The 60,948-nt window shown below is 40.5% G+C and overlaps 1 long non-coding RNA gene and 1 other non-coding gene across 2 annotated transcripts; one reads left to right on the top strand and one right to left on the bottom strand.

Moving 5' to 3' along the window:
- Window positions 1-447: 447 nt before the first annotated feature.
- LOC126459071 (uncharacterized) lies at window positions 448-45,688 on the top strand. Its single transcript, XR_007585772.1, has 3 exons — window positions 448-535; window positions 14,420-14,468; window positions 45,633-45,688. It is a non-coding gene; the product is annotated as an uncharacterized LOC126459071 (long non-coding RNA).
- Window positions 32,553-32,627, bottom strand: Trnas-cga (transfer RNA serine (anticodon CGA)). The gene has a single exon. It is a non-coding gene; the product is annotated as a tRNA-Ser (tRNA).
- Window positions 45,689-60,948: the final 15,260 nt, after the last annotated feature.

Genomic DNA, 60,948 nt, shown 5'->3' with positions numbered 1-60,948 from the left:
CTATAGTTATTTTTTAATTGCGACCACTTTCGGTGGTCCACTACCATCATCAGACCACACTCTACAGCAATGGTGGTCTTATAACCGACTGTAATAGACGCCTTAAAATGGTTAAAAGCATAAGCTTACGGAAAACCTCTCTGTAGTGCAGACCATAAAATCCAATTCGTTTTTGGCTCATTTAATATTAAATCTGGACTGTGTATCAGACGTTTATTGATTTCAAGCGCTTCCAAAAGATTAAGTTGGTGGCCTTAATTTTCTGGGTGGAGAACATGAGATTATGGCTTGTAGCTGTCACCCTCATTTCCTATAAATCACGTCACGTTCATGTTGGTATAGTAATGGTCAACAATGTTTCGGCTATTTACTTCTCTCTTACTTTTCCAGCTAAGCCACTGCTGCGCCGATATGTTCTGATCGGCGACCACCCGTGTTGCAGGACTCGCTCTACACGCTGATCATGGTGGACCCCGACGTCCCGGGCCACGGGCCGGGCAGGTTCTGGCTGCACTGGATCGTCGCTAACATCCCGGTCAGTAGGATGTCACTCTGTCAACATCCTGCGGCGTCGCGGCCTGTTATTGTCAGTCTTGCTGCTCTGTAAATAGAAGCAGGGCCTGATAAGGCACCACTAAGTGGTTTGAACTGGTGCACAGTTTGTTCCCGATGTTGCAAGCCAGATGTGTGACTAGCGCGCTGGTCATTCTGCAATCTCTTCCAGAAAGTGACTGATGTCCTTGAGCAACACGATGACGGCTCATACGACTGTCGCACGTTAGAAAGCAAGACACGACTACGAAGAGCGAGGAGAAAACAACGAGCAAATTTCGACAAATTTTTATTGTGTTGCGCATACAGCGTCAAAGATTCGTGAGAAATATTATATTGTGGCGTTTACTAACTACGTTACTTGCAGCCGTGTTTGTAGAACGAGCTTTAGAGAAAACAAATTCTCTATTTCCATTTCCAGAAAGGATTCAGCGTGTCAATGCCTAATTCAAGTTAAACATTTGAAAATGTTAAACACATGAACAGCAGGGACTGTTGATAATTAAGCCGAGTTCGAGTCTCGGCCCGGCACACAGTTTTAATCTGCCAGGAAGTTTCATATCAGCGCACACTCCGCTGCAGAGTGAAAATCTCATTCTGGAAGCATCCCACAGGCTGTGACTAAGCCATGTCTCCGCAATATCCTTTCTTTCAGGAGTGCTAGTCCTGCATGGTTCGCAGGAGAGCTTCTGTAAAGTTTGGAAGGTAGGAGGCGAGATACTGGCAGAAGTAATGCTGTGAGAACAGGGCGTGAGTCGTGCTTGGGTAACTCAGTTGGTAGAGCACTTTCTCCCGAAAGGGAAAGGTCCCGAGTTCCCGTCTCGGCCCGGCACACAGTTTTAATCTGCCAGGAAGTTTCAAGCCGAAATATTGTTTGTTGTTGCTAGTTTTACTTTAATTGTTAGTTTATTTGTTTCGTAGAATAGTAGTTTTTTGGGTTGTACAGCCTGTTGTTCGAAACAACATTGTTCTGTTGGAGAATTCGTAATAATTCTGCTATACAGGAAGATAACACAAAATAGCAAACCAACTGCCGAAAAAGAATTAGTACATCCTTTTAGAGATCCCCAATTCATTCACGATTTATTGTTACAACAGCGCATACGGAATAAATGAAATGATTGCATTTGCAGGCCAATAGCACAAGCGTTTAATAGGTATCAGATATCAATCCATGTTCAAACACCCACATTACTACGTGGTGTAGCCTTCAATGGCGTCAATACCGGCGCTGACTCTGGCATGGATCATACAGACGGAGAATACTGCCCTGGGATACGTTATGTGACCCCTTCTGGCCCCATTCACACAGTTCTGTAAGAGTTGTTCCACGAGTCACTTCTCGTCCTATCATATCCCACAAGTACTTGATTAGACAAAAGTCGGAGATCGTGCTGGCCAGGGAAGTTGCTGCAAGCCTTGTAGAGTTTCGCAGGTAGTAAATTGGCGAGCATTACCCTGTTGGAAAAAGACGTACCCTTTCCGTTGAAAGAACGGCAAGAGAGTGGGTCTAATAACATTCTGCACATACCGAGGGCTGGCTGTCGTTCCTTCCAAGAACACAGAAAGTGGACGAGAGTTGTAGCTTATCACACCCCAGACCATGAGGCCTGTGGTGGGGACAATGTGCCTCAGACGAATGCAATCTGTTGTGACTTGGCAAGACAGCCAAGCCACTATGAGATAGCCGAAAGGCACGCGTTTAAGCTCACGCAGGCTGGCGTGAGGTCTGGAACAGTTAAAGGAGTTGAGTCTAGTAAAAAAAGTACGTAGCTTCTGGAATACTTAACTTTAATCCATAATTGGTGAACATCGGTCTGACGGTACATGCATCACAAGATAAATAGCAAATGATAATGGCGCCTTGCTAGGTCGTAGCAAATGACGTAGCTGAAGGCTATGCTAACTATCGTCTCGGCAAATGAGAACGTAATTTGTCAGTGAACCATCGCTAGCAAAGTCGGCTGTACAACTGGGGTCGAATGCTAGGAAGTGTCTCTAGACCTGCCGTGTGGCGGCGCTCGGTCTGCAATCACTGACAGTGGCGACACGCGGGTCCGACGTATACTAACGGACCGCGGCCGATTTAAAGGCTACCACCTAGCAAGTGTGGTGACACCACACAATCTACGACAGTGCTCACCAGGTCTACGTCGTACGAGCAAACCACCATCACTTGCAGAATCTTCTTTTATCGCTGAAGACCATGGCGCGCCATTCCATCTTTCAAGTGAACCTCTGACCGCACCAGTGGAGCCGTGCCCGTCGATGTTAAGGCGTGAGAGATATGCATTCGCATAGCTCCACTGTTAATAATCAGTTTGCAACTGACACATCTGGGCTCAGAAGCCCTCTTACCTGTGCTGTGTTAACTGTACGATCTGCCACTGCTGCTCTTAAAATTCGACGATCCTGGCGGACGTCTGTATTGCGTGAACGTCCAGAACCTCGCGTACGGGTGTGAGAATGTTCACGTGACCAGTGATACCAGCATCGTTGCACAACTGACGCAGCATGCCAAACTTGTGTGGCAATTCTCCGAAAGGATGGCCACAATCTGACGCATTTCAAACTCGGTATATTAACTGTAGGAAGCGTCTCCATGGCATAATTGCCTGCTTGCTTCATAAGTTTGCATCACACTGAGCCTTCTAGCTGTGATCATTCGTTATTAAAGGGTAGACACAGGTGGCGCTTCGATAGCTATGCCACTATCTGTTGGCGTACGAGGTTGAAGCCATTATTAGTATACCTACTATTCTCCATATGACATATTCTGTCATCGGGGAAAAATAAACGTCTTCTTTCCTGGTGTACTGATTTCTTTTTTGGGAAATGTATATGTAGTTTCCAGACGCAGCCGAGAAAAAATTAACAAAAATGTCGTCGTATTTATACCAGGTTGTAGAATTTTAGAACACGGTTTTTACTCGCGGATCATGTCATTTCTGGAAACCCAGAATCTACACTGTAGGAATCAACATGGATTCCGGAAACAGCGATCGTGTGAGACCCAACTCGCTTTATTTGTTCATGAGATCCAGAAAATATTAGATACAGGCGCCCAGGTAGATGCCACTTTCCTTGACTTCCGGAAGGAGTTCGATACAGTTTCGCACTGTCGCCTGATAAACGAAGTAAGAGCCTACGGAATATCAGACCAGCTGTGTGGTTGGATTGAAGAGTTTTTAGCAAAGTTGTTCTCAATGGAGAGATGTCTACAGACGTTAAAGTAACCTCTGGCGTGCCACAGGGTAGTGTTATGGGACCATTACTTTTGACTATATATATAAATGACCTAGTAGATAGTGTCGGAAGTTCCATGCGAGTTTTCGCGGATAATGCTGTAGTATACAGAGAAGTTGCAGCATTAGGAAATTACAGCGTAATACAGAAAGATCTGCAGCGGATAAGCACTTGGTGCAGGGAGTGGCAACTGACCCTTAACATAGACAAATGTAATGTATTGCGAATACATGGAAAGAAGGATTCTTTATTGTATGATTATATGATAGCAGAACAAACACCGGTAGCAGTTACTTCTGTAAAATATCTGGGAGTATGCGTACGGCACGATTTGAAGTGGAATTATCATATCAAATTAAATTGTTGGTAAGGTGGGTGCCAGTTTGAGATTCATTGGGAGAGTCCTTAGAAAATGTAGTCCATCAACAAAGGAGGTCGCTTACAAAACACTCGTTCGACCTATACTTGAGTATTGCTCATCAGTGTGGGATCCGTACCACATCGGTTTGACAGAGGAGATAGAGAAGATCCAAAGAAGAGCTGCGCGTTTCGTCACAGGGTTATCTGGTAAGCGTGATAGCGTTACGGAGATGTTTAGTAAAGTCAAGTGGCAGACTCTGCAAGAGAGGCGCTCTGCATCGCGGTGTAGCTTGCTGTCCAGGTTTCGAGAGGGTGCGTTTCTGGATGAGGTATCAAATATATTGCTTCCCCCTACTTATACCTCCAGAGGAAATCACGAATGTAAAATTAGAGAGATTCGAGCGCGCACGGAGGCTTTCCGGCAGTCGTTCATCCCGCGAACCATACGCGACTGGAACGGGAAAGGGAGGTAATGACAGTGGCACGTAAAGTGCCCTCCGCCACACACCGTTATGTTGCTTGCGGAGTATAGATGTAGATGTAGGTGTTCGGATTGCTGGTGCAAAAATCAAATGTCAAACTCATGAAGCTACTGAATTCTTTGAAACTTCCTGGCAGGTTAAAAGTGTGTACCGGACCGAAACTTCAACTCGAAAGATTTGCCTTTCGCGGGAAAGTTCTATGGGAATAGTTTTAATCAGCCTGGAGGTTTCATATTAGCTCACACTCCGCTGCAGAATGAAACCTGCATTCTGGAAACATCCGCCAGGCTGCGGCTAAGCCATATTCTCCGCAATATCCTTTATCCAGGAGCGCTAGTTCCAAAAAATGGTTCAAATGGCTCTGAGCACTATGCGACTTAACTTCTGAGGTCATCGGTCGCCTAGAACTTAGAACTACTTAAACCTAACTAACCTATTGACATCACACACACTTATGCCCGAGGCAGGATTCGAACCTGCGACAGTAGCGGTCGCGCGGTTCCAGACTGAAGCGCCTAGAACCGCTCGGACACAGAGGCCGGCGAGCGCTAGTTCTGCCAGTTTCACAGGAGAGCTTTCGTGAAGTCTGGAAGGCAGGAGATGAGGAACTCGCAGGAGTAAAGCTATGAGGATGGGTAGTGAGTCGTGCTTGGGTAGCTCAGTCGTTATAGCACTTGGCCGCGAATGGTAAAGGTTTGAGGCTCAGTCCGACACACAGTTTTAATCTGCCAGAAAGTTTCATATCAGTGCATACTCGACTGCAGAGTGAGAATTTCGTTGCAATAAATTCTTTACCCGCAAAGAGAAGTAATTATCAACCTCAGTTCTCCACAAATTTGTCTGCCAATATTGCCACTTCAAGTTCATACGACTTGCTACGCCTGTCAGTGCTTTCGTGATATTTAGTGGGACGGGTGTGTGATCCGTAGGACTAACAGCCGTTATGTGAAAGGCTATAATTATTCCCAGAAATATCTTTGTTGTATATAAACGTAGTGCTACTGTCTGCACTTTTGCGAAATAATTAAATTCCACATTTGGAAATTTCTTCCAACTCCAAAATCAATTTATCGTTTATAAGAAAGGCGATAGTCGTATCATCGAATTTAACTGTAAGGCACTGTCGCCATAACTCAGTTAGTTAGTTACTTGTATGTTCCACGGACCTTATTTGGCGTATGAAGAACGTGCGGTTTGGGTTGTTTGGAGGAAGAGACCAAAAAGCGAGGTCATCGGTCTCATCGTATTAGGGAAGGACGCAGAAGGAAGTTGGCCGCGCCCTTTCAAAGGAACCATCCCGGCATTTGCCTGAAGCGATTTAGGGAAAACATAGAAAACCTAAATCAGGATGGCCGGACGCGGGAATGAACCGTCGTCCTCCCGAATGCGAGTCCAGTGTGCTAACCACTGCACCACCCCGCTCGGTCTATAGAACGTGTAATCTGGTTTATAAATTGTAGTATATACTATCTAATTGCGTGGTTTGGAGTCTTATTACGATGAACTAATTTTTTTTACGGTAATGATTATCGTAGATAAATCTGAGACCCATATGTCCGAAGGAAAATTTTATTACGTAAGTTCTAATTTATGTTTATTGGTTTCAGCTTATATATATACATTGCCTGATAAAAATTGAGCACCAAGAAGACGTGATGTAGTGTCGTTGTAGCTTCTTACATATTCATATCATTGTGGGTGTGTAAATGATCAAAGTTACAATTCTCTGTGACAGGCAGAACAGCCACTAGAGTGCATTGATGTTGTTCGTGTTGTTATCAGCCCTGGTGGGGCATATAAGGGGCATGAACTGATACTTGTTGAGTAATCACTGTGAAGGACGCTGTAATGCCGTATACTCGTATGAGACAACGTTATCAGCACATGACGGAGTAGCCTCATTGTGTGTCTTCATTTGGCCGGCTGGTCGAATCGTGTACTTGCAGATTTGTGGTGAATTCGGGCGAGACAGTGGTGTGATGATAGAGTGCATGGGAACATGAGACCAGACATAATAGTCGTCATGGTTCCAGTCTACAACCTGCAATCACCACAAGGGAGGATCGCTGTATTGTGCACCAAGCATGTCTTCGGCTGGCCTGGTCTAACGCGGTGTTTCCCGAGCGGGAAGGCATGCCGGTCCCTGGCATGAATCCGCCCGTTTCGAGGTCCGGTGAGCCGGCCAGCCTGTGGATGGTTTTAAGGCGGTTTTCCATCTGCCTCGGCGAATGCGGGCTGGTTCCCTTTATTCCGCCTCAGTTACGCGATGTCAGCGATTGCTGCGCAACCACTGTCTGCAGCAAACATTTGGGGTTACACTCCTCTGGTATGAGGAGGCTACTGGGGGCCGAACCACACAGTAACCCTGGGTTCGGTGTGGGGCGGCGGTGGGGTTGGTGGACTGCTGTGGCCTGCTGTGGGGTTGTGAACAACTGAGGGCTACAGCGGGGCGAAGCCTCACCGTCGTTTCTAGGTCTCCGGTTCAATACACAATACACAATGTCTTCGCTTACCACCCAAGAACAGATAATGGTCTCCCTGCAACATTCTGTGCCTTCTCGCACTACCAGCAGGGAACGGGATGGGTAGTTACCGTCCCATGAGTAGGCTGCCATTAAGACCACAAAAGAAACGGCTGCATTGGAGTGGTGCTCTGAATGGGAAGCATTTACTGCTAATGAATGGCGTCGCATTGTGTTCATTGGTGAATCTCGGTTCTGCGTTCTCAGATTACGATCGTTTGCGAATATGTCTGCGACCTAGGTAGAGGTCCCATTCTTCCAATCTTTTGTAGATCCATAGCGGTTTTTCTCCTTGCGTCATGGTGTGGGGAGCCATCGGGAATGACTTCATATCATGTGTGGCAGTGTTTGCGGGAACTATGACGATACAGCGGCCAAAGACATCCTCCTTCCTTCTGTGTTATCCATCGCGCGACAGCATCGGGTGTCATTTTTCAAGAGTACATGCTCATTCACGCATGGCATGTGTCTCCGTGAGCTATCTGCGTGATGTTGAAGTACTCTCGTGGCAAGCAGAATCGCCAGATCTGCCCCGATACAACATGTGTGGGATCAGCTCGGAATCAACTCCGTCGCAGTATTCAGGATACAGAGGACCATTTACAACAACTGTGGGCCAGTTTTCCTCATGAGGGCATTATGACACCCTCTGTAATCGAATCAGTGCATTCATCCAGACCATAAGGAGTGCAGTGTCATACTGATAAGTGGCCAAATACTGAAAACTTCTTTGTAAATCGACTCAATTTTGTAATCGCGGCAATAACATCACGTATCCTTTCAACCAGTGAAGTTTCATTCATTTTCTTCTTGCCATTCTGCGTGATTCACTTTTTAGTGAGGCAGTGTATTTACAATTAGAATGTATTTATTGGGTAGAAAGAGTTGCGATGCAGTCTGTGTTTATTGTCAACAAGAGTCTTTACGTTACTAGAATTCTGATGCATATCTTTTTAGAAGATAATTAGCTTATAAAATGGTTCAAGTGGCTCTGAGCACTATGGGACTTAACATCTGAGGTCATCAGTCCCCTAGACGTAGAACTACTTAAACCTAACTAACCTAAGGACAGCACACACATCCATGCCCGAGGCAGGATTCGAACCTGCGGCCGTAGCAGCAGCGCGGTTCCGGACTGAAGCGCCTAGAACCGCTCGGCCACAATGGCCGGCAATTAACTTATACGTTTTCCAGTATCAGGTTAAGCTATTAACCGTGAACATCATTTTTGATCCATATATTTTATTTCTCCATTCCAAATTCTAACTAGTTGTAATGGCAAAATTCACAAGCTGATCATTCTGTTGTGAAACCGTTACTGATAGGTCTAGCAGATCACGTAGCTTCCTTCAAGAAGTGTGGAGATTTTATTTTCATTCCATGTTTATGATAAATACTTAGTATCAATGTATTGGTCCACCACACAGTATTATTTCTGCTATTAACGAAAGAGAATATAGTACCTTAAGTAAGCTAACATAACATTTTTTCCACTAAAATCGCCTTTACAGCCAGAGCCATAGGTGGTAAACTGAAACATGTAAGAAGGTACAAACACATCGTTTAGAGTCCATGTTCTTTTCGATACTCATGCTTTCTTTCATGCTGTACCGTTATTGATAAAAATTATATTATTGACTTATACTATCGGTTTCCTTTTATGGACAGTTTCAAATCCAAGAAAAATGAAGGTTGAGACTCTAAACACTTCCGATTAACTTCCTTCGATTGTTAATAAACGCATAGCAGCCAGAGTTCCTGTTTTATGTGACCGCGATCCAAGAGATAATAGAGCTTAAGTGTTTCGGGAGTCATTTCTTAGCAGACTGCTGCTGCCCAATAATGTTACATGGAATGGAAAGAGTTTTTTGCAGTAACCAGTGTCAAGATAATTTATAGTATTTGAGCGATGTATTCTGGGGGTCGGGTTGGGTTGTTTGGGGGAAGAGACCAAACTGCGAGGTCATCGGTCTCATCGGATAAGGGAAGGACGGGAAAGGAAGCCGGCCGTGCCCTTTCAAAGGAACCATCCCGGCATTTGCCTGGAGTGATTTAGGGAAATCACGGAAAACCTAAATCAGGATGGCCGGACGCGTGATTGAACCGTCGTCCTCCCGAATGCGAGTGCAGTGCGCTAACCACTGCGCCACCTCGCTCGGTAATGTATTCTGGTTAAACACCATGTGAGGAAGACACTATTTTCGTCTTACGCATCTAGTTACGGTTAAGAAAGTAGAACACGTAAATTCTTTTGTGCATCGTCGCACGCTGAACAATAGTTAGCACACGCAGTCTTCACTACAATATAGTGTGGCCGGCGCGGTTGACGCGATTGCGGATTTTGGCCATTTCATAAACTTGTTGAACCCTGGTCTGTAACATCACCTGTCGATATAACGTTTTACTGAGTTTCAAAACGCGGCGGTGAGGACACACTTAGCTGACACGCCATCACGGGATACTTTCCCTGGCCATTCCAACCACGATACGTCCACTGACCGACGGCTACGAGCAGACTACTATCACCTTCACTCACCTAGGACGCGTGGTACTTGACAATCGATTCTGTCTACCATCGACTTGTGTGAGACAAAATGTGTTTATATCTGAGTAAATGATTGTGAACGCCTTACAGACTAGAGTTCGGTTTGTAACTAATTTCTGGAGAACTGTGCCAGGAAATCGTATTTCTCAAAAAATTCATAATTATTTAAGAGTGTATCTCTTTACTTGCAAAAATGTTTTACCTCACAATATTACAGTAAGGTGTACACAAACAGTACCATCAGCAATTATTTTTCTCCCTCTCCCTTCTGTAATTATCAGTATGCTTATTACATAAATGTGAAGAACACGTTTATAAATAAGAAGTTCTGGATTAAAAATTACGTGATTATGTTACAGTAGTTGCTTTTGTCTTAAATAAACTCGTTGGTAGGGAGCTAGGATCTGGGAGTAGTAACGTGCTGAGCGAAAATAAAATAATATTAGAAGTAAATTTATTTTTTTATTTACCACTAGAGGGCGATTTTTAACTATAGAATTGAGTGATAGTAGTTCACCACAGAGACTAAGTCTGCAAACAAATTGGTTCTGAGAAATATCCAAAATTTATCAAAATTAGCTGATACAAGAAATTATACACACGTCTGTGAAGCCGGCAGGATAAAGCATAGACAGTAGCATTAGTAAATACAAAAATGTGTTTTAAAAATTTCCGTACGCAGCTGATAAGGTAAGCAGAAAAATGTTATCCAACTAGCTTGGAAATTCAGGGAAAGCGGAAATTTAACTAACGTACCGTTCTGTGAGCAGACTCTTGTACAAAAATAAAATCGACAACAAACGGGATAAATTAGTATTAAAATTTTACATATCCAGCTGTGAAGCAGCCAAAATGAGTTGCTATTTGATGAGCATATAAAATAATGTACATGTCCGTGAAGCAGGCTTTAACACCAACAAACTCAATAACATAAAAACCGGATTTAAAAAAAACTGAGGGACTAATTGTAATTTACGTACAGAACTGTCGAAGAACTAAAGAGAAATGCCTGTTTCACTAGTAGACATAATCATAGTAACAAGAGAATTTAAACTAATGTAAGCGGATGTGGGAGACCAAGAGATTCAGAAGGATGTAGGTTGCAGTAAGTACTGGGAGATGAAGCAGCTTGCACAGGATAGGGTAGCACGGAGAGCTGCATCAAACCAGTCTCAGGACTGAAGACCACAACAACAACAACAACAACAAATGCATATGTGAAGCAGACTTTTGATTTTTGACTTTACACATATGGTTGTGAAGCAGCCCTTTGCAGTAATGTGCATAATCATATGAAGCGGAAAATTTAACATGTACACTTCTGTGATGCAGACTCAGGGTTTAACCAAGTACATTAACGAGCGACGAAATCGCAGGCAAGCGAAGGGTCTGAAGGATAAAAATTAGAGAATTATGAAACGGTTCAATTTCGGCCGAAGCCCCAAACAGTTTCTTGACATATTCTAAGACGTATACACACAGTAAAAATTAAATCACACAGCTACTGAATATATCAGAAACGTGAGGATATACAACTGAGTACATTGGCCCGCTAGTAGATATCAAAAGAAGGTAAATATTAGGAGCCACTTAAATACAGGAGACAACACACACTTAAATTTTAATAATAATAGAACACATAAGCCTCCTGAAAGTGATAGCCTTTTGCCATTACATGAGTATTTGTCTCAGATTCTTATCGCCAGGCTGCTGATCCACACAAAGGCATCCGCCAGACACGGCCAGAAGAACGACCCGAACAGTTTAACGTCAAAATAACAAACAACACGGCCAGTAGAACGACCTGAATCAGCTTAACGTCCAAATAACAAACAACGTGGCCAACAGATTGACCCGAATCAGTTTAATGCCATTACAGCAAACATGTGAGAGGGATTACTTATCTGGTGACATGATAGAAGAAGAAACAGGAATCGATAGAAGAGATAGGGGATTCAGTATTGAAATCATATTTTAAAAGAGCTTTGGAAGCATTAAGATCGAATGACGCAGATGGTACTGGTGACATTCCATCAGAACGATTGGATGAAGTGACTACAAAACGTCTATTCGTGTTGGTATGTAGACTGTATGAGTCTGGCGGTGTACCACCTCACTTTCGGAAAATGCCATCCACACAATTCAGAAGACTGCAAGAGCCGACAATTATCTAACAATGAGATTAACAGCTCAGGCATCCAAGTTGCTTACAAGAGTAATCCACAGAAAAATGGGAAAGAAAACTGAGTATGTGGTAGCTGAAGATCTATTTGGCTTTAGAAAAGATAAAGGAACAAGAGAAGTACTTCTGACGTTGTGGCTGAAGAAATATAAAGACACTTTCACAGAATTTGTCGACCTGGAAAAAGCGTTCGACAGTGTCAAATGGTTCAAGTTGTTTGAAATCCTGAAAAAAAACAAGGGTGAAGTATAGGGAAAGACGAGTAATGTACAATATAGACAAGGGCCAAGAGGGAACAATAAGAGTGGAAGATCAGGAAAGAAGTGCTTGGATTAAAAAGAGTGTCAGACAGAGATGTAGTCTTTCGTCCTTACAGTTGAATCCATACATCGAGAAAGCATTGATGGAAATAAAAGGAAGTTACAAGAGTTGAACTACAATTCAAGGTGAACGTATATCAATGATAAGATTCGCTGATGACATGGCTATCCTCAGTGAAAGTCAAGCAGAGTTACAGGATATGCTGAATAGCATGAACAGCCTAATGAGTACAGAATATGCATATAGAGTAAATCAAAGAAAGACGAAAATAATGAGAAGCAGAAATGAGAACAGTGAGGAACTTAACATCAGGATTGCTGATCACGAAGTCGATGAAGTTAAGGCATTCTGCTCCCTAGGGATCAAAATAACCCGTGATGGACGGAGCAAGGAGGACATAAAAAGAAGACTAGCACCGCCAAAACGGCATTCCTGGCCAAGGTAAGTCTGCTACTAGCAAACACAGGCCTTAATTTGATGCACAGCATTGGATGGTGGCGGAACATGGACTGTAGCAAAACCAGAACACAAGATAATCGAAGTAGTTGAGATGTGGTGCTAGAGAAGGATGTTGAAAATTAGGTGGACTGACAAAGCAAGGAATGAGAAGGTTCTCCGGAGAATCGGCAAGGAAAGGAATACAGCGCAAACATTGACTAGAAGAAGAGACAGGATGCTGTTAATACATCACGGAATAGCTTTCGTGGTTCTAAAGGGAGCTCTAGATGGTAAAAACTGTATAGGAAAACAAACCAGAATACATCCAGCAAATAATTGAGACGTAAATTGCAGATGCTACTCTAAGATGAAGAGGTTGGCTAGCACAGGAGAGGAATTAGTGGCGGGCCGCATCAGATCAGTCAGAAGATTGATGATTACAAAAAAGAAAAGTTGCTCACCGTCGTTCCTATATCAGGCTGATGAAGTAAATCATGTATATGGCCGCGTCCACCAATCAAGCACTGGGAGTATCATGCCTAAGGTCCAACTCCAAAATAGGCTGGACTCTACACAGGCAGGATAGAGTTGCATCTATCCAGTCGGCGACAGCTCGGCCTTGGAAGTAAACACCAGCTATGGAGACATGATGAGCAACCACCACCGCTCTGAGGTACATAGCGGCATCCGACTTGAGGTTCCATGAAAACAGACAAACCCCAGAAGCCCTATACCGAGCTGCGCGTGCTTAAATCCCTTGCAGAGCCGCCTCCAGGCGCCACCACTCAGGACACAAAGAAAACTGTCGCTAAGCAACGCGAGGGAAAGAGTTGACTCAAGCAAGGAATCGATATACCCACACTTGCGGCTCAATCGATATTATTAAATAATTAGTGGAGGCCATGTAAGCAGTTTGTATTCTCTTGCTTTGCTCCTTACTCATTTACTAGTATATTCTTGCCATTCTGATTGTTTGTTTTGGAGAACTTCAACTTGTTTATAGCCTAACTTTTGCTGATTCAATAAACCACTAAAGTAACAAAAATATTGTAGGACAATATCTTTTTTGGGCCAAAGGCTTTAAATAAACATTTTAAAACACATATCGTATAACAGTATCATTATTCAGGTGTGAAAATGTTTGTGATCTTAACCTCAATGCCCATATCTAATGTCTTAAACCCACGAAGGACGTACGAGAAAACGTGTTTTAAGTGTTTGGTATGAACATTTCTACCATATCACAGCGTGATTTACACGTTGCCACTTGTTTCTATAAACGAACAGATATGTAACGTGAACAATGACGCCGCTATTTCCACAGTCAGCTTTTACTGTCCAGTTGATGGAAAGCTCGCTACAGAGGAAACAAAAGCTGCTTTCTTCCCAGCATCGAATGGGAATTGGTTTTAATATTACCGGCGTTCATTATGACCCATTTTGGCAAAAATAAACTATTTAAAGAAAGCAATTAGATAGGATATGAACCTCTCTTTTCGCAAACATAAAACCCTCGCCCCAGTACCACTGCTTATATGTGGCAAAGAGAATTATTTCAACTTTTTGGAGTGAAATATTTCTGGTTGATAGCGTACTAGGATTCCAGAAAATATCCAGTTTCTTGCCAGCTCCTCCTGCACAAAAGTATTCTGTTATGTAAATAGAAAATATGTCTCTTCCTGATTATAAATAACTGTTTATAATAACTTTAAGTTAGAAACTGAAGTAATGTTGAGATGAAATTTTCTCTTTAATATTTTTCGTTTTTCAGGGTGGCGATTTTGTTTCCGGAATATTCGACTCTGCCAACGTCATAGCAGGTAAGAAATGAATAATGAGTAACTGGAGTTTCAATTTGCTTATCTGATGCTAAGGAGGACGACAGTTAATCGCATGAAATTTTGGTCCTCAGTCCGTAAAATAGGCATTTTATTAACTGTGGCCTTTAGTTACTTAGTAAATAATACCAGCACAAGAAAATAAAATTATTCCTCTTCTCAGTAACTAAATAAATTAGAGAAACAATTAAGATTATGAAAAACAGCAAAGCCATTGGGGAAGATTTCGTAACAGCTGTACTGGTCACGAACGTAGACTTTAAAGGACTTTCCAGACTGCAGCGCCTAGAACCGCTCGGCCAGTTTAAAGGATCTGCAAATGTGGGCAGTCGACCTAATACGTCCTCACGGTACGAAATGTGAGTAAAAAGATGTTAAGTACTACCGAGGAATATCTTTCTTACAAACTATTTAATGTACTTTCAATAGCTCTACTGAACAGAACTGAAAGAAAAAAACCTCTCGATCGACAACCAAAGAAATATCAAGGAAGGTTTTAAAAAAGGCAGATTCCGCTCAGAAGCGCTATTCAATTTGCATTTATAATCCGTCACAGACAACTTTAAGTCTAAAGGCGCAGCTATAACATTAGTGCACGTCAAGAGCACATTTGTCTCTGTTGACAGGGAAACTCTGTGCAAAGTAATCCGTCAATTCTGTGTTAAAACTAAATTAGCAGATCCGTAATACTCTTACAGGCAGTCTCAAAACTGAAGTTTGTGTGCGTAATTTCTAAATATTATTCCACTACGTATTAGAAAAAAGTAGAATTTGGAATGAAAAAGTAAAAGAATATCATTAAAACTGGGAAGGAAGAAACAGTGCATTGAAGATATTGCACACGATTTTGCTGTAGTACCTGAAAATCCTTTGGATGCAGAATAACAATTTAATGTCTGGAAACAAACGGTCACTAGAGGAGGTTTGACAGCCCTTGCAGAGGAAACCAGTTCATCACCAACGTAAAAAACGCATCAAAATATTTCTGGTCAGACATGAAGAGAAACACAAAATGAAAAGAGCATATAGAATAACAAAACATTTTACAATGAAGAGTGCATATTATGAGATGTAAAAATACGAGAGTTGATACTTAAATAGTGACAACTGTTTATTCACAACCGAAACAAAGGAGTTACATGTTTGCACCTGTTACTATCCTTCAAAGTAGTCACCAGCGTTGTGTAGAACCCGTTGCCAGTGATGTGGAAGACGTAGTATACCGTTAGCAGAGCCTGTTCTGTTGGTGGTGCGAGTGGAGCGGTCTACTGCCTGTCGAATCTCTGGAACAGTTCTGAAGCGAATGCCACGAAGTGGTTAGTTCATCTTCGGAATCAAATCAAAGTCACAAGGACTTAAGTTGCTGGATGGTACAGTACTTCCCAGTCCCATCGACCGAACAGAGCAGCCACAGCTTGCACTGTATGCGCCCGCACATTGTCGTGCAAAATGATGGGTGGGTTGCGCAGGAAGTATCGCTGCTTCTTTCATAAAGCTGGTCGCAGGTGATGCTCTAGAATGAACAGCAATAAGACTTAAGTCCTTGTGACTTTGATTTGATTCCAAAGATGAAGGAACCACTTCGTGGCAATTGCTTCAGAACTGTTCCAGAGATTCGACAGGCAGGTGACCGCTCCATTCGCACCATCAATATAACAGCTCTGCTAACTGTATACTACGCCTTCCACATAGCTGACAACGGGTTCTACACAACACTGGTGACTACTTTGAATGACAGTAACAGGTGCAAACATGTAACTCTTTTGTATCGGTTGTGAATAAACAGTTGCTACTGTTTAAATTACAACCCTCGTAATACACTAAAACACTGTTACACAATCAGAATGCCTTTATTTAAGTGAATACGTAGCACTGAACTGTTAATTAGACAAACTAGAAATATTTAAGAGAGGTATCATGAAGAAAATTCTAACGACAATAATAAGCTACTAAGACTGGAAATTAGAAATCAGTGATGAAAAATATGAAGATACAGAAAAAATACCAGAAACTTTAAGAAAAGGAAGACTGATATTTTTGGGTCATTTATTCTGGATGAATGAAAATAGATTGACAAAACACATCTTCGTGCATCTTTAAGAAACGAAATTTAAAATAAGTTGGATCCAAGACAAATGCACAACATGAAAGCTGAAGAAGCAGCAGAAAGAGATTTTTCAGGAAGAAAAATGTCAAATTTAGAAGTTTGTAAAGCAGAAGCAGTAAGAGAACAGGTGTGACGTAATCTGAAGAAAGTGGAAAGAGATATGATTAAAGGATGAAAAAAATACTGTATTTTATATCTACCTGTTAAGCAAACAACCATTTTTTTTTATATAAACCCAAACATACTTCAGCAGCTTTGTGCCCTGAGCAGTGGATTCTCTATATTCAGTTCCCTGTATCTTTTAAGTAAAATGGAAATGCCTTATGGCTAGGGCCTCCCGTCGGGTAGACCGTTCGCCTGGTGCAAGTCTTTAGGGTTGACGCCACTTCGGCGACTAGCGTGTCGATGGGGATGAAATGATGATGATAAGTACAACACAACACTCAGTCCCTGAGCGGAGAAAATCTCCGACCTAGCCGGGAATCGAACCCGGGCTATGACATTTCGTCGCGCTGACCACTGTGCTACCAGGGTCGGACTATGTTTTAAGTGACAATTATTCTAAAGTAATTAGGCCTAAAACAGTTTTTATCTGTTGTTATTATTACCTAAATTTTTGTTATATTGCTGGGTTGTGTAAAACTCTGTAAATTTTTGTATATTGGCAGCTTCTCATCTGCATTTAAATGGTGGCATTGTGGGTTTGGTTGGCGAGTTAACAAATTACAGTATCTATAAAAGTAATTTTGCTGTGTGAAAATATTTCGCGACTATATCTTGCGACTTCTTACAGCTAATTTCAAAATATCCGTTCTCATCTGTTGTTAAGATGAACAGGGACACGCAGTACATGAATCTGCGGAACTTCACTCGCAAGTAACTCTTTTTCAGTTCACGAAACACCGCGTTTATGCTGCTTCTTTGTGCGCAGTCCCGGTTGATGTTGACTTGTTCTCATATCAGTTTGCACGCCAAATTTGAACTCTGTATACTTTCCTTCGCCCTCCGCCCCTCTCTCCCTCTCACTCTCTCTGTCTCTCTCTCTCTATCTCTCTCTCTCTCTCTCTCTGTGTGTGTGTGTGTGTGTGTGTGTGTGTGTGTGTGTGTGTGTGTGTGTGTGTGAGAGAGAGAGAGAGAGAGAGAGAGAGAGAGAGAGAGAGAGCGAGTGTGCGCATGTATGTGTGTTTATCTGTTTGTGTCGTCTTTTGTTAGTTTACAGTTTAAGCTGTGACTGGATTTTAGTAGTTTTAAATCTATTTCTATTTTAGTTGTGTAATGGCTATGGGCCATTAAGTGGTCAGTGAATCTGCTATGGGAACACTTACTTTTGAGAACTCATAGGTGCTCTGAATATCTTGTTTTAAAGTTGCTGCATGTTTTTCCTATGTATACTGACAATAATCTCAGGTAAATTAGCATACACCCGCTCTGTTGAATAGATCTGTAGGTGATTCCTGTGTTCTGAGATGTCATGTGTTCTGTTGTTTTCTCTTACCCTATTTGAGATATCTGTTTATTAAAATAATGCCTGTTCTGTGAAATGTTTTATTATTGTACAAGAGTTATTGTCATTTTGTTTTTATGTGTGGGTGCTTCACTGCTGTATCTACATCTACATCTACATTTATACTCCGCAAGCCACCCAACGGTGTGTGGCGGAGGGCACTTTACGTGCCACTATCATTACCTCCCTTTCCTGTTCCAGTCGCCTATGGTTCGCGGGAAGAACAACTGCCGGAAAGCCTCCGTGCGCGCTCGAATCTCTCTAATTTTACATTCGTGATCTCCTCGGGAGGTATAAGAAGGGGGAAGCAATATATTTGATACCTCATCCAGAAACGCAACCTCTCGAAACCTGGACAGCAAGCTACACCGCGATGTAGGGCGCCTCTCTTGCAGAGTCTGCCACTTGAGTTTGCTAAACATCTCCGTAACGCTATCACGCTTACAAAATAACCCTGTGACGAAACGCGCCGCTCTTCTTTGGATCTTCTCTATCTCATCTGTCAAACCGATGCGGTACGGATCCCACACTGATGAGCAATACTCAAGTATAGGTCGAACGAGTGTTTTGTAAGCGACCTCCTTTGTTGATGGACTACATTTTCTAAGGACTCTCCCAATGAATCTCAACCTGGCACCCGCCTTATCAACAATTAATTTTATATGATCATTCCACTTCAAATCGTGGCGTACGCATACTCCCAGATATTTTACAGAAGTAACTGCTACCGGTGTTTGTTCTGTTATCATATAATCATACAATAAAGGATCCTTCTTTCCATGTATTCGCAATACATTACATTTGTCTATGTTAAGGGTCAGTTGCCACTCCCTGCACCAAGTGCCTGTCAGCTGCAGATCTTCCTGCATTTCGCTGCAATTTTCTAATGCTGCAACTTCTCTGTATACTACAGCATCATCCGCGAAAACATATCTTGTGGGTAGCCATTGTCTCTATATTGTGTTCCTCTGTGTTGTGTCGAAAGCTCATTTGTGTATGTTGCATGTTCACTCCATGTAGGTTTACATAGTTTTTAGTTTCGTTTCTCTATCATACCTGTATCGTAACCATGTTCCACTGCTATTTGTTTTATTGTATTTAACTTCTGTATGTAGTTATGTTTGTTTTTGTGTGTTCTGTTTAATTTGTGGAGTATGCATTTGGAGCTTGTTTGTTTATGTTTCCATGGGTGATTTGATCGGCTGTGGATTGTTCTGATTGTGCTTGTAGATTTAGTGTATACTGCGAAATAATGTGTTTTGATTTTTCATTATATCATGAGATCGGAAAAATTTAGTGCATTGTCTGTTCTGTTTTTAATGTGAAATGGATGTTTGTGTGTAAATTGTTTCGTTCATTATGTAAGTGTTTTATGTGTGTAAGTGGTCAGCCTATCAGGTCTATTACGTCATCAACATAACAGTACCAGTATATAACTACGAATTATTTTGTTTTGCTTTATTATGTGGTTCGTGAAATGTTGGCTAAGAGGCCACTAATCGGTGATCCTATTGGCTGTTCTTGAGATTGGGGATAAAATTATTTATTGAACATCAACTGATTTTATGCTGTTATAGTTCTTAGTGATGTTGGTATTTCTTTAATGTGTGTGTGTGTCTGGTGTATTGGTTTATTGTTTTAGTCCCTGTGTGATGATGTTGATTTTTTTCGCCTGCTGGAATGCAAGTGTATATGAATGTGACATCAAACGATATAATGCTTGATGTATCTGGAAAGTCTATCCTCTTGAATCTATGTACTAATTCCTTTGATTCTTCTAGGTTCCTACTGTTTTCAGAAATGCGTGTTTTCTTTAGTAATGTGTGCGTGTTCTGGGCTAGGTGATACGACAGACCCTTTCTGAAGTTAATGACTGGACTTCTGGGAATATTTTGTTTGTGCACATTCGGTAAGGAACTTAGAGTAGGTGCTTTTGGATTTTTGTGTGCCGTTATTTTTATCTGGCTCTTTGTGAATGTATTGTTGATGTTTTTCAGTGTTGGCTAAAGGTTTCCCAGGTGCCATGTAGTTGGGTCACTGGTCATTTTGATGATATTGTTGTGCTTTAGAAATTCGAAGACACAAAGGTGCCGAACCATACTTCGATTTATAGAAGAAACACATTTGTTTGAATAATAGGCGGATCTTAAATCCAGTACTTCCGTGTGCTGTCATGGTTATTTCAAAACCAAATAATACACTACAGAATACTGGATGAAAAGAGCAAATAATAAATGACTGAAACTGTCACGTAATCGCTAGTTTGCTAAAATGGAAGTTAATCACAAGTTCCTTTAATTCATCAGAGAGTGTCACAGAGGTATAGAAGCTTCCTAATTGAAAGGCGGTTAGGAAAAGACACCTGCTATCTCGAAAATATCTACTGAGAAATTAACTAACAAAATGTTTTCATTAAGAAATCGAGGTATATCCTTCACAGTCCTAAATACTGCTTCCATAGGAATAGTGGACATAATATTAAGTAACAGTAGCTTCCATAGAGGTATATAAGCTGTTTTGATTTCTATGCTACATTCGCAAATGAAGCATCTCGAGAAATTTAAAGGTAAGTCCTTAACAGATGGTGCATTACTAATCTTGCACTATTACAGAAGTGAATCTGCGGAGTACAGAAATACTATAAATGTCGCGGTAGAAAATTTGCTGGGGAGTTTTAAAAATATGCATCTGTGAAGTAGAGAAACGGAAACTCTGCGCCAAGAATAATAGACCACACCGATGCAGACACAAAAATGAGAGCCTTGCCAACAGCCAGGCATTTAACAAACCAACGAAGTGAAAAACAAAAGCCAAAAGAAGTAGAACGTTTCCAGTTTTTTAAGTAGTCATCTACGGTATGAAAGATTCGCTTTCCAGGAATAAACATTTACTGAAAGCAATACATTGTCTGATCGATACTGAAGAAACAACGCAGTACAATCAATGCAGATAGCACCGAACCAAGCTCAATGTAGAGTCGTAGACGGAAGCTCAGCTTTACAAAACATATCTGACATTTCACTGATAAATTTACCAACTCTATATAGTCGAAGGACTTCAGAAATAAAACTAAAGTACTTTGTGTGATATGAACTTGAGGCTAATCAACTGAATCATAAAATGGTAACATCACAGATGAGGTAAACTATCTGATCAAAAGTATTTGGACGTCTCTACGTAACACGGAATTGATCGCAGTATGTCACGAGAAGTGGAGCCGCGAATATAAAGGAAATCACGAAGGCAGACTTGAACCGTCATCCTACCGAATGCGAGTACAGTGTTTTAACTACTGCGCCAATCCACCGCCCGAGTGAAACGAAGCGAGGTGAGCATTATGTTGTCAGTAAAGAAGCAGTCACAGCAGTGTGGGTCGATCGGGAGACCTCAGTGTCTTCCAGCGTGGACTAGACGTTGGATGTCACCTGAATAACAAACCCATTAGGGGTATTTTAACCCTTCTACAGCTGCCCACGTCAGGGAGAGGAAAACTACAGGTTAATGTGGAAACCCAACCACGTTTCATACCTGGCGAATCTTCGCGTCATTGAGAGGTGAAGGCTAGATGAAAGGGAGACAAAAAAAAATTCAGTGATCTTACCACGATTCAATCCCACGACCTTTCCGTTTGCAGGCATGCTCTTTGCCACTAGTCCATTATGCCGAACTCTGTCTCTAATGAAAGGTCATTGAAGTTCATTGATAAGGCTTTGCGTCAAGGTGTCTCAAAATTAACTATCTGATTTTCCATCAAGAAAGAAAAATGTGGCGTAAGTACGTCATTGTGAAATGATACAGAGCAGTACTCGGATATTCGTACAATTTGTGCGAAATGTGAAACGGTTACAGAAGCAAGTATAATTTATAGCGGAATTCGCTTCTGAAGCAACGTGGGTGGTTCGTATAACGTACTGCGTACTTGGATGATGTGAGGCAATGTTGACAGTGTTGTTGACGAGAGACAAGCACAAAGGGTATTGATATTCCATTGGCTGGAGAGGAGATGTCGAAAACAGTAGAGACAGCAACGTGGAAACTTTTAACCAGTCCGGATCAGACCGGTACTTCATTCAACAAGAGAACGTGAGAATTAGTCTTTGATAGCACAAATGCTGGTTCGACCTAGATCCAAGATTTTCAATCAATAGTTTTGCTGACGCAATTAAATAGATTAGTTTTCTGGTCATGTAATATTAATTAACCAGTCAGTAGAAACACCAAACCCCACAAGGTCAGCTGAAGTACAAACGTTGCTATTTAATTTTTTGTGGTTATTCAAGAATATTAAACGTTGTAACTACATAGTCATTCGTCATCTGATGATTAATCAGTCTAAGAAATGTCTCGTGCTCCAGTAATGCAAGAACTATTGAAAAGTTGAAAATTTATTTTGAGACGATGCATTGATAAAGACAGTGGTTCACTTCTCGTAGCGGGGTTCAATTCTCCATTCTTCCATCTTGGTCTAGGTTTGACGCAATTTCGCTAAATTATTTCAGGCGAATGCCTGGAGGCTCATTTTGAAAAAGTTGCGGTAGATTTCTTCTATTATCTTTCGGGTTTATCCAGTGTTCAATCAGTAATGACCCTCACCACGAGGAAGCCTTAAGTTCTAACCTTCATTTCTCTTACCGTGTTTTCCTTTTGTGTGAAAACAGATTTGCGCCGTAACAAACTTACGCTTCTTTCTTTTTTAACATGGCCCCTTCTATCGTCCCTAAATTTCACACATAATTCCCAGTCTTTTGCCGAACGCTAGTTGCACTACGTCCGCCCCGATAACTGAGTGGTCACCACGGCGGTCTGTCACGCCAAGGGGCTCGTGTTCGATTCCCGGCTGGGTCGGAGATTTTCTCCGCTCAAGGACTGGTTGTTCTGTTGTCATCATTATCATTTAATCATCATCAGTGGAAGGCAAAGGACAACCACCACTGGAATCACTTCCCTAGACGCTCATGCGGTGAACCTCTCTGACGAGGCTTCCCCCATGACAAGACCTGCCGTAAGGTGGAACACGAAGTTAGTTACACTACTTGGAGGTCAGGAAATAAACTGACACATAAGCACAGGACTGCACAATTTGGAGAGAGTGCTTAGCCAAATATCGTGCCCTTTCCAGAATGAGATTTTCTCTCTGCAGCGGAGTGTGCGCTGATATGAAACTTCCTGGCAGATTAAAACTGTGTGCCCGACCGCGACTCGAACTCGGGACGGGACCTTTGCCTTTCGCGGGCAAGTGGTAGAGCACTTGCCCGCGAAAGGCAAAGGTCCCGAGTTCGAGTCTCGGTCGGGCACACAGTTTTAATCTGCCAGGAAGTTTCATCGTGCCCTTTATTTTCATGCAAGTAAGTGTTACTTATAATACGAGGCATACGTGACAGTCAAGATTACGTAAGAAACAGATCAGTAATAGCAGAATACGTATACTGCTCAGTTTACTATAATCGTTAATCGTAGAGGATCACAGTTTCAGAGGTCTCATAACTATATCACAAGAGTTATCAAATGGGTAAGGCATACCAATACAGCCATTTCTTGAAACTTCCTGTCAGTTTAAATTTGCGTGGCGGATCAGGACTCGAACCCGGAATCTTTGCCTTTCGCAGGCAAAATATCTGCCGTCTGAGCTATCCACGCGCGACACAGTCGACAAAGTGTTTGTCCGTGAAAGGCAAAGGTTCCGGATTGGAGTTCTGATCAACCACATTGTTTGAATTTGCCAGGAAGTTTCAAATCAGGAAATATTTTGATTAAGAGTGAACGTTCTTGATGTCTGTAATAACACTGCTGTTGTACATTCACCTCTACAGAGCATCTGTGCCGTTAACAGTAACCTTTGCGATAAAAGACCTCATGTTGACTTCCTTTTACAAGGTTTCAACTGTTTTTGCAAGTATGTAAATACATCCTTTGGCAGTGTGGGCCGGCCGAAGTGGCCGTGCGGTTATAGGCGCTGCAGTCTGGAACCGCAAGACCGCTACGGTCGCAGGTTCGAATCCTGCCTCGGGCATGGATGTTTGTGATGTCCTTAGGTTAGTTAGGTTTAACTAGTTCTAAGTTCTAGGGGACTAATGACCTCAGCAGTTGAGTCCCATAGTGCTCAGAGCCATTTGAAATTTGGCAGTGTGGTTTACTCTTCCGTCTTCCTACTAACATCGAAAGCACTTGCATCTGGCGAAATGTTCAGACACACGGCCTATCCTAAATCGACATAAAATGTTTTTCAGGTGACTTAAGCAGTAGAAGAAATTAGCTGCACTATATGTGTGCACAGTATTCAGAATGAGCTAAATTTATCACATCTTGCCGTACCTACTAGAAGAAAAAAAGTTATTTCAGAAAAATTGTTTCCTACGGGGTTTGGACAAAAATGTGGAAACACGAAGAAAAAAGAACAACAGATTAGCATGCTAATACGATGTAGAAAACCTTTTAGCATTAAAAACAGCTTCCAGTCGTATCGGAACGGACAGATACAGGTCCTGTATGTTTTGTAAGGGAATCTTGTACCATTCTTCCAGCTAAACAGTGGCAACTTCAGGTAATGATGATTGAGGCGGGCCGGCCGGAGTGGCCGTGCGGTTCTAGCCGCTTCAGTCTGGAACCGTGCGACCGCTACGGTCGCAGGTTCGAATCCTGCCTAAGGGATTGATGTTTGTGATGTCCTTAGGTTAGTTAGGTTTAAGTAGTTCTAAGTTCTAGGGGACTGATGACCTCAGCTGTTAAGTCCCATAGTGCTCAGTGTCATTTGAACTATTTGATTGAGGCGGACAGCGATCACGAACCCTTCTCTCCAAAGTTGACCACAAAGGCTCAACAATATTGACGTCTGGTAATAGTGTTGGCCAGGGAGTGCGACATTTCATCTTCGTGCTCACAAAACCAGTTGCGGACGCTGCGAGCTGTGTGAATCAGGGGCTTGTCGTCTTGCAGCACAGCTTCATCATTAGGGAACAATTTTTTTTTTAATCGTGGGATGGACCTGATAACCCAAAATTGTGATAGTTGGCAGTAATGCGACCTTGCAGAGTAACCGTGGTGCCCATGGACTACCCCGATATGGCTGACCAAATCGTCGTCGAACCCCCGCCATGTTTCACTCTTGGGTCGCAAATTCGATCAGAAGTTGGCAACAGTGTATAACAAGATCCATCCTAACGAATGGCTTTTTCCATTACTCCATAGTCCAGGTTTTATGACTTCGGCACCACGTTTTCCCGTTACGGGCATTTGCATAACTGACAAATGGTATTTGGAATTTCAACTCGCCTTGCAGTTCCCAACTTATGGAGCTCCTTTTGTGTTGTTTCTGTGCTGACAGGGTTCTCTTACTCATTTTTCGCCATAATTCCCTTCAATTACCGCCTGTCACGAGCACTCAACACGCACTTTCTCCGCATTGTGATTTGGCGAATGATGTTTCTCCGCTTTTCCTGTATAGGCCTATGGTATTAATCTTCGATACGGTGCCTCTTGACACTAAGCAGTTTGGCTACTATGGAGACGAAGGCACCCATCATACGAACACCACCAATTTTCCCACGTTCGAGTTCACTTATCTTCGACATAATGCACTCACAGCTACACACTGTTGTGACCGAGGGCGTACCGAGGATCTGAACTAGGGGGGGGGGGGGGGGGGGGGGCAGGTCAGACTAGTCTCAGGAAACAAGGACTCGAGACAACATACAGCACCTCTTATTAAATAAAACAGTAAACCAGTGAAAAACTGCTTTTAATAAACATTTTAAATACAAGAATGCACTTGTACAATCCGAGAAAACATGCAGCATTTCTTATTACATAAAACAGTAAACTAGTAAAAAACTGCGAATATCTTCAAGGGGGGGGGGGCAGCTGCGCTCCCCCCCCCCCCCCCCCCTGCTCCTCGCAGGGTACGCCCATGGTTGTGACCACGAGTGACACTTATAACTCATTGAGGACGTTCGTGGTCAAATACAACAGCGTAATCTGCAATTTTGGCTAGCATCTGCAGTTTTGTTGATGCAACAGCTCCAGAGAGGAATCATACGACTCCCTAAGCGTCAACAAATATTGCTACGCTAGTTGTGGTTCTTAAATTTCTAAGACAAATTTAAAAAAATAACATAATAAGCGTAGAACTTCCAAATTTCAGGCTGACAAATTATAAGTAAGATCTGTTTCCAACCAAAGTCAACACTTTCAGACCCGCCAGCTCAACAGGCAGAGAAACAACTTTTTAAAAAATCACATGTTATGTATACATACAGCATTAATTTTTCAAACTGACTTTCACATTTCAGGTTTCAATGAAATTTTATCTTTCATTCTTTTAAGTACATTTATCCCTTTGTCTCTAAATACCTTTTCCTTATAAACTGCAGTTGTTTCAAAGAAAATGCCTTTTCTGCATGCTGCACATCGAAATTTTTATTTGTATTTATGCACCCAGATTCGTTTCGCCTTTTTTACAAGGCATCTTCAGTGGGTTTCCTGTAATATTACATGATTTGTCCTTTTTACACATACACTCCTGGAAATGGAAAAAAGAACACATTGACACCGGTGTGTCGGACCCACCATACTTGCTCCGGACACTGCCAGAGGGCTGTACAAGCAATGATCACACGCACGGCACAGCGGACAAACCAGGAACCGCGGTGTTGGCCGTCGAATGGCGGTAGCTGCGCAGCATTTGTGCACCGCCGCCGTCAGTGTCAGCCAGTTTGCCGTGGCATACGGAGCTCCATCGCAGTCTTTAACACTGGTAGCATGCCGCGACAGCGTGGACGTGAACCGTATGTGCAGTTGACGGACTTTGAGCGAGGGCGTATAGTGGGCATGCGGGAGGCCGGGTGGACGTACCGCCGAATTGCTCAACACGTGGGGCGTGATGTCTCCACAGTACATCGATGTTGTCGCCAGTGGTCGGCGGAAGGTGCACGTGCCCGTCGACCTGGGACCGGACCGCAGCGACGCACGGATGCACGCCAAGACCGTAGGATCCTACGCAGTGCCGTAGGGGACCGCACTGCCACTTCCCAGCAAATTAGGGACACTGTTGCTCCTGGGGTATCGGCGAGGACCATTCGCAACCGTCTCCATGAAGCTGGGCTACGGTCCCGCACACCGTTAGGCCGTCTTCCGCTCACGTCCCAACATCGTGCAGCCCGCCTCCAGTGGTGTCGCGACAGGCGTGAATGGAGGGACGAATGGAGATGTGTCGTCTTCAGCGATGAGAGTCACTTCTGCCTTGGTGCCAATGATGGTCGTATGCGTGTTTGGCGCCGTGCAGGTGAGCGCCACAATCAGGACTGCATACGACTGAGGCACACAGGGCAAACACCCGGCATCATGGTGTGGGGAGCGATCTCCTACACTGGCCGTACACCACTGGTGATCGTCGAGGGGACACTGAATAGTGCACGGTGCATCCAAACCGTCATCGAACCCATCGTTCTACCATTCCTAGACCGGCAAGGGAACTTGCTGTTCCAACAGCACAATGCACGTCCGCATGTATCCCGTGCCACCCACCGTGCTCTAGAAGGTGTAAGTCAATTACCCTGGCCAGCAAGATCTCCGGATCTGTCCCCCATTGAGCATGTTTGGGACTGGATGAAGCGTCGTCTCACGCGGTCTGCACGTCCAGCACGAACGCTGGTCCAACTGAGGCGCCAGGTGGAAATGGTATGGCAAGCCGTTCCACAGGACTACATCCAGCATCTCTACGATCGTCTCCATGGGAGAATAGCAGCCTGCATTGCTGCGAAAGGTGGATATACACTGTACTAGTGCCGACATTGTGCATGCTCTGTTGCCTGTGTCTATGCGCCTGTGGTTCTGTCAGTGTGATCATGTGATGTATCTGACCCCAGGACTGTGTCAATAAAGTTTCCCCTTCCTGGGACAATGAATTCACGGTGTTCGTATTTCAATTTCCAGGAGTGTATGTTATGGTTTCACATCTAGGTTATAGATTTAAAAACATTTCCTTAACGTTAACCTAGATATGAAACCATAACCTATGTGTAAAAACGACAAATCATGTAATATTTCAGGACAACCACTGAAGATGCCTTGTAAAAAAGGATAAACGCGTCTGAGTGCATAAACAAAAATAAAAATTTCGATGTGCAGCATGCAGAAAAGGCATTTTCTTTGAAACAACTGCAATTTATATACAGCTCCTGCGAAAATGGAAACTACAAGCAACGTGTTACTTTTACCTTAACTCGTCAATATGGTGAGTGTCTGAACATTGAGTCCTACCTCTGAGAGCCTCTTCTATAGCATCCCCTTTCTTTACTGATGCATTCTTTACATCGTTACGGCACCTTTATTGTGTGACACCCATAACATTTCACCTTATCTTTTGATATAGCCCAGGCCTCTTTTTGTTCTGTAAACATAACATCGGCTACGATTCCTTTTTTTAACTTTACCTCCCTTAAAGGCCGAATATTAGAACAAATTTTATTACTACCTCTTTCCATTATTAATCACATCTTCTCAAATTTCACTTTGTCTCCTCCGTGAAAATGAATTTCCGGAGACTCTTACTTACTAGTGCTTTCATATGTTACCCAAAATTAAAGTTATTAGAAAATATTATTCTCATACAGAAAATACAAGCAACTTCAGCAAAAATTCAAGTGTTAATGAAAGCAATTTTTTTTTCATTTAAATAGTTCAGAGTATTTGCTTCAAATTTTTTCATACGGTTCTACGAAAATTTGAATGAAGAAAAATCATACTTTTTTTAACCATCGTTTACTTGCTCTTATTCGCAATTTGCTACACATTCACATGTGTTGTGGGCAAACAAGAAAGTCCTTCAAACATCTTTAGATTTTTAAACTTGGATCTAACTCAAGAGTACATTACACATAAAAAACAAAGATTACTTACAAAATCTTCTACAATATTCTCTTTTATTCTCACATGGTCTTATGTTACTCAAGTTAGTAACATAAACATTTCTATGTCTTTTCTGTATTCCTTCTGAAACCATATGAATCAGCATCCTCTGGTACAAATGCAACATGCTTCCATTTTCTTGCAATATTGTTACCTTTCTTCAGCAATACAACCTTTACTCAAATTTCTGCTTACTACCTCAAAAACCCGTCACCACTCATTCCAAGAACATCACAAGTGTTAGTTTCAGTATAATTCTCAAATTATGTCCACAATTACATTCTTTTACTCATTACTCCCTTGTCTATTCAAATCCAGCACTCTTGATCAGTCTGTGACGACATGCTATTGTGAGATGTATAGTAAAATACAATCATAGAATAAGTGGAATAAAAAAGGTACATAACTGCGTGTAAAGGTACCATAACTATCAGCGTAACTTAGCTACTGTGTGTGTGTGTGTGTGTGTGGGGGGGGGGGGGGGGGGAGGTTGTGTTTCTCTAATTCGCTTCTAGTGCCCATCTATCTCATGACTGTAACAAATACAAAATCATGCAATGCTTCATTTAGAACGATAAAAACTTCGAATATACCAGTGAATATTCCGTTTTAGTCATATGCTACAAACTCTAAGTAAAATTTCGTGTAACCAGCTGTTGCACACGAATCAAAAGATCCTAAGCACTCGAAAAAATGTGACCTTAACGGTGGTAGTACGTTAAATTGATACTAGTGATAACATTCGCATTGAAATCGAAAACTAATAAATGAGGCTCTTAAGGCACAAACTAAACAGTATATTAAGACCATCAAGGAAAGTGAAATAGATTTCACATTACCATTAAAAGTCAGAAATCTCTCGCAGGGAAGAAAACCAAAGGACTATCGAACTAGAATAACGAGATTATAATGACAGGCTAATACAATGTGCTCATGCACCTTGTTCCCCACTTGAAATACGTCAACCACACCACAAAAAGCATATGTACAAAAATGTTGTACGCTCTCTAAAGGTTAAACCAGGACACAAAAATATCATAAGTTTGATTTTGTTGAATGTGCATTTCAATGCACACACAACAAGAGCTAGCTTTTGTACAGAAGAAAGATACCAATTTTAAGCAACATGCTCATTCTAACATTCCTCAACACCTGCTTCAGATTATCTTGATAAGAAAGAATGTATAAGGTGATACATACAGTACAGAATCACAGAAGATAAAGAATGATATCTAAAAGAAAATGAAGTTGTGTTGCCCATAACTTGGGTATCTGGTGATCGTCGGTCACCTAGAATTGAAAAGAACGCAAGACTCCTAAAGTCTCATCCTCATTCTTATTCTTAATGGACATTTCGTTTTAAATTTACATTACAATATTTTTCAATCATAAAGCATTTTTTGTTTTTTATTTCCAATATTCGATTTGGTAAGCATTAAGATACAGCTTCTCTGTTATTCTAAATGAACCTATATGCTCTTCAGTATACTTTTTTGTTTTAGCTGTTGCTTTTCTTTACTTTTCCCATGTTTTCATTAAAATAAGGTCTGTCTGAAAACTCACAGGCATGATGCTTCTTTATATCCAAAGAAATTTACTTAAATGTTATCCCTTGCTTTTTTCCCCTTCTTAACAAGTGTTACATCTACAATAGCTGGAGCTTCTACCTGTTCAAATAACAGATTACCAGAATGAAAATTCTTTATCATCATCACAAGTCGTTGTGGCCACTGCAGAGAGTCGTTACCCATGAACCATATCCATATCGGATAGCTACCAGCTTCTTTCAGAACCTGCAGATAGGCAAACCCAATATCTTCTTGATTTGATTAATCCACCAGTTCTCTGTTCCTTCTCTTAGTCTCTTGCACTCGCTATTCCCTTCCATGATTATATTCTCCAGGCTCTTTCCGTCTCTTCTAACAATATGGCCAAAAAACTGAAGATTTTTTTGGCTGACATGAGAAGATAGACGTGTGGAGATACTGATTTGCTCAATAATGGACACATCTATTCCCTTTTTAGTCCATTCTATGCGCAGCATTTTGCATCAGCACCAAAGCTCAAAATCATCAATGCGCTGTTTGTCTCTCCCTTTAATGGACAGATGGAAAACACGAGTATCTCAACATGCCAGATCTTCGTTGTGTTCGTTATTGTTCTGTTCTGCCAGATCTTGGTGATTTTCTCCATAGACACTCGCCCTAGTGCAATCCGTCTTCTTATCTCATCTTTACAGCTTCCTGTATCACAGATGCTTGACCTAAGATAGATGCAAAAATGCACAACAAAGGCGAATATATCCTGGCCAGAGTTAGGTATGTAAAAAGGGAACTAGGTTTTGGACTTATCTGGCAGTTTCAAAGACGTTTAAATCAAAACATCCTGACATATTCGCACTTTATTATCCATTAGTACTAGCGCAAATCAATGTGATACATAATGTATGTCATATAAAATGACACATGCCATCATGTCATCCAACATGACAGGTCTCGTATCACACAGTATGACACCACATCTCATAAAAGTTGGCTGCATGCATCCCCACTCTAGGATACTTCCTTTTATAGATGCACACCCACCCTGATACTTCCTACTGTAGGTGCATCCCACTTTCTAGAAGCACGTAATTTTAGGTCTATTTGTTATTACACACCGCACCATTCATGTAACAGGGGGTGAGTTTGGAGGAGAAATGGTCTCCTCAGTTAAAAAGTCAACCTCCCTCCCTGAAATCATAAGAACTGTTTTAGCGTCTTCCCGTGAATAAATAAGCCCTAGAAATTTTACCTCCCCCCTACCCCCTCCCGCACAGAAACTTTTCTAGCTATTAAATGTATCCTCTTCAACCATATGATACTAAAAAGTATATATTGTTTACTATGGTTAACGATTATTCTGGACTTTGAGCACAAGATAAGGGACTTCAGCCTATGACTTGCAAGATGCAAGTGTGCCAACACCTTGGAGCTAAGAGAGCTCACTGCATTGAATAGGTAAGGGTAACTCGTAAAAAAACACGAATATGTTAATATGTTATGATTTAGATGTCTTTGAAGCTGCTAGATAAGTCAGACAGCTAGTTCCCTTCTTTTACATTCCTAACTCTACCCAGGACATGTTCACCTGTTTGTGCTATCTAGGAGAATTTCTTATTCTGGTTTCCAGCTTTCCCTCTTCTGTAATTTTGACATTAGACCACTATAGCTTGGCTACAGATGTAGAATTTTATTCATTCAAATAACCACCGATCTGTTATCGGTTTTTTAAATTGTCTTGCTTGAGTTCTGCATTGTTAGTCTGGGTGGTTCCTCTGTGGTTACTTGTCTAGCCTAGAGTGTCCTCACAACACACATCCATCACCACCACATCAAGTTCATATATTCACAGGAGGATTTTGTTTTATTCTTTCCATCTTTTTGATTTTTACAATTTTTATTAGTTTGTTATTTTTTAATATTTTTTAATTTTCAAAAATTTTCCAGAATGAGATTTTCACTCTGCAGCGGTGTGTGCGCTGATATGAAACTTCCTGGCAGATTAAAACTGTGTGCCCGACCGAGACTCGAACTCGGGACCTTTGCCTTTCGCGGGCAAATGCTCTACCAACTGAGCTACCGAAGCACGACTCACGCCCGGTACTCACAGCTTTACTTCTGCCAGTACCTCGTCTCCTACCTTCCAAACTTTACAGAAGCTCTCCTGCGAACCTTGCAGAACTAGCACTCCTGAAAGAAAGGATATTGCGGAGACATGGCTTAGCCACAGCCTGGGGGATGTTTCCAGAATGAGATTTTCACTCTGCAGCGGAGTGTGCGCTGATATGAAACTTCCTGGCAGATTAAAACTGTGTGCCCGACCGAGACGCGAACTCGGGATCTTTGTCTTTCGCGGGCAAGTGCTCAAAAAATTTGTTTCATTTTTTTGTTTTTTAAAATTTTTATTGTTTTTTAAATTTTTATTGTATAGTTATACACTTTTATTTATATATGCATGAGAATGTATACGCAGCCATATGAAAAATAATCACAAATACTTAACACAATATGTAGAATAACAGGACACATACTGAACGATTTGCACAGAAAACGAGAAACTGTTGAAAAGCATACATCCTGTTATTCTCTCTTATCTTAAAATTCTTGTTATTTTTTATTTCAAGTATGCAATAACACAAATTGAAAATTAAGAAGACGCCGCCAGAAAATCGTGAATAATTTTGGCACAAAATGTTGCAACAACCCATCTGAATTAAGTACGAGTATGACTGGCTGAAATAAGTAGGTCTGCGAAACAGTGTATGAACAGAAAAGTACTATCAACTTTGCCATATTGTTCACAAATTGAAGAGCTTAACATTTTTTTCCGAAAATAAATTTTCCATAAGAAAGCGAGGTAAAATATTTCTATTGGTTGGAAATACGTTGACCTTTTTTCTGACAATTATTTTTATAGCAAGTCCGCCTGCTTAGCTGGGTGGTAACTCGCATGCAAGTGGGCCTGGATTCGATTCCCAGATGGGTTGCAGATTTTCTCCACTCAGGGACTGGGTGTTGTGTTGTCCTCATCATCATTTCATCCTCATCACCGGTGCGCAAGTCGCCCAATGTGGCGTCGACTGAAATAAGACTTCCACTTGGCGGCCGAACTTCCCCATATGGGTCCTCCCGGCCTACAATCTCATACGCTCATTTCAATTTTTGTATAGCAATTTTCGGGTATAATTTTCTGCATGACCATCGATAAATCAGTATAACACTTCGTACAGTGCTGAGTATAATTCTGCTTTGGTATATGCATTGTTTTGAAGGTCCAAAGATTTTCAATTATATTAAGTCATTGGTGAATAAAACCTTTAATGTATGAACATTGAAATGATGATCAACTGTAATAACAATTTTTTAAATTATACCCAAATGCAGCACTTAAAATGTAATGCATTTCTATGAAACACAGTTTCATGTGCAAACGCCTGATTTTTGGCACATAAAACCGGAACATTGAAAGATTTTTTGCAAACTCTTCTTATAATTACAGTAATAATAAATTTTTTATCATCTGCATCACTTATTAATTTGATTCACTTTAAACTGTTTCTGTGTGTTCAATTGACATAAGAACGAATTTTATGTGCTACATTTAGATCGGATTTAAACGATCTTATCTCGATTACTGGATTACTGGAGGAAAGAATTTCATTTTGACTTCATCCATTTATCCACCTTTTGTACTAAGGCTGACACGATTTGTACAAGCTTTTAAGTGTAGAAGTGGTGCGCTTCAAACACCTCCCACATAAAATCCAAACCAAACAATAACTTCTCAAATGACAGAAACTTGTCTGAGACCAAAGTCCTATACACCGGTGCACCAAATTTGAACCATGAGTGTTGCTCCAGTCAGGATTTAATTAAGGGTGACTGTTTTTGCAAATAAAATCCAAACGTGGGTGACTGTTTTTGCATGTAAAATTCTAATGGTGCACATACAAATGGTGCCATTAGCTGAGCAATAATTTTATACCTATTAAAATATTATATTTTGAAAAATAAATAAATCGATTCGTACAATTTTCGTTGGCGTCAGCTCCGGTTCGTCGCTCAAACCTTACTTAATATACTGTAACATATCTACAGTAAGACAGATGTTCAAATGGCTATACAAATGGCTGTTGGTCGGGGCTAAACGAAAAAATTTACCCCATGATCCTAAATCTAATATGAACTGAAGGCCAAGACAATCCAGACCGCGATTCTGTGCGCCGACTTTTCAAACTTGCTAATTACAGCACTTCTATACAGTAGCGATTTGGCCTAATTCCTCACATTAGTTTATATGGTGCAAATCCTGTAACCATGACAACACCCTCTTGGTTAGATTACTAAAACTTCATGTGCGCACTTCTCATGAACATCTCTAACGTAGCAAATCATATGTTCCAAGAGAATATGTTTTGTTAGTTCTTATCTTCATTCAGCATCAGTGTCTAACAGAAAATTATGGATAAAAATTTTCATCATATTAGGATTCATCTGGATTTTCTGAAATAAAAGACTGAAGCACTTTGGCAATTTTATATGGAAGGTTTCTAATCAGACGATTTTATTACATGCAGATTAGTTCAAAAATGGCTTTTTAATCACAGAAGAGACATATTCGTAACACCCTTTTTTAAAAAATCTATATACTTACCACTAGTTCTTACACACACACACACACACACACACACACACACACACATGGTTTCTGGAATGTTCTGGAAGATATCCATTCAAATTAGAGATTTGGCATATCACATTTTACAAACGGTAAATACCCAAGTGAAATGTATATCATTTAATGTTTACAAAAATCTTAGAAAATTAATAATAAAATTTTTTGATTTAGATGCAAAATAGAAATGTCAAATTGCAAGATATTCCATATCAAAAGGTGTATTTATATTAACTGTTTACAAAAAAGATAATTCATTCCTGAAGTTAAGTGTGTTTTTAAATATAATGATTGTTTTTAGTTTGATGAACAACAAAGTTCTGTTTATCATTGTGCAAATTAAATTTGAAAAATAATCATGTCACCATGCCATTAATTGTGAATGATATGGAAAAAATAGAGACTATATTATATTTTGCTAATGGGTGTACTCTATTTTACATCTAGGTTATTGTAAAGTGAAGTCTGTGGGAAACTAATTTTAGTAGAACAATATTATACAGGATTATGAAAAAAGATACTATGGACAAATTTAATAATGTATAAAACTTCGTAAATGCATCCTCATATTGCATAATTATGTGACAAACATGAATCCTACATTTTGTAGCCATAACTCGGAGATTATCGAAAAGAAGGTGTGATCACAGAGTTTGGGTTACCCAGGAAATTGCAGTAAATCTTGTTACGTCCGAGGAGTAGTCGAAATACAGTTCCCAGTGACAGTAAGTTTGGCATTACTTGTTTAAATCATTCATTATCCTTTCACACATATTATCTTGCGGAAAGTAAGTTGACATTTCTGTTTGTTCAGCATTACTGTTCTCTAAATACTTTTTACAATGTGTAAATATAAATGTCAGACAATCATCCCTCAATATGTCTTTTGGTACCCATATTTTCACAAAACAGACCTTTTTCAAGTTTGTATACAAGCACTTCAGTTTTAGATCTTAGATTGGGATATAATTTTACATGCTTCATATAGCCATTCACTAATAAAAACACACACATAAAACTTGTCCTAGATACAAGTAACAGGCTGAGCAAATTCATTGTTAACAAAACAAGTTGATTCTGTGGCTCCACACTACACATCCCACATACAGTCTTATTGTTTTCCCTCACTTTCTGTCATTGGTCTACATTTCCACCAGATTTTTCTCTTGTCTCTAAGTGTTACTGAAAATTACTCTTTAGGTAAGTGCAGCACTAAACCCAGTTTCCCCACAGTGACCAAACGTCTTATGGATGTAATCATGAGCAAACCTTCATGTTGTTCTGGGATAAAGATGTTACACTGATATTCCGTCTTCTTTCTCCATCTAAACAATATGCCTTTCTGGAACTGATAATACTCCAATGTCTTAGGATTTTCTGGGTCGCTTACATAACTTTTGACAAATTCAAATTGCCATCTTGTTTTTGGTCCAGGTTTTATACCTCACATATTTTTTCAGTTCCTCTTTATATGTTATAATCACTGTAATAAAAATATGCACCATTTCGTTTTACATAAATGGATTTTTGTATTTCCCATTATTCTCTATACTTCCAGATAAAACATCAGCTTACTACATTCTTAGCCTCGTGCCTATATTTCATGTCAATATCACATTGCTGTAAATACAAAGCCCATCTCATTAACCTAGGATGTCTCGACTTACATGTTTTTAGGGAAGACAAAGTTCTACGATCACTATAAACAGCCCATTGTGCCCATATTGCTTTAAATTCGATAATGTCATCGACTTGGCTAATATCTATAGAGGAGTCCGACAATGATGTCATGTCATACATACATCACAAAGTCACGGAGCTCCCATATGCTGCCAGAGATTATGTCAGTGGCTGTAATTGAAGAAAATTAGCAGCGAGGATGATACCGTTAGATGATGGATAACGCAGCTTATGTCTCTTGCCTTTCAGCAGCAACTCCCCGTTTCCACGCAGTTCCTACTCGAGGATGATACCATTAGATGATGGATAACTCAGCTTATGTCTCTTGCCTTTCAGCAGCAACTCCCCGTTTCCACGCAGTTCCTACTGACTGACCACTGTAACTGGTACCACATTTATAAGGCGTTTTATAAGCTCCATGAACACCGAGACAACGCTGTCTTTTACTGGGCGTAGCATCACACATCTGCTCTGGACTGCACCTATTTTATTTGTTGTTACTTTGGAGAAAGAAGGGAATGCTATGGGCTTATCGTCTTCTTATGATTATCTGTGTGTTTGTTTCTTAGATATTTAATAGCCGTTTGTTAGACATCTGCTCTCTGAAACCAGGTGTTCATTGTCACAGGTAGCTTCATATGTCAGTGTACTTTAAATGCCAACAGTAAATCCCATAAGAAAGTATGTAAAGCTCACTAAAGCATTCCATATTGACACGAGGGTAATTTGAAAAGTTGGCGTAATAACCAGTAGATATCAGCACTAGTGGTACAAGATTCTCGCGTAATAATAGGGCATCTTTTATGAGCAAAGACGTGACGCTTAAGTACTCTGGATAGAGATATGTGGTGGGAACGACTCTCTGCTGTTGTTCCCGTGTAGTGGTTAGCGAAGATAGATAAAACCTAGATTCGAGCAGTGATTGACTACTTTGTAAAAAAGGATACGAAGGGAAAGGTCAGTTGTTGCCTAGTAGACAAACGAGTTTAAATTTGGTCGGGACATCTTACATGATGATCCGTATAATGATCAGCTAAGATGTGATACCATCCTGGAAATTAATGCAAAAGTTCATAAAATAGTCACTGCGATCGCCGACTGAAAGTGCGAGGAATTGCTGAAGCTGTAGGGATGTCATCTGAAAAGGCACATTACATTTTAACCTTCGAGCGGGCGCCCCGTTTTTCATAACACGAGCGGGCACGAGGCGCACTTCGTACACATGAAAAGAATAGCTTTCCTTATGTCACCAAGGTAAGTCATGAATGATAAAATCACAGTTTAATCTTAGTTTATTTCAGCAAGGAGAAAATAAACTTATATAATATGGGCTAAACTACTGTTTTATTAAACAATAATGAAATAAATTTTCACTATAACTCTCTGTTGTCAAGGACAGTTGTTAAAGAGACAGTGATGACGCATTCGAAGCATTAAGCAGTGCAGTTGCATCAGATCTCGGTCAGCTGCTTGTTCGATCACTAATTATCTCGTAGACAACTGCCTCAATGTGGGATTATGTTGCTAGTTCATAACTGGGTTCATTTTTTGAACTGATCGTAAATTCTTTCTCGCCAAGCTCGCTTTGTATTTTATATTACTGCTGCTCCCTTGGACGTACGACAACGCAATTTATCGCTGTGTTACCTGAAGCAATACTGAAGGAATAGGTATAGATTTGCAGTTGCGAAACAAAAATGGAAGCGCACAAAATCGTTTTATTTTTGGTTGGTGCACTTTACACACAGGTGCGCCCGCTCGAGGGTTAACAGTGGTACTGGTACTGTGTGTGAAAGTTATCTGCTATGTGGGTGCCACTATTCTTGACGCAGGATCACAAACACAGGAGAATGGAAATGTCTGAACAATATTTGACTCATTTTCAGAGCAGCCAAAAAGATTTTTTAGTGCCAGTTTGTGATCACAGATGGATCTTGGGTCCGCTGCTATACCCTAGAGGTGAAACAACACCAAAAGTAGTGAAAACATGTTGATTCATCACCACCGTAGAAAGTAAAGCCAATACGGTCTGTCGGAAAGATCGCGGCTTCAGTTTTCTGAGATGCGAAACGGATTCAGCTGAAGATTATCTTTCCACTGGTCAAACGATTACTGAACAATACCTCGCTAATCTTATGGCCCAACTACTGCAAAAAATATGCGAAAGAAGGCCATGTGTGGCAAGGAAGAAAGTCATCTTTCAGCAAGACAATGCGCGTCCACTCACAAGTGAGAATAGCTGCCAAACCCACAATATTCACCCGATCTGGTTCCATCAAACACCCTTCTCTTCCTCAAGCTCAAAATTATCCTTGGTGGATGGAGACACTCTTCAGACAAAGAACTGACAACTGAAGCTGACTGTAGCTTTGCACGCCTGGAGGTATTTAATTTTCGATATGGTATGAAGGCAGTGGAACACTGCATTAGTATACAGGAAGACTACATCTACATCTACATCTATACTCCGCGAGCCACCTTACGGTGTGTGGCGGAGGGTACTTATTGTACCACTATCTGATCCCCCCTTCCCTGTTCCATTCACGAATTGTGCGTGGAAAGAACGACTGCTTGTAAGTCTCCGTATTTGCTCTAATTTCTCGGATCTTTTCGTTGTGATCATTACGCGAGATATATGTGGGCGGTAGTAATATGTTGCCCATCTCTTCCCGGAATGTGCTCTCTCGTAATTTCGATAATAAACCTCTCCGTATTGCGTAACGCCTTTCTTGAAGTGTCCGCCACTGGAGCTTGTTCAGCATCTCCGTAACGCTCTCGCGCTGACTAAATGTCCCCATGACGAATCGCGCTGCTTTTCGCTGGATCATGTCTATCTCTTCTATTAATCCAACCTGGTAAGGGTCCCATACTGATGAGCAATACTCAAGAATCGGACGAACAAGCGTTTTGTAAGCTACTTCTTTCGTCGATGAGTCACATTTTCTTAGAATTCTTCCTATGAATCTCAACCTGGCGCCTGCTTTTCCCACTATTTGTTTTATGTGATCATTCCACTTCAGATCGCTCCGGATAGTAACTCCTAAGTATTTTACGGTCGTTACCGCTTCCAATGATTTACCACCTATGGCATAATCGTACTGGAATGGATTTCTGCCCCTATGTATGCGCATTATATTACATTTATCTACGTTTAGGGAAAGCTGCCAGCTGTCGCACCATGCATTAATCCTCTGCAGGTCCTCCTGGAGTACGTACGAGTCTTCTGATGTTGCTACTTTCTTGTAGACAACCGTGTCATCTGCAAATAGCCTCACGGAGCTACCGATGTTGTCAACTAAGTCATTTATGTATATTGTAAACAATAAAGGTCCTATCACGCTTCCCTGCGGTACTCCCGAAATTACCTCTACATCTGCAGATTTTGAACCGTTAAGAATGACATGTTGTGTTCTTTCTTCTAGGAAATCCTGAATCCAATCACAAACCTGGTCCGATATTCCGTAAGCTCGTATTTTTTTCACTAAACGTAAGTGCGGAACCGTATCAAATGCCTTCCTGAAGTCCAGGAATACGGCATCAATCTGCTCGCCAGTGTCTACGGCACTGTGAATTTCTTGGGCAAATAGGGCGAGCTGAGTTTCACATGATCTCTGTTTGCGGAATCCATGTTGGTTATGATGAAGGAGATTTGTATTATCTAAGAACGTCATAATACGAGAACACAAAACATGTTCCATTATTCTACAACAGATCGACGTAAGCGAAATAGGCCTATAATTATTCGCATCTGATTTATGACCCTTCTTGAAAATGGGAACGACCTGCGCTTTCTTCCAGTCGCTAGGTACTTTACGTTCTTCCAGCGATCTACGATAAATTGCTGATAGAAAGGGGGCAAGTTCTTTAGCATAATCACTGTAGAATCTTAAGGGTATCTCGTCTGGTCTGGATGCTTTTCCGCTACTAAGTGATAGCAGTTGTTTTTCAATTCCGATATCGTTTATTTCAATATTTTCCATTTTGGCGTCCGTGCGACGGCTGAAGTCAGGGACCGTGTTACGATTTTCCGCAGTGAAACAGTTTCGGAACACTGAATTCAGTATTTCTGCCTTTCTTCGGTCGTCCTCTGTTTCGGTTCCATCGTGGTCAATGAGTGACTGAATAGGGGATTTAGATCCGCTTACCGATTTTACATATGACCAAAACTTTTTAGGGTTCTTGTTTAGATTGTTTGCCAATGTTTTATGTTCGAATTCGTTGAATGCTTCTCTCATTGCTCTCTTTACGCTCTTTTTCGCTTCGTTCAGCTTTTCCTTATCAGCTATGATTCGACTACTCTTAAACCTATGATGAAGCTTTCTTTGTTTCCGTAGTACCTTTCGTACATGATTGTTATACCACGGTGGATCTTTCCCCTCGCTTTGGACCTTAGTCGGTACGAACTTATCTAAGGCGTACTGGACGATGTTTCTGAATTTTTTCCATTTTTGTTCCACATCCTCTTCCTCAGAAATGAACGTTTGATGGTGGTCACTCAGATATTCTGCGATTTGTGCCCTATCACTCTTGTTAAGCAAATATATTTTCCTTCCTTTCTTGGCATTTCTTATTACACTTGTAGTCATTGATGCAACCACTGACTTATGATCACTGATACCCTCTTCTACATTCACGGAGTCGAAAAGTTCCGGTCTATTTGTTGCTATGAGGTCTAAAACGTTAGCTTCACGAGTTGGTTCTCTAACTATCTGCTCGAAGTAATTCTCGGACAAGGCAGTCAGGATAATGTCACAAGAGTCTCTGTCCCTGGCTCCAATTCTGATTGTGTGACTATCCCATTCTATACCTGGTAGATTGAAGTCTCCCCCTATTACAATAGTATGATCACGAAACTTCTTCACGACGTTCTGCAGGTTCTCTCTGAGGCGCTCAACTACTACGGTTGCTGATGCAGGTGGTCTATAGAAGCATCCGACTATCATATCTGACCCACCTTTGATACTTAACTTAACCCAGATTATTTCACATTCGCATTCGCTAATAACTTCACTGGATATTATTGAATTCTTTACTGCTATAAATACTCCTCCACCATTGGCGTTTATCCTATCCTTGCGGTATATATTCCATTGTGTGTCTAGGATTTCGTTACTGTTCACTTCCGGTTTTAACGAACTTTCCGTTCCTAATACTATATGCGCACTATTTCCTTCAATAAGAGATACTAATTCAGGAACCTTGCCCTGGATACTCCTGCAGTTTACCAATATTACGTTAACTTTTCCTGTTTTTGGTCTCTGAGGACGGACATTCTTTATCAACGATGATAATGTCCTCTCTGGTAAGCCGTCAGGTATTTTATCGTTTCGCCCAAGGGGGGGTCCCTCTAACCTAAAAAACCCCCGTGTGCACGCCACACGTACTCTGCTACGCTAGTAGCTGCTTCCGGTGTGTAGTGCACGCCTGACCTGTCTAGGGGGGCCCTACAGTTCTCCACCCAATAACGGAGGTCGATGAATTTGCAACCATTATAGTCGCAGAGTCGTCTGAGCCTCTGGTTTAGACCCTCCACACGGCTCCAAACCAGAGGACCGCGATCGACTCTGGGCACTATGCTGCAGATATTAAGCTCAGCTTGCACTCCGCGTGCGATGCTGGTTGTCTTCACCAAATCAGCCAGCCGCCGGAAGGAACCAAGGATGGCCTCAGAACCCAAGCGGCAGGCGTCATTCGTTCCGACATGTGCTACTATCTGCAGCCGGTCACACCCAGTGCGTTCAATAGCTGCCGGAAGGGCCTCCTCCACATTACGGACGAGACCCCCCGGCAAGCACACCGAGTGCACACTGGCATTCTTCCCCGACCTACCCGCTATTTTCCTGAGGGGCTCCATAACCCGACTAACGTTGGAGCTCCCTATAACTAATAGGCCCGCCCTCTGTGACTGTCGGGACCTTGCCGGAGAATCGGCCACTGGCCCAACAGGCGAGGCACCCTGTGGTGGCTCGGAAACGATGTCATCACCACTAGGAAGCACCCCGTACCTGTTGGAAAGGGGTAAGGCAGCTGCCACGCGGCCAGATCCCACCTTCGCCTTTCGGCCAGGCACGCGCGAGCCCACCACTGTCCGCCATTCACCCTGGAGTGATGGCTGACCGGTAAGATGCTCACTGCCGGAAGACGCAGCGACATCAGGGGTTCCATGTGATTCCAAGGCCACCGAAGTAGGCATAGGTCTCACCACAGTTGCCCCAACGCCACTACGAGCCGACGCCTGCGCCTCGAGCTCGATGAGCCTAACAGACAAAGCCTCCACCTGCCCCCGAAGAGTGGCCAATTCTCCTTGCGTCCGCTCACAACAACCACAGCCCCTACACATGACTATGTTTACCCTACTCTATACGGTGACAAATTCCCAAGATAATCTTCTGATGAGCTACTCTGATAATCAAGAAACACTCACTGAAATACGAGACGCGAAAACTACGCTAGGTTTTCCCAGAAAAACTATTTAAAAGCTAAGCGCAGCAAATAAGTACAAAAACGCTTTATACAAACAGTACTCGCTGCTGCTGGTGCTGTCGCTCTGGCTGTCACAAGACAACTGCTGATTCAGGTGACTAGTGGCTAACGGCCAAGAACTGTTTGTTACTATGCAGAGCAGATAAACACAAATAGAACCCCTTCCTTAGTGGAAGGTCGTAAACAAAATGCAAAATAAACGCTTTATACAGACACTACTCGCTGCTGCTGGTGCTGTCGCTCTGGCTGTCACAAGACAACTGCTGATTCAGGTGACTAGTGGCTAACGGCCGCGAAACAAACAAAAGACGGTTTTAGGGCGCTTTCTGTTCTAAACGATCAAGAAAACACTAAGAAATCTAACACGAAAACTACGTAAAGTTTTATCAAGAACTGTTAGTTACTATGCAGAGCAGATAAACACAAATAGAACCCCTTCCTTAGTGGAAGGTCGTAAACAAAATGCAAAATAAACGCTTTATACAAACAGTACTCGCTGCTGCTGGTGCTGTCGCTCTGGCTGTCACAAGACTACATTGAAAAACAAAAAAATAAAATGAGAAAAAATTCAATGAAGTAAGTCGTTTCTAGGAGATGAGGTACTGGCAGAAGTGGAGCTGTGAGGACGTGGCGTTAGCAGTGCTTGGATAGCTCAGATGGTAGAGTACTTGCACGCGAAAGGCAAAGGTCCTGAGTTCGAGTCTCGGTCCGGCGCACAGTTTTAATCTGCCAGGAAGTTTCAAGTCGTTTCTATTTATTCCAATGCGAGAACTTTCAAAATACCGTCGTACGTACGTGAACTTAATATAAATGAATTGACAGTAATACTAGTAGGTAATCAAACATACACCCAACAAATCGTATGTGAAATATTAATGTATCGTATAGTTCACTAGAATGTTGTATCATGTTGTATACTAAAGAAGTAGCGTCAGGAACTTGTTGGCTTCGTTTTATCCTGAATCGACAGTTTGGAAGATGTCATGTAACGCACTCCGTCTTCAGGCCTCGAGTGGCCTACCGGGACCATCCGACCGTCGTGTCATCCTCGGTGGAGGATATGGATAAGAGGGGCGTGGGGTCAGCACACCGCTCTCCCGGTCATAAGATGGTATTCTTGACCGAAGTCGCTACTATTCGGTCGAGTAGCTCCGCAATTGGCATCACGAAGTTGAGTGCACCCCGAAAAATGGCAACAGCGCATGGCGGCCTGGATGGTCATCCATCCAAATGCCGACCACTCCCGACAGCGCTTAACTTCGGTGATCTCACGTTCTAACAACCCTACCGCAACAAAGGTCAAAAATTAATTATGATTGTAGTGTTGCTCACGCTGCTAAATATTGCATTTTCGGGCAACAACAAAGTTATATTATGTGGCAGGTGTCATTAGAGCACAGTTAATAAAGTCATTTCTTGAAATAATGGATAAACTACGCACTCATCTTTTCGTGTTTCCCACGCTGGTCTCGTTGTGAACTCATGGCTCAACCGTAGAAAATCTAGGTAGTGATGATTCCACGCTCGGATGCAAAGAGGCCTAGGTGTTATTCTCCGATATTTTCATGAACCATTCTTTTGAAGATTAAACTTTTGCAAGTTAGGACAATGGTGATGTAAAAAAGTAATCAGCACTCCGAATTTAAATTACACTTCTTTTTTATTACTTTTTTTGCAATATCACATAACTCGTTCCAAAACATCAATTCACAATATAAAACATACTTGAAAATATCTTCCTCACTGTTAAAGTTCACATTTCATAAACTGACTACAATTTGCGTCTTTTTAACATGACGGCCAAAGCTTGACTCTCTAATAACCGCTTACGCGCCCAAATATCAGAGTCACAAGTACGTCAAAGATCATAGTGACAAAAGAAAGAATACATATAAGTATAGTATCATTGCAATATACACATATCGATGTATCGAAGTACCTCTACATTAATAAAATCAAATCTGAATGTTGTCACAGAAATATGTTAACTATTTTACAGAAACACAGTAGAATGTTGCTGATATCAAGAGGTTGAGGTGAGGTGCAGTAATGGTTACGTAATTCAAGTACCATTACAACGGGAACTGGTGTACCCACTGCGGCTAGGCCGTTGCCAAGATGTCACGTATTAATCGTTTTTCCTGAGTCCGTTCTGATTCGGGAGAAGGTTGAGAAACGAGCGCCCTATGTTAAAGGAATGTCCCCAGCGCCTTAGGTCCCCCTGGTGTGGTCAGTGTGAGATGTGTTGTTGCAGAGTACCAGAAGCCCGAGCCGCCGGCGGGCACGGGCGCGCACCGCTACCTGCTGCTGGCCTACCGGCAGCCCGCGGGCCGCGCGCTGTTGCGGGCGCCCGCGCTGCGCCCGCAGTTCCGCCTGGTAGACTTCCTGCGCGACGCCGGCCCCTACTGTCTGCAAGGACCGCTGGCCGGCGCGCAGTTCCGAGCCGCCTACTGACCGCGCCTCCCGCGCGGCGACACGCGTCCAGTCTTGGACGAGCAACGACCATCTGATTTTGTGTCTCTGACGTGAAGCTGTACGTCAGGGAGGAAGAAGAAATCGAGAATAAGAAGATAGTTGATTGTACCACTTAATTAAAGCAAAGAAACATACGTATTAATTAGTTGAAAGAAATTTATATTTATAACCTGGGTTTTTTAACTTCACTTTATAGTACAGGGTGATTCAAAAAGAATACCACAACTTTAAAAATGTGTATTTAATTAAAGAAACATAATATAACCTTCTGTTATACATCATTACAAAGCCCCCTCCAGACACTCGAACAATATCAACCCGATACTCCAACTCGTTGCACACTCTCTGTAGCATATCAGGCATAACAGTTTGGATAGCTGCTGTTATTTCCCGTTTCAAATCATCAATGGTGGCTGGGAGAGGTGGCCGAAACACCATATCCTTAACATACCCCCATAAGAAAAAATCGCAGGGGGTAAGATCAGGGCTTCTTGGAGGCCAGTGATGAAGTGCTCTGTCACGGGCTGCATGGCGGCCGATCCATCGCCTCGGGTAGTTGACGTTCAGGTAGTTACGGACAGATAAGTGCCAATGTGGACTCTCCATACAGTTGATTGTGGAATTTGCAGCTCTCTGCTAGCTCTGCGAGTCGATTTTCCTGGGCTGCGAATAAATGCTTGCTGGATGCGTGCTACATTTTCATCACTCGTTCTCGGCCGTCCAGAACTTTTCCCTTTGCACAAACACCCATTCTCTGTAAACTGTTTATACCAACGTTTAATACACCACCTATCAGGAGGTTTAACACCATACTTCGTTCGAAATGCACGCTGAACAACTGTCGTCGATTCACTTCTGCCGTACTCAATAACACAAAAAGCTTTCTGTTGAGCAGTCGCCAACTTAGCATCAACTGACGCTGACGCCTAGTCATCAGCGCCTCAAGCGAACAAATGTACAACTAAATGAAACTTTATAGCTTCCTTAATTCGCCGACAGATAGTGCTTAGCTCTGCCTTTTGTCGTTGCAGAGTTTTAAATTCCTAAAGTTGTGGTATTCTTTTTGAATCACCCTGTATTATTTACTTTTCTGTTTGTTAACTTCATTTTATTGTGTTATTTACTTTCCTGTTTATTTGAGAACTCTGCTGAAATGTGTTGTTCCTAATGTAGGTACAGTGGCACAACTTTAGTTGAACACTTGCTAACAGAACCACCTGGAAAATTTCTGCTGTAATAATAACCGACAGTACAAGGGTGAAGCAGATGTCCTTTTTCACTTCACACTAACTGTTAGTTTTAGATTAACCACCTCATTCTCTATGTAACATATATGCTACATCCAACTTGTATTTTTTTCTACCTCAGGCTGTTACCTAAACGTGGGGTACCTGATTGTAGCATGTACTGCACATCATGTGCTTTCTGTGCATCATTTGTTTTCTTTCCTGTAAGGTCTCATGTGGTTCCAGCATCTAACAGAAGGAAGTTATTTATTGCAGTGTCAGCATGGCTTCGTGAAATAAACGTAATCTCTGATTGTATTAAGTAATTTTGAACTAGAATGATTTTGCAATATGCTTAACATGCATATGGTACATGCGCTAGCTTATGGTACATACGCTAGAATATAAGTGCATGTTTGCTTCGTCACTAAAACACTGTGATACATTTTTTGGTGTAACACGTGGTCTATGTTCTACAGCGATGTGTAGTTTCACAATCACGAGATAGAAGGCAAGGGGAGAAAGGAGAAAAGATAGTGAAGGAGAAAAGATATGATGCTGAAGATGAAGCTCTTCCAACGAGAAAACAGCCTGGATGTTTCAGGCCACCCATTTGAGTCTGATACCCAGAAAAGTCATTGCTTTGATGTAAGCGTTTCACATTTGTGCAAAACACTAAACGCAAAATAGATCTCTATTTCACAAAAAGAAATTTTTTTGCAATTGCGTAAAAAAGTAGCAGGTGAAGAAGTTTCTGATTGTCTTTTGAGATATAGCACGAAAATAACACTCTGGGGTACTTACATATATATGCTTGTGTGTTTCAGTTATCAGTTTATAAATAAAATCCGTCAAACCAATCCCTGATTACTACATAGAATGCCTCCGTTCGTAATGTTAACTCTCACTATTAATATAATATCAATGAGCGGATTGTTTCGCATATTTTTATCACTGACGATGTAATTTTGTACTATTTGACAACAGTACCGAATTCATGGATTTTGTTATTTGACGGCCTTGATTTTATCTCGCAGTACAGTGGTGTAAATTTACGATGTTGTAAATTTTCTCATGTATCTGCTGATCGTCTGTAAACGGAAACTGGTTGTTCAGTACAGCAGTTTTATCACAGCTGTTGGCGGTATATCATTACGTTCTTCAAATATATACGAGATGTGGAATACTACGTTTTTAAAATATATCCTTAGAGCATGCTACTATCACAGCTGTTGGTGGTATATCATTACGTTTTTGAAATATATACAAGATGTGAAATACTACCTTTTTAAAATATGTTCTGAGAGCATGATACTATTAGGGTAAAAATGAGTCCTGATGTAGCGAGTGCTCTAATATTTTAGTGAATCACATTTTCTTGAAAATTTGCTTTATTTTGTTCAGGACAACGGATTGATCACTATTATGAACTTCCCAGACACAACATCTGATCTCAGGAGTGAGGAAGTTAAGTAATCGCATGGAGGTATGCTGATAGCAATTTTTTTCTCGATCAAAGTCTGAATGAAGTAGAATGCGGAGCACTCTCTGCCACACACTGTACAATGGCTTCCCCTGTTTACTATACAGGGTGCAAAATGTTTGAGTGCAGAGAATTCTATTGGTCACTGAGGACGGTATACTGAACAACATTAACATTTACATGCTAGTAATAATAGCTATTACAAGTCTTATGCTTTTAGGTTCGTTAGTACGTCCATTTACATCAGGCAACAGATGGACATTAAGGTTTACTTCCCCCTGGGTAACAGGTCAGTTGTTGACATGTGGATGCAAGGACGCAAAACGTTTAGTCTATATTGAGAGTTGCAGTCCATGTAGTGGTGCAGCTATGACTGTGTACAAAAAATTGGGTATTCAATGATGTGTCGTGTTTGTGCGAAGACTATTCGATGCAGAAGACAAGAAAAAAAAAAAACTAACGCACTGATATGTGTATGTATTAAGGTACTACATATAAAAATATCTGCACTTGTAGCCGTTACACCCTGTATTTAGAAACAGACAAGTGAAAAATATGAATCACCAGAGGAGAAGATGATGAATGATAACTTCAGAAGTCGAAGAAAATACCAATGAAAGAAAGTAAGTAAAATCAAGATCAATTAAATGAGAATGCTTCTTGCATAAATATACTGATTACATTTTCATTACAGCAAATACGACATCGAATGGTGTACATTTCCTATAGATTAATTTTGTGTACTGAAACTAAAGTGAATTGCTATTCTTTATAGCTCGTGTATCTGTGTTATAATACTGAACCGTACAATTGATGTAATTACTGTAGTGCTATATATGATAAAATGAGTCGCTGAAACTGGAAATCTATAACTGTATTTTTAATTAACTAGAAAAACAAAACTGTAAACCAAATAAGATATCCCATGAGACTATGTATTGTGCAGGAGTGAGCAGTGCTACAAGTGCGACGCCACAAAAGGTGACTTGTAATTCCAACACACAAGCTAATGGAATAAAAACGCTCTATAAAATTACTAATCAAATTTTAAAAGAATGAATCACCAAAATGTGTCTATGAAAATACCCTGTGCATTTATGTTCACAGTCTGGCTAAACAAATTCCAACTAATGAATATTGCACACGCAGATGTAACACTGCACTGTGAAATAAACTCGTTTGTATATGAAACTAAATCTGTACTGATTTTTACCTAAACTGAACCTGATAATAATTCTGAAAAACACTGATTAACATTGAACGATCTCATTGTACCGTAACTGTAATGTAACTGGCACTAACAATTTTCTCTGGCTTACCTGTGGCAACGATAAGCTGGTAGTGCTTGAAGTTATGAACGTAAAATACACAGCACAGCAGCAGGCTATCTACGAGTAAAAGGAAAGAAAAGTGCTGTGCAATGGAATACAAGAACGTGCAACTGATCTAAACAGATCATGGTTAGCTTTTGATTTGTGCACCTGTGTTCGCCTACATGCAATGTGTCGACACAGAGAATCAGGAAGTATAATCCTTTCATAAGGAGACTGTGCTGGAATTTGAAGTTTCTAAATGATAACAGGAACTGATCTTTAAAAAGCTGCATTGTGAATAATGATTTCATCCTCTGACAATTACAATTATCTTTGCAAAAATGACCTTTTATAACAAATATTACTCTACCTAATTGCTAAGATGGTAAATGAATGACAAAAGTAACTTCTGAGTGCAAGCCACTTGACTTGTTAACTTTACTTATTCTGATCTGAGCAATGCACTAACTAACTCAAACTAATAAAGAAAAATTCCATCATAACTTTCCATTATTCATTCTTGAATTATGCGCAAGCAACCAAGGCAAGCGAACTTTACCTCAAAAAATTTTTACTTGTCCAGTTAATCTTTACCAAATCATAATTCGCAATTCATCTTTCTCTGTATCTTTATCTCTGTGCTCTGCAAGCTATTAACATCCGCTCAGTAGCGTAGCCAACAGCAGACTTTCTCATTAGCTTAGCTTGGAACGCCTACTAAAACATCAATACTACTGGCAACCACAGATTATAGTGCTTGTACTCAGAACCTCTGTGGCGTAACATATTGACTATCGAAAACTACTGCCCAAAAAATGACAAATATGAAATATGACATATCCAATGAAAATATAAAGCTCATATCAATTTCCTTGAATGCGAAAAATAAATTAGAAACCTTAGCATTACCCAACCCTCTTTTACCGACTAGAATTTGGCAGGATTTTACTTACAAATAATAAGAAACAGACAAGAAGCCCTAATACAGGAAATCATGAACAAGAGACAAAAGAAAAATTTACGTCGAAATCTGGAACAAAAGTATGAATAGAAGGACTTTGACAAGTAAGAAAACCTATTCCGTTTCCAATACATAAGACAGCAGTAATGAAATCAGACTTTTTATTACATGAGTTGTGTATACTAAGGTTATGACTTATCTACAAACAGTTAAGTAGCAAAAGACGTAGGATAATGTGATACTGATTTAACATAAGAAATGAAGGACTATGTCCTGCTCAGAGAGGAAAGTAAAAGTGTATTACACAATTCTCATACACACATCACACCACAACACATCAAGGTTCTCCAAAGTTGACTGTCAAGAATGAAATCAGTAGAAAGTGTTGAAAGAGTATATATGTAATGACTAGATGACAGACTCAGATAGGGAGTTATGTGATATGTCCGCCACTGACAACCCATCTAGCATCTTCTTTGAAACCACAATGATTGGCACACTGATGCTGAGGCAGTATTTCCAGTAGATGAAGACCCAGCATGACAGGTGGAGTGTGATTATTAGTGACAGCCCGGAAATCCGTTATTCATAGTGGCGTATCTGCCGATGACTCACTTGTAGCACCAGAACAGTATTGCAGTTTAGTGATGGGAACCATACAGGGTTAACCTTGAGAATGCCCATTTCTCGCAGTGTGTGTGCTTTGGTAGTGATGTATTGTCCCTGGCAGGTTCACAAAACTAACATGAAACATAATAGAACATATTTTACGATCTATGATTGAAAAGCCGTACAGAGCAAACGTAATTTGTGAAACCTGAGCAGTGAGATGTATGATAACGTATGATTAAGCTGACATAAGTAAATTTTTCACAAAAACTAAGAACAAAAGTAGTATTAATCATTCATAAGTGCTAATGTAAAACCTCCCATACAGTGTAATTACAACAGTCTAAATAAGCAAAAATAATATTCTTAGCAACTGTAAATGTAAAATATTTCAAATGTTACAAAACAAGCAGGAAAAGCAAACATGCATAGCAGTAAATATCGAAATATTACCTATTAATTATAAATGGTGAGAAAGAATGAAAAAAATTATTGGTGTGCACACTCTAAGATTTAAAAAAAAATTTTACCCATCTATACACAGAACACAAACGACTGTTAACCCACTACAAACACATATAAGGACAGGAAATAATTGAATTACAACTAATCTAAGGACAGGTCATGATTAAGTTCAAACACACAAGGACAGTGAACAACGATGACTGGACTAGTTCATGAAAAGATTGTTGAAAGCATTTGGAGAATTGGCTGCAAGAAAACTCCTGTTGGTAAGTCATTAATCACCAGTGATACAAAAACTCTTTTTACCCTAACTTCGTATACCTTTAGTTTCATGTACATTTAACCACTACAAAAACGCCTTTACTTGCTTCCTTTATTTCCTCTGTCTACATTTCATAATTTATTTCTTACAGTAACATCTTTACTTCATTAGGATACTTCTATACTATTCATCGTTCTTCTTCAAAATCATCAACATCACAGACAGCAAGAAAAACTTAATACATACCATCAACCTCTACAGATATCCTCTTACTGCTTCATAACCACTGTCATCGTGGTATGGGTGAAACCTAAATACATACACTCCATCAAATGTTACAGTTCTCCAGCACACTCAGCAAAAGAAAAAAAAAAAATATATATATATTCTTATGCTCATCTGATCTTTCTCCAGGCTTAGAGCTTCATGTTGTCATATACTGTAACTTACCTGAATCCATTATGTCCCTAAATTTCACGTTTATTAAGTATTGCTGTTCCTAAAAGCTGAAAAGAACGTTTTCACAACCAAATATGTCTACATAATCTCATCTTGTGACATTAAAATTTAAACTATGCCATAGCAGAAAAAAAATTTAAAAGAGAAAAGAAAAATGTATTGCTTTTGGTAAGAGAAAAAAGACCGCTCTTGTCTTCTGTTCAGTTTTCTTCATTCATGGATGTTTTCCAAAATTTCCCATTAGTTAGTTTCATTTCATCATGTCATTGTAATCGTGTCCTCCTATGTAGCATCCCTTAAAATGAATTTTTAGTTTAACTTTCTTTGTGGATATTAGTTCCTTAAACATATAACAACATTTCAATAGATAGCAAGTACCACCTACATAGTACCATATTCACTACCTTACCATGCAAAGTACGTTCCCTAAGCAAAAATATAGACAACAGGAATGTACCTATGTACAAATATACAGAAATTAAAAACGTCCATCAACTATTCACAAGAATTCATATTGCAGTCCTCTACTTCAGTGTGTACATAAAGTTTTGGTGGGCAAATACATCTCTTTATGGGCAAATTTACAAAATTCTGCCCTATTGGAATTCACTAGTTTTTACCCTACAGAAATTTCCACATTTTATTTTAACAGATCCTCCAGTTTTTATGATACATGCCATTACACTAATCATTACTTTCCACACTTTTTGCTGATCTCCTAGCCAGCCAGAGTGACCGTGCGGTTCTAGGCGCTACAGTCTGGAGCCGAGCGACCACTATGGTCGCAGGTTCGAATCCTACCTCCGGCATGGATGCGTGTGATGTCCTTAGGTTAGTTAGGTTTAATTAGTTCTAAGTTCTAGGCGACTGATGACCTCAGAAGTTAAGTCGTGTAGTGCTCAGAGCCATTTGAACCATTTTGCTGATCTCCTAAAACGCAATGTCACTTAAGTTTCACTTTTTTCACTTTACTGAATTCCACCCATTCCTCTTGAAAACATAATGACAAGATCCCTAATAACTTCTGCCTACAATATTCTCTACTTTTCCTCGTATCTGATACGGTCGCAGTTTCGAATCCTGCCTCGGGCATGGATGTGTGTGATGTCCTTAGGTTAGTTAGGTTTAAGTAGTTCTAAGTTCTAGGAGACTGATGACCACAGATGTTAAGTCCCATAGTGCTCAGAGCCATTTGAACCATTTTGAACCTCGTATCTGATCTTCCTTTTCTCTCTTTCTCTTAATCTCATAATCCTCATTTCATCATCGTTTCTCACCTTACTTTATGCTTTTAATCATTAACTGTTATCCTGATCTATTGCTTCCTCATTTCACTAATAACATAATACTTTTCCTTACCATTGCCCATCAAAATGCGTGATTTCATCCAGCAATCACACCTCTTAGCAACAAAAATTTTACTTCTTAATTACTGTCCTCCACATATCTATAATGTATCATTGATTTCTTCCTGTTTCCAATTATTATTTCTACACTCTAGCAAAATACTCGAAATTCTTTGTTATTGCTATTCAAATTACGGTACCCAAAACTCATTTAGTTAATATACTGCCACACTGCCATACCATTTGTTTTTTATTCATCGTCTCATATTTCCTATGCAAATTTTGCCTCAAATAATTATCTTATTGCTGTTTTGTCGGCATCAGGAATTATGTCACTTTTGAGTAATATAGTCAATCTGGTTGTAACTACTTTACCTTCTCTCTGGATAGTTCGAGCACAGAAGAGTTCTTTTTGATAGGTACAAGCGATAGTAGAAGTGTAGGAAACAGTACAGATGTCTAAAGATAGAAACAGCACTACAGCTGCTTTCGACCATAAGCACGCCATTGCACATATTTACTAAGGAGTAGTAAATCTTGGGGGCATTATTTTTAGAATCTTTCGTACCACTTAAAACCTTACAACCATCAGGAAAGGCTTTCAGCTGAAATTGTCATTCTTCACTGTACTCGTGTGCTGCTTGTTACATCACATCGGCCGTCCATTAATATGCATGCGAGAGAAATTTTGCTTCTGATCATGTACGCCTACGCTCCGTATGATTCTATGTCCACTTACATTGTTTGTATGAGAATAACCAAATCATTAGCATCACTACCTTTATTACGTTTTCTTTCAATTTCTGTGAGCTGATCATGTATCATATTTACTTCTCGTTTCTTGTGTTGGTTAATTTTCATCTGACCAACCGTAACTTGTTTCAAAACATCGTATTTTCCTGCTTCCGAAAAGTGCTCTCATCTACCTCCTTTTTCTAAATCTGTTTCGTTCTATTGCCGCTTTAATATTTCATTAGTGCGAGATCTGTTCTCAATACGTTTCTTCATCTGCTGAAAGGCATCGTGAATCTCTTGTCTAATTTGAAGTAACAGATTCTGCATCTGGAATTTAATATCTTCCTGTTTCCCATTCTGTCCTTTTTCCTGTTTCCCAGAATGTTTTCCTGCTTCATATTATTTTCTTCTCTTCTTCCTCAGTGAACTAATAAATTTTTACTGTGATTTAATACATTCCTTCGGTGACTTTTTTTTATAGGTAGCAACAATTCTACAATAATGGCGTAATCAGATTCAGCACTAGTGGCAACAAAAGGTGACACAGGTACAATTTTTCAGTCATTATTCCGATTTGTAACGAAAGTGAAATACAACACACAAAGGCTTTCGATTAGACACTCTCTACAAAAAGAATAAATTATCCTAGGGAATGAATAACCAGTAAAATTCTGTATATATCAAATAGAAACACATAACACTACAATGACTTCAGTTTGTACAAACATTTTTCAACAAAACAGCGAATGCTTCACGCAGATAACGAAGAAAGTCTCTCAAAATGGTGTGAGTCAAGAAATATAAAATGGCGGTACATAAAGAAATATATATAAAAAATTTTATACTAAAGTTAGCAGTAAAGCAGCTCGTGCGCAAAAATGTTATACTACATGTTTTTGTAGCTTCAATATCGAGGCAGTACTTCCGTCTGACTCTTCAATTACAAAAAGTTCCCAAAACTAAGCTTCCTAGGCAAAGAGTTCGCCAAGTGTAACTTTTCTGTTTAGTTTACTCTTGTGAACTTAAACTAGGGTAAAGTGAACTGCTATTCTATATAACCTGTATATCTGTGTCGCAATCCTGAATAACACAAGTGGTATAATTTCGGAAACGCTGTTTGATAAAATGAATCCCCGAAACTGAACTGTGTAACTGTATTTTTAATTAACTTTGTCCAAGTAATAAGAAAAACAAAGCTGTAAACTAAATGAGCTTGTAGAAGAGCATATGTAACTTACTTGTGGAACCGAGTGGCACTTCCTATCGTCCATTGATTACAGCATCTGTATGCAACACAACTTTTAACCATTTACTCTAAAGTCTCAAGCAGAAAAACAGCGAACAGTTACAAATGCTCGTCTCCCATAAGGCGTCCGCGCCGTCGTGGCTTTCTAAGCAGAGACACATTTGAATGGCTTCTTCTGTTTAGTACTGAGCTCGCTGGGGATTATAGGGTAGGAAAGTGATACAATGAGATATAAAAAAATGCAACCGTGAATTATCAAACGCGAATGTAGAAAGTTAACTTACGAAAAGTGATAGTCAGGATTCGTATTCAGAGAAGAATACTGTTGCTGATACAGATCTTCGCTCTTCGGCATCTCAGCGCCGGTAAAATCGTTCTTCACGTCTTCTGCGCTCGCCTTACTGTATTGAAAATAATAACGCTGACGAAGGACAACGGCAGAGCGAATCCCCCCTCCGGTCTGTGACGAATTTTTGATGTCAGTAGAAGGGACATAAATGGCCAACACAGCCGGAAACTGAGTGAGGCGACCCTCGTCGCAAGCAGCTAGCTCAGCGCTGGCACCAATTCCGCAGAGAAAAGCTTCGTGTTTCACTTTGTTTTCTGACTTGAAGGTCCAAGCCACTCAATATTTTTATGGAGCGACGAAAGATAATGTTTCGACTGAATGGTTTTCCTAATAACATGCTTGTGATTGTTTATGCTGCCTGCCTGTATTACAAGCAATCACTTCGTACACATCTGCAGTAATCTGCGTGCTTGCTTGCAGACACTTTCTTAGTTACTAAGACATATGTTACAATCTTTGAATTACGACTTCTCGATTTGTAACGCCAATCTTTCACACGAACTAGAATAACTCATTTGCGGATATTATTATATGGATTGTACGAATGACTATTTGTAAGTTGATGCGTGCCCGGTATACGCCGGTGGCTTGGCAACTTGTGGCTTGTCTTCGTACAAGCCAACTATCACTTGAAAATGTCATAAGAGCCGAAATTGTCCAATACCACAATAGAAGTAAGAAACACAATACAAAGCTGAAAACGTCATTTCACTCATCTTTTTATGTCTGGCAAGCACTTTCAATGTTGTAAAACTGTCCAGCAATGTCACTTTTTTCTTAGCGACTTGCAAAAATTCCACTTAGAAAAACCCGATCCGATTCTCAAATTTCCACAGCTAAGTGTACCAGTAATCAGTACTTACGTTTCTTATTTTAATCGAAGAGGTAGTTCTGATGCGATAATTGTTGGTGACGTCATAACTTAGTAGCATAAGTGGCCCTCTGCTTTTGTGGCTTTGATGGAACACGTAAGCACTTCGTTTTATTTATGCACCGACCTAACGACCTAAGTTCAATTTGTCGTAATTATGAACCTGTTTGCATCCACGTAAACATGGCGCTTCATTCAAAGAATAATAATAAGAAGAATGGACTATAAGTTTTGTGGTAAATTGTTTCCATACATGTAGATTTATTTTATCGTTTATAGTAGTGTAAAACGTAACCGTATCCCGGCAACATAATATGATAAATTTTCAAGAAAAAATTAAATATCAGGAGTTCAATGAAAGCTCTGTGTTGCATTTTAAAATTCAAGGTCAATGTGAAAAATCGCTTTTGGGTACTAGAAAATACTGACCATATTTCCTTATATAAAAACCAATATTTTATTCCACGACTACCGGCTGCACATCCATAATTTTGGTTACTGTTTCTTTTCTGGCGAGAAATAGTGAATCATCTCATTCGTATTAACATATCGGCGAATCAGATCAGTTATATTCCTTTGAAAGAGGTTCAGTCGCTACTGTAAACATTTTTTTATGGTTCATTAACCAGGTTTGTTAACATATCGGCGAATCAAATTAGTTATATTTATTTGAAGGTTTGTTTTATGGTTAGCTTACGGCTGGGCTTTAAACAGACTAGACACTCAATTTAACTGACGCAGGAGTTCATTCTGATTTCCGTGCATAAGTCGTAAAATATTTAATCCATCATTAGATGCTAATCGTCCAAGAGTGTAATCTGCATTTTCTCAAAATTTTCGTCAGTGGTTGCAGATCTGGACGTCTTTCAATATTGCTCATCTTCAAGAGACGTAGCGCTACATAGCACTCATCTGCCCCTTTCGTATCCGTTGAATATAAAGGAACAGACCCCTTACAAAACTACATGTCGTATAAAATTGCTTTAAACCGGTTTAAACAAAAGAATAAATTACGTTGGATAGGTATGAGTGAAATACACATAAATGCTGTAAAAAGCATACGAAAATATGGAGTTAATATTAAGTTTATTTTATTGGCCAATAAGTGCTAATAAAACAAAGTTTCATTGATATCGACATTATCACTGTATAAGAAGGAAGCTTTTCACAGCATTGTCATCAACTTCGTTAAGTGCACTGTATAATATTACTAAAGCTTTAATTACCTAGATAATTAGCATTAGGTTTCACATAGCTGCTTGCCGATAATTTTCTATCGCTGCTGGCTTACACTCCTCCCAGATCCACAACAAATGTCGTCTTTTCCTGAAAAGTTTTTCTCCAGATTTACCTTTGGGAGTCTTGTCACTGTTTTCGTCAACCGCTTTCTATTTTCTCAATGTGTGAGGCTGTTGCTTCTTTAGTTAATGTGACGAGTAAAATAAAAATGATGAGGTGTAGGTCGAATGTGCTAAATCCAGTTGTCCCATTTCTTTATTTGCTTGCTGTCTTATTGTAGCAGTCATCCTTCCCCCCCCCCCCCCCCTCCCTGCACCCTCCTTTAACTTGCTTCGTTCAGATTTCACGTATTGTTGCTTTGCCAAAATGTTCTTGTCCTGACGGATTATTTTCTACTCTTCTACACTTCCGTGGAAGTCTCTTTGTGTATAGAGACTTCACGTTTAATGCGTAACGTACAATCTTTGCAATGCCCTTTGTAATAAACGAATTTACGGCAACTTCCACAATTGCCACACGCATTTTTTAGTTTTATTAAGTTTTTAAAGGAAAATGTATCGCAATAAATGAATGGATGCGAATAGAGCAGTTACGCTTAAGCGGACCTTAATAAAGAGTCTATAGTTCAGTAAATATCGTTTATCTATCCCACAAACATTCTAAAAAACTTCTATGAATCAAAAATCACCCAGTTTAAATGCTTTTAGTAAAAACTGAGGAATGTAAATACGATATACTAACGTTTGTCAAGCGCAAAAATTAGGCCTAAAACGTCTCATTTTGCGCGGACACTCACTACGAACATATTCGTTAAAGCAATTATTTGTATATCGCCTTTAAAACGACAAGTACTCCATCGTGTGATCCACTAATTCTATTGCTATGTTACAAGTAATGTTTTATCGTATGTGCCATATGAAGAAGGAAACAAGAAGACTTGTCATATTGTGCAGAGGTGTACCAATAATCACGCAGATCTTAGATTTGTACTATAGCAATAATTAATCTTGAGGAATCACTGCTCTTTGCTAACTGTAGGTCGACAACTTTAATCGAGGACTGCTCAAGCTTATTAGAATTGCAAATAAAACTGATGAATTCTGTCAATACACGTAATGGGTACTTTACACTGTCTCATTCGCACAAGTTAATGATTAAGAAAGATAAATACTATCTAATTGTTCCTGACAGTTGATTAGATTACACCTTACTAACCAAATGTACTACAAGCTTTTGTAATGTGGTCGTCCATTCGTGAATTACGAGATAAATCAAGACAACAGCATTTTGCAGAGTGCAGACTTCTAATTCGAATACTCGAAAATCGAATGGAACTGATAGATGCTTGACGAATAAAAATGTACTGCTTCGTATACGAATTACTTAACGCACATAGTTCGTTCGGCTAGATACTGACGCAGGTACGTGAAACTCAGTGTTACCTGGAAGTCACTCTGAAATCGTTTTAGTTTGATAAGGAACTAAATTTTGGCCGGAATACCTAACTTTCAGATTATGGAATTTCATCTTGCAGTGCATAATATAAATTTTGAAAAATGCGCAATGGGACGCGATCTGTGAGAATATTAGGCCAAGAGGATTTCGATATATATTGATGTCTTCTTTCCGAAGATTGGTGTGATGCAGCCCTCTGCGCTATTGTACCTTGTTGCAAGCCTTTTCATCGTCACTCACACCCACTCTTACCCTCTTAACTATTCCTCGTTCTAGTCACATTGTGCCACGCAGCTTCTTTTATCCGCAATTCTATTCAGTATCTCTTCATCAGTTACTCGATTTACTTCTCTAATCTTCAGAATTTTTCTGTGGCACCACATTTCAAGACCTTCAATTCTCCGCATTTTGTTTCTGTGTAATGCTACTTTCTAGACAATATTGTTTAAAAAAGCAAACCCTCATAACACTGAAGCCGATATTATTCTTTGATGGCTCATTATGAGTCCTGCCAACTGATTTCTTTTAGTCAAATTGTGCCATAAATTTATTTTTTCGTCAGTTCGATTTGCTACTTGTTCAGCTAACCAGTCTGCCGAGGTAGTCGTCATTCTCCTGTTGCACCGCGATTCAAATCCTTCTGTTCTCTTCTGGTCTGCGTTGTTTGCCTCCATAATTCTCTTCGATACAAAGCGACACTGCAAATAAACGCTTCCAGAAAAGGCTTCCTAACACTTAAATTAATGCCAGTTGCTACAATATTTCATTCAGGAAAGTTTTTCTTGATATTACTGTTCTGTATTTTACATTCTGTTTACTTGTGCAACTGACAGTTATTTTGCTTCCCAAATGACAAAATTCGCCAAGTATTTTTAGTGCTTCGTTTTCAAGTCAAATTCCTCCAGCCTCATCTGATGAGACTAAAAGCCATTATTTAAGTAACTTTTGTGATTGTGTTACAGCCCTGTTTCACAACACTATTTCGTTTAAGCTACTCTTCCAATCCACGTGTCGTCTCTACAAGATTTAAAATGTAATCGCCAAATCTTAAAGTCTGTATTTCTCCTCCCTGAACT

This window comes from Schistocerca serialis, chromosome 1 (assembly GCF_023864345.2).
Source record: "Schistocerca serialis cubense isolate TAMUIC-IGC-003099 chromosome 1, iqSchSeri2.2, whole genome shotgun sequence".
Classification (NCBI taxonomy): domain Eukaryota; kingdom Metazoa; phylum Arthropoda; class Insecta; order Orthoptera; family Acrididae; genus Schistocerca; species Schistocerca serialis.
This window is presented reverse-complemented; position numbering and strand designations above follow the sequence as displayed.